A 72,089-nucleotide genomic window follows, 5' to 3' on the forward strand; every position below is an offset into this window, starting at 1 on the left:
TGCGAACATGATAATCATGAGATGCGTGTCATGTGAGAACATGACTACATGCCACAGTCAAGGTGCCAATAGATTTCGACGTGACGCGGTGTGCGTGCGTGCGGGCGCTTATTTCGTCGTGTCACGCCAGCGTTGCCATGCCAGGCGCCGGTCCTGCCATATACTCACTGGAGCGCGCCGCACTGCATTGCTTTGACGCATGCGTGTTTCAGCGCGTCCGGCGTCCCTCCGTCACGAAAAGAGGGAGACGCAGCGTTGTCTGGGTAACGCATCAGCGCGAAATGCAGCATGTCGCATTTCGCGCCGGTTGCCATTGGGCCGTGCCGACGGACGCTGGTAGCACCTGGCATCAGGCTTTAGAGTGCTCGCGTTTTGCTAACGTAGCGTCGCTGTGCCCAGCGTGCGCGCACGTCAACGCTACATTGGAATATATTTGGCCCTTCATGGTGTGCTCGCGGCCGTACTGTTAGCTCCACATATACGAAATCAGGTGTTACGTGACGTCAATAGATGACGAAATATACGACTGGTGCAAGCATGATAATCTTGAAACGCGTGTCATGTAGGAACATGCCACATACCACGCTCATAGCGTGCTCACGGCCGTTTCGCTAGCTCCACATATACCAAAATGGTACCAAAATGGTACGTGAATAGACGATGAACGTAAACGACACATCCAAACATGATAATCATGACACAAAGTCATGTACGGCATCATTTACCTCCACCTCGTAACGTTGTGATAATTTTAATGTTACATATCAACCTCTCACATTCGTGCTTCGCATATAATCGATTCTCACTATACGTGGGATCTGCCAATTTTATTCACCATGACCGGTAAACATTCCAGCCGTGAGTAGAGATGTCACTACAGAATGGCTTTCGAGAGGTGAAACTTCACAGAAATCTGCAAGTTGGCTTTTTTGGAGAATGTTTTCCCAACAGTTTTTCCCATTCCCCCACTGGCTTCTTCGTTCTGAGCACGTTCGCCCCTTCAAATATTCCATCGAAATTACAAGAGAACCACCAAGGCGTCTTTGCTGCGCAAATGTCGCGCGTCATAAGCCACGTTTACTAAATAGGGAGTTTTAGTGCTGGGCACCCAAGCGGCTTGCGTACCCAGGACGTTGAGGTGGCGGTATTGCGCATGCGCGAAAACCCAAACAGATGCGTCGCAAGATCGCTGGGGCGATAGGTCCATGCGTCCGCGCGGTCCACCTTCGCAAGAACTCACGGTATCCGCACTGCGGATACTCTAGCCGTCGAGTTAAAATAAGCCAAAGTGCGAGCACTTATAGGAACTACACGGTTTCAGCCAGACTTCCAAAGCTAGAATGGCCTGGAACATAGAAACTAAAAAACATATGCCAGCCCCCCGACCAGCTGAATAGGTGGCGCTATCTAGCGCGGCTCTAGTGAAACAGACAACCACAACTTTGTTATGGCAGAAACATTGTGCATTGTACATCTAGTGCAAAAACTGCGAAGCGACAATATTACGAATGAGTAACCTTTTTATTCATTTTGACCTCTAAAACATTACGCGTAAGCTAAAATGTTCATGACTGCAGTTGCACAAAGTGTCGCAAGATGTCGACACTATCGTTACAATAACCTTGTATTTTTCACTTTTTTGCGTATACCAGATTACTGTACGCAATAAATAAAGTGTCCTGATCACTATGTATGTTTAATTTAACATTTTAAACCATAAAAAGACTTAAATAATACTTACGCGACAAGACGCTATGCCTCTGCGAGCACGTGCGAACTTCGTGCGGCTTGCGTTTGCGTGCGTGCCACCGTGGCGCCAACTAAAAGGCATTCCGGTTGGGTATGGGTTGGGCACGCAACGCCGCGCGCTCCCAAGCCCGCAAGGCCCCAAGAGAATACTAAAACTCCCTAATGCACCAGAGCGTGAGACGCCGTTTTTCTCAAGCTTATCTCGCTACCCCTCCCCCCCCCCCCCCGAGCTGCCACGTTGTATCGGTGGGTGTGCTCGCAGATAAGACCTTACTGTGTTATAGGAGAGTTTATAATTTGATGACGCTGGGATTTCTGAATGCTAGACAAAGTTTATTTTATTTTTACAACCGCGTTAGACAGCTGATGTTTCATCCTTCGCTGTTGGAATATCTCTGTTCTGTCGTTTTTGTCATCAGTGCTGCCACTTCAGCAAGGGGCAGTACGAGCCTGGCCGTCATCCCTTTCACGGGAACATCACGCAGGTGTCCTAATCGCCCAACCTTTCGCTTCGGAAGGCTGGTGTCAGCCAGAGACACTCTGACGATCCGGACGAAAGCGACGATCTTCATCATACTCGAAGCAGCTGCCGCTTCGAAGGGCCGTCATTACTTTCCTCTTGATTTAGAATCTGTAAGTTCAGTTACCCCCCACATTCGATCCCGCCTGGCGCGTTAGCACGATACGCCTTCCTTAAAAATTTTTCTGGGCGAGTTGGTTCATCAAACTCGTGTAAATAGATGTGATGCACCAGTAGTTGCATTCATGTAAACAAGTAATAGTATGAAAAGTTGGGTGAGTTGGTCTTAGGTAATTCTCGGAAACATTTCGGCACGCACAAGATACGAAAAAAAACAACAACGCCCGTTTGTCTTCTCGCCTTCCGTTTTTTCGTCTATTCTGTGCGCGCCTAAATGACTTCAAGGATGTCATAAAAACAAGTTTATGGTAGAGTTTAGTGCCAGGGAGCCCTAGCCGATGGGGCCCCGCGTAACTTTGTGCTCTTCCCGTGTGGTGGTGGTGGTAGACGTTAGAAGAGGAAGAAGGCACCTATTAGCCCGTTGGAGAGCACGGTGCCTCCCCGTGGTTCATCAGTTCAGCAGGGGAACCCAAGCAGAAATACAAGTCTCTCCTAAGTTTCATGGTGAGAGAGTGAGAGAGATTGATGATTGATATGTGGGGTATAGCATCCCAAAACCACCATATGATTATGAGAGACACCGTAGTGGAGGACTCCGGAAATTTTGTCTACCTGGGGTTCCTTAACGTGTGCCCGATTCTGAGCACACGGGCCTACAGCATTTTGGCCTCCACCGAAAATGTGGCCGCCACAGCCGGGATTCGATCCCGCGACCTGCGGCTCAGTAGCCCAGTACGTAAGCTACTAGACCACCGTGGTTGGCCGAGAGTACGAGAGAAACTAAAGAAAGGCAAGGCAGAATTGACCGCTAAATGGTGAAAATACTTCGTTTTGTCTGGTCTGTGGTTGAGGCTGTTCGTAATTAGTTTAGCACGCGCAACGGCCTAGCGTAAGCAACGCGTGAGATGGGGGCAAGAGTGAGCATGCGCAGAACCTAAGAGAGATGCGTCCGTTTGGGAACGCAGGAGATGTGCACGCTAGATCTCGGCGCTTACGTTGCGCCCGCTACGGCCATTGCGTACCTTACCGGCAGCTCTTGCCAGATCTGGAACTGCCGAGGCTAAAACAGACAAGATGGCCGCGACCGACAACGCAACGATGGTCGCTGCAGCGAACGATGTCCGTGCGAATTTCGGTGAATTTGGAATTTAAATAAGTAACCTGAAGCCAATAGATGAACAGGTGCAGTGGACTGATTAATTGATATGCGGAATTTAACGTCCGAAACTACCATATATTTATGAGAGACGCCGTAGGGGAGGGCTCCGGGAATTTCGACCACCCGGGGTTCTTTAGCGTGCATCCAAATCTGAGCACATGGGCCTCTAGCATTTTCGCCTCCATCAAAAATGCAGCTTCCGCAGACGGGATTCCATCCCGCCATCTGCGGGTCAGCAGCCGAGTACCTTAGCCACTAAGCAACCGCGGCGGGGCAAGTGCAGTGAACTGTGATCGCTGCTAAGCCGAAGTGTGGTAACCGAAGTACAACGTTGGACGACCAGACAACGTCATTTGCGAAGAAGTAGGAGCCCAATAGTGACGTGGAGCACCACGACGGATTTGTGGGTTGTGTGCGGGGCGTGGTGTGTTGTGTGTGATCTCTTTGAATTGTGGTGGTTGCGACGTGCCTCTAACCAGAAGATATCTGAATGATCGCCTGCGAACGTATTCCAAGTGTTAGGAAGTAAGGTTTGTTCTAGTCATGCATTTAGCGTGCATCTGGTTTCACTTCCGCGTTCTACGAAAATTGGGTGATTTTTTTCGCACATATGGTGCCCTCATCAGAAAGCAGCTTTCACGGCACGTTAAAAATGACACGAGAAGAGGCCACCCCCAATGGGGGAATTTTCTAATTGAGCGTTTAGTAACCCCAGCTTGGTTCTTTCTTTTTTTCTCGTGGTCTTAGAAAATATCAGTACAAAAAAAAATAAATGTTAAATTGGCAGTAAGCGATCGTCTTCACCGTCTTTGTACCTCATGTTGCTAGTTGGCCTAGCCCGCGCGAACACCCAAAGCAGTGCTCGTTCTCGGAAAAGGTGCCTTGTCTCATGAGTTGACTTGTGTGTTGCGTCGACGAATATTGCTTAATACAGCTTCTTGCTTCTACACGAGATGGCGGGAAGCAACACTCAAAGGGTCAATACTTAAAGGACGAAGACTCAAAGGACCAAGAATTTTCGGGCCAAATACGAAGGGTAGACGCGGTATGCAGTGCGCGTGTAGAGGAGGAGGAAACTGCCGAACACATGCTAATGTTCTGTAAAGGGCTTCAGTCTGTAAAGGACTTGAGCCTATAGTTCAGGGGGGTGATGGCGCAGATTTTTTCAAAACACTGTGGTTTAGACGGGTAGGGCAAAATAGACTTTAAGCAGGTAGAAATAATTCGAAGGAGGTTCTCTGATTAGTGACTACAGTTAAGACACGAGTGAAAATTGAATCTTTCACTGCAAAGTAACAGTCCTTAACTTCACAATTTAAAGGACAACAAAATAAGATAAATCTTGTTTTTTGTTCACTACGGCTGGGTGTATATAGTTAGCCACCGCTCGATCTAAAGGGTGTAGCCATATCAATCCATCCATCCATTCATTCATCCAGGGCGGTGGGCAAGAGAGGTTATTAGAATACCTTGCGACAACGTGCATGCGTACAACTTGGGTGAAGTGGGTGTAGTGGCTGGAAAAGAAGTACGTACCCTTCACAGCCTGAGCCGGTACAGGCTCAAGCTGCAAGGCTCAATACCAAGGAGGTCCTTGAGCGGGTACGCGACAAAGAGGATGAGCTGTGGCAACAAGCATTGAGTGGAAATGCTACCCCCGAGCTTTACCGCAACAGTTGAAGCCCAATACGCTAAGTTCACACGTATGATAACAGCACTGGGAGCTCGCTTCTGTTCGAGGCTATAGAGCTGGCGCGCTTCAAACCCTTACGTATATAAAAGAATGTTCGACAGGGAGATGGACTCAGTGCTTTGTCGTGTCTGTGAAAGTGCGGATGAGACAATTACACGCCTTGTGATTAACTACAGACTGATATGACTCCCGCGCATGGAGTCATTGCGCGCAGCACTGGGCTTTGTACAGGGGATGATGGAGAGACAGATCTACAGGCAGCACTTCCTCCATGACAGGCAGCGAGAGTGTGATGCGGCGCCTTGAACGCTGGAGGGCAGTGGAACAGCAGTGGAGAATACACAGTAGCGCATTGCAATGACAAGATAGAGGCAGCGCAGTGTCAAAGCGCGGTTGTGTTAGCAAACACAAACTGAGCGCGCCCTTGTACTTGCGTTTTCTTCTAATGTTCCCCACTCTTTTTTGTTCGGTTTTCTTCTCTTTTGCTGCACCTTGCTGGGCACGTCCGTTGGGATGGTTTTTGTTTTTTTTTGTCCTTTTTTCAATATTTTTATTCTTTTCAGTTTCCACATCTGTGTGCTAAAGGGTGTCTTCACAAAGAAAAAGCAGCAAATTATCATTATCATCAAGCGCTCTTTCACCTCCGCTGCACGCTCGAGGCACTCTAACGCAGCGCCTCCAGAATACCATTCACCGATTTTCTTGCGCGGAACATCAAATAAACGTTTTGTTCACTCTCTCCACACGCAAGACTATCGTCTTTCGACGACATTTGCAGATAATATGCAGATACGGGGCCATTTTTTTTATAAACCTCCTCGTGTGAGCTACAGTGACGAAACGAAGAAGATCAAGCGTCACGTGCAACCATCTCAAGGCGTTCTGAAGGCTTAGCCGCTTGCTCGTCGGACACATGACATGTTTTTCCCAACTGTTCTGTTTTTCGCGGCTTCGGTAGTGGCTTCAAACACTCGTGGTAAGCTCTGCGCAGATTCTTTCATTTGCTAGGTGAATCCAGCTAACATCTTACAAATTAAACATCGCCGCCACTACTTGGCAATTATTGTGCTATAGCTTAAAGCCGAACAATTCTCTTCGAAACGTGCTGAATTATAGGTTGCAAGCGTTTCACTCTTCACTATCAGGCATGTATTTACAATAGGGTTGGCCGCGTTAGCGTCGCCTGGTTGCTCACGCTGTTTTCAATATATTCCGTGCGTATATTGACAAGGTTAACGTGTGGCGTATCAATCCCTTGTGCAAGGCATTGCGTAAGCTATTTTACACCGAATAAATTAAAGAGAAAAGCGATTTTTTGAGTATTAGCAAAATTCAATTGCACATTCCCGAAAAATCACATTTACTACGGGACAACACTTGGTAAACGAGCAAATGCACGAACAGAGAAGGTGGGTAGAGACGCCATCATGTGGTTGGCGCTTTAAATACCATGACGTCAGAGATGTTGACGTATAATGCGTCCTACACAGACTCTAATAGGTAAAAATGAAATACATTAAGGGCTCGGCAACGTAGACAAGGTGGCGATAAAGCGAAAACGACTTTAATAAACCGGAGCTATGGCATAAATGCAGTCATGGAGCACGCCCGCACCTAAGAACTTCCTCCATGCCTAAAAACGACTATGGAACAGTGTGACGACTAGATCAACATGTAGCACAAGGTTGCCAGATTACGAGCAGTCTTTCATCTGACGCCACTTTATTTAAAGGCTCGATTGACTTTACGCATCACATATCCCACCCCGTTATTTATTGTCTCATAGTCTTGCAGTCACCAAAACATCTAAATGAACCGCTAATCCCGGAGCAATGCGGTTTTCGTTCTTCAGGCTCTTCATCTCGGTCTAAAGCTCAGCCTGTTGATGTGCCTTGATGTTGTCCCGACGTTTGTGGTGACCATCTATCTGACGTTACTTGACGTTCTCGGTGCTTGAATCCCACTTCTTGCGCCTCTTCTGCTGCCGCTTCTCGCACAACTTCAGCGGTGCCTTCCTGAAAGTATAGTCACCTCTGACCTTGATTTGTTGTTATTTGTACAGAGCCCAGTGGCATTTTCATGTCTCCGGAGCCCCTTTCGCATGGCACATTTCACATTCCTTAAGGTGCTTCACCTTTTCCGCCTTCATCTTCAGTTGACGGACAACCTCCCCTCCCCCCCTCCTTTTTCGACGTTAGGCTGCGCATCTGTACTAGTTGACGGGTCAGTCAATTCAAGCTTACTGCAGGCGACGTAGCTGTCACGGCAGAAGGCAGCTGCACCCTGTGGTGTCTTTCCTGTTTTCGGGTTGCTTGCAGCGGCTTGGCTTTCTTGACTGAGCTTGTATTGCTTATTCTGGGTTGGCTTAGCTGACTTGGTGGCTTGTTTGTTGTTATTGCGCTTGCGTTCTGCAGGTCTTTTACCTCGAAGAGTCTCAATCTTTTAGCTGAGACACTGTCGTAGTTTATTCAGAGAACTGACAAGTTCCCAGGGCGCTGAGTGGATACTTGTCTTGGCGTCCCGTTGTTTCTTTGTTTTCAATTCATTGGCCTGCAGCAGCCGGCTTGCTATATGGTACAGTCTTTGTTTTACCTGTGCTGTCTTAATGACCAAACCTTGAGCATGAACCACTTGGCATTGTAGCTCCTTTTCGCCACATCTACATGGTTGACGGGCATATAGCGATGCATCCCGCACAAGCTCAATGGCGTGTTCTGTTACTTTGTATAGGCCCAAATCATTGTCATCAGTAGCGAAGAGGTCAACATGCTGACGCAAGACGTGTTGAACTGCCATAACTTCTTCTTCATGCAGCTGTGGACATATGTGAGCATCACTTAGCTTGTCCAGCGTAGCATCTTTAGTGCAAAGCGTTGCTGCCTTTGGTTGAAGTGGCTGCTTTCCAGGCAAATCTTCATTCTGTTTGAGGAATAACCATATGGGCTGGTTGTTATTCAGAAATGGCGATAACTACAAGCAGCCTGTGGGAGACACAGCTTCTTTAAAAGGATGCTCAGGACTACTTGACAGCACAACGGCATTGGACATCCGTGGCAGTACCTTTTTCAGGCACCGCATGACAATGCCCATGCCAGGATAGCGGATTTCTGTTGGATGAGGTGGGCGGACAAGGAGCTCAGCGCGGGTGGCCTCAAACCAGTCTTCTCCGAGGATTAAAGGCAAGGGGTTTCTAGCCAGAACTAGAGCCTAAAGTACTGCCGAAATAGGCTCCACAGCGATACGAGTACACAATGTACCAACTGGCATGACGGTACCGCCATCTACAACAGATATGAGAGGTTTGGTCCATGGTAGCAGGTTGGCAGATCAAATGACGTCTAGCGATAGTATGGTGTACTTTAGACCACTGTCTGGAAATGCGTCTACAGTGCCGATAAGTGGAATGTCTGCTTGAATCACAGCGCACCCTACAAGATATCCTTCGAGTGGTTCTGAAGGTTGAAGGCACGCCAGGGAGAGAAAACTTGTTGGCTGGATGGGTAGATGAGCACTTCTTCTGGAACTGGGCACTTCGATGCAAGATGGACCGGTTGGTGACAGTTGTAACGTATGGCCTTGCTTATATCTCCTCCGGGGCGATAAGCAAATACGCCATTTCGGGAACTAATTGCAAGATAACGAGTGTCTTGTTGATCCAGGAGTAACGACGAAATTCGATGTGGTGCTGATGAAGCAGACAGATTGACTTGTGGAGAAGCTATTCCATACCTAGAAGCGGCCTGCAGCACAGGCAAGGGAGGCACTCGCAACTTTGACGATCTGGCTGCAATGGGCGGCTGACTTGGAAAAGCAGAGGCCTGCTCTATAGTTCGGTCGAGTTGGGTGGCGATGCCAAGACATTCGCTCACAGTTGCTGGTTGTTGTGCAGCGATAGTTGTTGCCCATTGTGCTTCGCTCACACCCTTTAAGGCATATTCAATGCACCAAGGACCCGTCAGTTAGACGGTACATCTTGAAATTACGCGCAGTTTCACCAAGGAGTAGTAAACGAAGCTCTCACAGGGAGACTGGGCGCATCTGGTGACGGTGCTGCCACTGCAAGAGCGCAAGGTTGTCCCCAAATTGCCTCTCGAAGGCAGTCTTGAAATTTTCCCACGTGTCCAAACAGTTTCCTACCACGCCATTCCAGGCTGCAGCCGGGCCACGGCGCTTGCCATGCCCTACGGCGAGGAGAGTAGAGGGTGATAACGCGAATACTTGGGTACGCTCGAGCTCTTGAGACCACTGGTGTGCTGAAATGCTACCATCACCGTTGAAAGTTGGCAATGAAGCCGAGAGGTCAGGCAACGTAGTAACTTGGACTGGAACCGTCGGCCATTGGGCAACATCAAAAACTGTTGCAGTAAGTCACTCAGCATTTTCGTACTTGAAAATGACTGCTCAGCTATCCCATCGGAACCACCAGGTTGACCGTTGTGGGCTACGTCATGAAGCAAGCGTTCAATCATTTCATTCTTCGAGCCAGTCGTCTCCAGATTACGGCACGAAAGTTCATGGCGAATGTAGCTTGTTGGGAACACTTGAAGGGCTTCTACAGTAGCTTCATTCCAGTTTATCAGCGGCATTGTGGTCGATGGACGGGTGGGCAAGATCGAAGAATGGTTAGGGCAGGCAAAGGCAATGAGGTGGGCAGCTAGCACAAAAACACCAACTCACACGAAATGGACGAGTGGCTCCGGTTTTCTCGGCATGGTTTGTCGACGACTGCACCAAATGTGAGGACTCGGCAACGTAGACAAGGCGGTGATAAAGCGAAAATGACTTTAATAAACCAGAGCTACTGCATCAATGCAGTCATGGAGCATGCGCGCGCCTAGGAACGACTACGAAACGGTGTGACGACTAGATCAACACGTAGCACAAGGTTGCCAGATTAGGTACAGTCTCACATCCGACCTCTCTTTCTTTTAAATGATCGATTGGCTTTTTACATCACAGTACATTGTCATCTGTGGGCGCCATAGGCCTAACAAACGAAGTTTCAGAAAGTTGCAAAAAACCCATGTCGCGAAAATACAAAAAATACATTTTGAAATAAAGTGGCGTGATGCGAGGAGATATCAGCGTGAAATTCAAAAACTAAGCTTCCAACCTTATTTTGTACGCTATATAATAATGAAATACAATAGGGAAACTTACAGTATTAGAGTTCTCAGAGTACAGTTTATTAGAGCACAGATTATCAATTTAAATCTTGTCATTGTTTCTCTTTAGTGTATGCATTTAGAACAGCCTAATAAAGAGGAAGTGTAGGAGTTTGATACACCCTACTGATCACACTCCTGGCTAAAACACTCCTGGCGAGGAAATTCACTTAGCAGTCGCCCAGTTGGACACACCTCATAATAAACCCGAGCTTTAATTTAATCTGACTGCGCAATTTAAGTATTTATCCACTGGAGATATGCATCTATTCTCGTGCATGAGTCTACCATCAGCGTACTGTACATTAAAGCGACGGAATGTATAGAACAATCAGCTGGATATATTACAGTGTCCAGGACTGTAAGTTGTATCGAATCCAATGCAACAGCAATGGTTCCCGTTCAATACTGCCACTGAAGCCCTCCTGGCTGAAAGAGCGTAGGAAAAGTGAACTATATATGCAAAATGAAACTGAAAGGCTAGCCAAGTGACTGATACTGTAAAGACCGCACCTAAAGTGGCCATGAGCGAACTTGGTGAGGGTAAATTTGCGTACTTACAGCTACTATATTCTATACGCAAGAGGAATGAATCACGAAGTTGGGACGTTTCAAATCTGATGGACATCATAGTCAAGATGCATGTCTATTGTTGAACAGCTTGCTCTGTGAAAGTTGCCTCTCGGTGTAAGGCCTATTTTCTGCAGTTTAAGTGTTGTAAGTACCTGACATAAGGTGATAGAAGTTTTCAATTAAAAAAAGATAACTCGAACAAATCACGCGCAAGAAAGTGCTGAGAAGTTCTGACTTGGTAACGTTGTCCTGCTGACGTTATCCTGTTCAGTCTTGTTAACGTTGTCCTGCGGGCAACAGAACGGACAATCAAGCGATTTGGTGTCATCCTGAACAAATATTAGCGCGCCAAAAATGGGGACGAGAATAGAGAAGACAAACTACAGCGTTGACTTGCGACTAAATTTTATTCAAAAAAAAAAACATTGAGCTTGCGCGATGCTTATTTTTCTTTCTTAGGTTTTCCAGATGTTACTTATTCCACTTCTTCCCGGAACAAAATTTAGTTTTGAGTCGGTGCTGTAGTTTGTCTTTTTCTATTCTCGTCCCCGTTTTTGTCGTGCTAATACTTGTTCAAGTTCCTGCTTGCTACCTAACACCTTCGAAATTAACTCAAAACGAAACAAAATGCATGACAATGGTTGTCTTGAAAGATAGTGGGATAATATTGTCTCAGTTGTAGCTAAAATGGCCAACTAATGTAATCACAGATGGTGTTATGCATTCATTACTCATGAGGAAGTTGTAGTAGAGTCTGCAAAAAAAAAAAAAAAAAACAGCAGAAAGCCAGCAGCTCGTTTTGGTTTCGTAAATAACCTCCCTTATGTCCCTTATTCACGCTGTATATGCATTTTGACAGACGAAGTAAAGGCTGCATATTGTAGCTGGTGACTATATTGCTGACTATATTTGTACAGATAAGCGGCTCAACATGTTCATACGTCGCTTCGAGCCCGTGTACTTCGACCCTGTGCACCGGAGCCACAGCCGGGCAAAGCGCTCCGTCGATGCCGGAGGGAGCGGCGACGTACGTGTGCAGATTCGCAGCAGCAGACGGTAAGAGACCACCCGCGCGTAACTAAGTAGTTCTCCGCTAGCCATTCAAGCGATGAACAAACCTGCGTTCGTGCGTTACAGTTGTATGTGTTTGATTAGTATAGAAGTTTGAGCTCAGTGGAAGGGATTCATTCTTGTGAATGCGTGTGCTTCACTACGTTCTCGAGAAGGACGAAAAGAAGTACAAGACTGCACATGCACTGACTCACGAACTAAAATTTATTGAAATAACAAAAAAGCAGAAAGAACTAACAAGTGGCGCTTACCTATGAACACACCAACTCCCGAAATTTCAATTTTTTTTTGTGGTGATTCATGTTCTGAATGAAAACAATATTTGGAGCGCATGCACCTAAATACCTTACGTTAGCCCTTTGTAGCTTACTCTTTTTTTTTTAGATAAACTGTAGTTGTAAGTTTGCGCCTGTCCTGTGTAATTCTTTTCCTCTTTGTCAAAGGACACCGTGAACTGCGCATGCATATTTCCAAGCGTGAGAACTTATTTGAGTGAATTACCTTCAGCGCCTAACTTATCTACCACGCACGTTCTGTCTCTTTAACTTCTCCACAACCATTCATCATGTCAAATGAATTCATTTTCGTCTTCTCTGCGTTCACCTTCGGATAATCGCATTAGTGAACAAGGGATGCTACTTTCACGAAGGATTAACGACGGGGATTTTACAGCTGCACAATTCGACTGACTGCGTTATCTATAGAACCGGCGAATTCTACCCATGAAGCATGTCTATTGTCGCAACTGGGTAAAACTTGAAAGCCGGTGTTTCGCTTGGAAATAACTACAGTCTATGTGCCGAGTGCAGTAGCACGTGGTAAGCACGTTTCTCGTTGATTTTTATTGTCACCTATATTTTCTGCAAACTTTTGACAGTACCGCAAATAAAAGATTTCTGCACTCTGCCTGAGAATCGGAAAGTCGCCCTCAGATTGCACGGCTAACTGCCGTGCGATATAATAATAATAATAATAATAATAATAATAATAATAATAATAATAATAATAATAATAATAATAATAATAATAATAATAATAATAATAATAATAGATTTTTATGCGTCCCAAAACCACGGTGTTATGATAGACACCTTAGAGGAGGGCTTCTGAAATTTCGCCCACCTGGTGTTCTTTATAGTGCACTGACAACGCCCTGTACGTGGGATTATGGCAGTTCGCATCCGTCAAAACGTAACCGCCGCAGCCGTAATCGAACCCTTGACCTCCAGGTCAGCAGCCGAGTCCCATGACCACTTTTCCACCGCAGCGGACGGCGCAGTTTTAGCTGACTTTTCGCTGCCCAAAGGCTAACGCGCCGTGTATGATGGTTTTGTTTAAGTGAAACTAGTTTGCCGTTTAGGGTTATTTACCGAACCACCACATTTTTCAAAACAATATACAGGATTCAGCTAAAATAATGATTACTTTTTGCTCATTTGCATAAATGTAAAGCTTTTCAGATTTTTTTGAAGAAACGACTCGACAAAAAAAAAAAAAAAAGGCAAGAACTAAAGGCTCCGTTATTAGAAGACACTAACTAAGTGATATAGCTGTAGCAGAAATAACGTTCCTTGTATGTAGAAACAAAGTTCTTTGCATGTAAAAATAAAGTTATTTGTATGTACAAATAAAGTTCTTTGTACGTAAAAATAAGGTTCTTTGTGTGCAAAAATAAGGTTTTGTATGCAAAAATGAAGTTCTTTGCATGAAAAAATAAAGTCATTTGTATGTACAAATAAAGTTCTTAGTATGCGTGCATGTAGTTGCAGCAGCTACCATTGATAACAAAAAAATACACGATTCGTGTATAGTGGACGGGAGAAACCTAATAAATTGCTGCAATGGCTCTTCTTCTTTTACAGGTCACTCAACTTGCATCTCACCGCGGACGCATCTGTTTTTCACAAAAACCTCGTCGTAGAGTCGTCTACAGAAGGAATCGTCAACGTTGATACGAGCCACATCTACAAAGGCTACGTTATCGGTACGTGAACGGTTATTTTCCTGAATTCACGAGTGTATATTGCATATTGCAGCTGTCGCTGAGGAAATGATGTAACGGGACTGCATCCTTCGCTTTTAGTGTATATAAATTATAGTGGGCGGCTAAAAAGCAGCTGCCTCGTAACAATATAAACAAAAAATGCAATTGTGGCTCACATCAACACAGTCTTGACTATGTAAAACTACGGCTTCATTGATTTCCGACGGAGGCGGAAATGTTGTAGGCCCGTGTGCTCAGATTCGGGCGCACGTTAAAGAACCCCAGGTGGTCGAAATTTCCGGAGCCCTCCACTACGGCGACTCTGATAATCATATGGTGGTTTTGGGACGTTAAACTCCACATACCATTGTATTATCATCAAACTATGGCTTTGTCGTCCAGTTTCCATGCGTGCGCCAAAAAATCTGTAATCTGTAGCGCTACGCGGAAATGAGAGAGGAAGTGATAACCGTGTTTCCATGCATGCACAGTTACCATTTCGTGAGTGAAGGAACTACACACATGGCGTGTTTGCGTTGTAGTACATATCAGTTGGAAGTAGCGCTCTGTGTGATATACACATTTTGTTTGCGTCGTTGTGCACTTGTAACGCTTTAATGTCACCCTGTTTCGTATGTGATGCGACAATGCAAATCCTGGTATTTTGTTCCTATACATTTCCCAGTGCTTTCCAATGTACTCATCAGCAATCGCAAGATTTTGCATCGCAGGTGATGTTTGATCGATAGTACGGGCTACTTTAAAGAGGCCCTGCAACACTTTTTCAGCATGGTCAGAAAACGCTACCGATCGGTGGTCGGGGCTCCCGAAAACAGGCGTGTATTATAGCGCAGCACGTGGTGTGGAATATACAATAACTTCTCTAAGTCAGCTAAAAATCCGTTTCTCTTCTCTCTAAAAATGACGCTACAGGCTCAAGATGACAACGACCTAGGCCTAGTATCAGCCATCGGCTGATTTGAGCATGGCGTGCATGGTGGCTACTGGGGCCGCCACGAGAGGCTGCGATTTGTCCGCGCATCTGCACGCGATCGCAATGAAGAGTCACTCATTTGATGAAAAAAAAAAGTGTTCAAGGTCATGAGGCACGTTTGACGCATTTTCTTTCCCCAAGCCGTCCCTCGCTGCTTAGCTTCCCACACTTTCGTCAGGACGAAAGAAGAGAATGAATGCGATCGATGGCAGCGTGCCATAAATGTGACCTCGCACTGGACGGAGTGGAAAATTTTTTTGAGGCAGTGAATTCGCGATACATTAAGCTCCGTCATGGCTACTTGAAATAGTGATGCAGGGTCCATTTAAGAAAAGTACATCAGCAAGCTCATATAATTTTTCGGCTATGTGCTGAAGTCGTAGGACTTGGTTGATAGCATATCTGATCTTGTAGGGTAGCGGTGATCGTTTTTTTTTGTGTGATTAAAATATCCTTGTAACATTCTTGATTGAGTTGCTATTTTATATGGTACATGATATCACAGTTGGTCGATAGGTTGGTCTGTCGGGTCCTAAGGAATTGCAGTGTCGTAGTTGCGGAACGCGCCCACGTTGGGGCCGGAAGGCTATGGTCTTCCGCCCGTTCGCGGGTAATTTGGACAGCCCTCTGTTGTTACTAGAGATTGGCGCTTTTGAGGTTCTTCCTCCTTGTCCTCTTGTTTAATAAAAGGCATGTCGTAACGAGGAACACCGTCAGAGTATGTGCGCTAACGAGAATACTCTTCGTGGCACTCAAGCCTCAGGGAAGTGTGGGTCGATGTCAGGAGCATTGCAACTAAACCTTCCTCTCGACCGGACTCTTGCCCCACCATGGTGGTTTAGTGGCTAAGGTACTCGGCTGCAGACCCGCAGGTCACGGGATCGAATCCAGGCTGCGGCGGCTGCATTTTCGATGGAGGCGGAAATGTTGTAGGCCCATGTGCTCAGATTTGGGCGCACGTTGATGAAACCCGGGTGGTTAAAATTACCGGAGCCCTTTACTACGGCGTCTCTCATAATGATATGGTGGTTTTCGGACGTTAAACCCCACTTATCAATCTTCAAACCAATGGGACTCTTGGCATTAATCTGAGCCTGTTCTCCGTCTTTGCTTCAAGCGGACAACAGTTTGATTCTTGCATCCCTGTGTGATGTGTTTGTGCGTGTTTGAAAAGTGCGCCACGCCATCAGCCTGAACCAAAGAGGACGATGAAGATGACGCTCGGTTGCGGCATGTGTGGGCTTCAACATTTTGGGCCATTAAGGTCCCTACACGGAGATTTAGGAGAGCCACTGGAGAAGAACAGCGAAGCTATAGGCAGACGTGGCCGAGTCGGGACCGAGTGCAGAAGAGGGCACGGGAGTGGCGGCCAGCAGGACTCCTGCATCAAGGTCCCAGCGGGCTCCAACCTGGACACAGAGCTTCTTCTCTTCACCTGACGTGGTCCAGGCTTCTTCTGGTCTTGTGGCGTTGGCCAAGCAACGCCTCCGGCTTCGTGTGCGAGCTGCGGCTGCCGAACGCCGAAAAGTCAATGACTTCGAGCAGCCCGACGCTTCCTTCCGTGCCAGTAAACCACGTGAGCGTCTCAAGCTAATCGCCATTATTTCCACTGCTGCACGAGTGTGTCTTCACCATTACTCGGTCGCATCAGTTGCAAGCCCCGCATCACCGCTGTCATTGTTTGCGTGAGTGCGTCCATGCTTTGGTAGCACAGCCTTCACTGCAAGCACCTCGTCCCGCTATGTCATGACAACGTTTGTTTTCCAATGAACATTTATGTAATGAACTGTTCACGTCTTTAGCCGTTTGTTCTTGCTAACCTCTTTCTAGTTATGTATGCTGTGTTTTTTGTCTGCTTTTTGTATTTTAGGGGCTTCTAAATATATTGAGTGTTGGGGATTCGGGTGGAAGCAAATGGTTTCGTCAGCTCTTTTCCCGATGATGGTTATGTCATCGGTGGTTTTTGCTTTACACGAACCTACACGAGAGCTTGCTCAATAAACAGCCTCGTGACACCCTGCCTTCAAGTGAAGGATTTTGAGTTGATGCTGGCAATATAACAGTATTCTAACTCGAATCCTTATAGACAGCTGATAGCTGACGTCATCCATAATATAGCGGTCCTGTTCAAAAGTTTTGTTCAGGTTAGATTCGTAATGTATTCTTACTCGAATCCGTATAGACAGCTGATAGCTGACGGTATCCATGATATATTGGTCCTCTTCAAAACTTCGAAAACTTTTGTTCAGGCTAAATTCGTAACGTTTATGCTTCACTAAAATTGATGTATGTTGAGCTAGCAGTCGTATTTGATCTTTAAAGGGTCACTTACGAAATTTCACTAGGCTTTTTGCCAAAAAAAAAAACAATGAAACTATTAAAGCTCTATCACATAAATCCTCTTGGCTTTCCTCGAGTTCAACCGCACCACTGTTCAAATTGTTCACGAGAAAGGGCTGACATGAACAAAGCCTTACATGTGACTTGCAGGTAAACCCCGTAGCCGGGTGTTCGGCTCTTTTTACCACGGCGTGTTCGAAGGCAGCATCGAGACCAGCTCGGGCGACAGCCTCTACGTGGAGCGGGCCAGCAGGTTCTTCAATGACAGCCGCCCTTACCACTCGGTGCTCTATTCCAGCGCCGACATCGAGTTCCCTACGTTGGCAGGCGGCCGCTGGTGTGGGCTGCATGGCGGCACCGAGCAATGGATGAGAGACACGCTGCGCAGGCTCCGTCACGTTTCACCTCAGAAGGCAAGAACAGAGCCAGATCTCTAGATTGTACAAACTACCTTCGGTTACAGAGTATCCATACCATATAAACGTTACACGGCCTCTTAAAGGGGCCCTGCCAAACTTTTTGAGCCTGGTCAGAAATCGCTGCCGATCGGTAGTAGAGGCTCCCGATAACACCCGAGCCAAATGTTATAGCGCAGCACGCGGCCTGGAATTCGCGATAAATGATCAAAGTCGATCAGCTAAATATTGTTTTAGATGCGGAAGCATCTTATACTCGCGCCTTGTAGTGCGCCGTCCGCGCCGTCCGCGCCGTCCGCACCGCTTCTCGAACATTCGACAGCTGACGCGCGCGCATGCGCCGTCGCGCCGTCGCCCACTCTTCCACCATCTGTGCATCCCTTCCTCCTCTACACACCGCGCGTGCTTCACTCCTCCACCATCTGTGCACCCTTCCTCCTCTACACACCGCGTTCGACATCTACAATTCTCCTGATTCTCCAGTGGACGCGCATGTGGCGTCGCGCTTCGAGAACATTCAACAGCTGACAGTGCATGCGCCGTCGAGCTGTATATATACTCAAGGTCGGCGCTCGCTCGCTCAGTTGCCGCTCGTCGGTTGGTTTGTACGGCGCGTCGACGTCCAAGGTCGCGGTGAAATGAATTCCAACGAATCCACAAACACAATGATCGACGTCCCTTCGACCAGCGCCGCCCTTTCGCATACGTGTGTACGTGTTCACTCATTTAACACCCCCTCCTACAACCACGTTAACCAATTTAGCCATCGACCCAAGTAAGTCGCAATTTAACACCCCATTTCACAACCACGTTAACCAATTTAGCCATCGACCCAAGTAAGTCGCACTTTAACACCCCGTTAACCAATTATATGCTCCGCATCCTCCTCAGTGTTCCCCCGAGGGAAGCTGCGGGCAATTTTTTCCTTCTCTCAACAAATCATGGAATAGGCTGAAAGATCACTCTTAGTAAGCCCATCTATCAGCCATTGGCATATTCGAACATGGCGCGTTCGGTTGTTACAGAGATCGCCGCGAGAGGCCGTCACATGTCCGCGCGTGTGCAGGCGATCGTACTGAGAAAGCCGCGTATTCGAATAAAACAAAAACGAAGTGTTCAAGGTCACGAGGCGCACATGACGTTTTTTGTTTGCCCCTCCCATTCCTTTTTGCTTAGCTTCCGGCGCTTTCGTCGGGACGAGAGAAGAGAGAATGTGATTGCAGAGTGTGACAAATTTTTGTAACTCCACTCGTACTGGACGGATTTTTGAAATTTTTGTGGTGTTGAATTTGTGAGACAACACGCTTTTGCATTTATTTCCATGGTTACCTCAAAGAGTGTTTGAGGGCCCCTTTAGGCATTAGCGTAAGACGATACGAAGGCGAAAACCTTTTTCTTTATTCAGTCGATTATATTGACTCCAGCACCTCCCCCATGTCTTTTCTCAAAAGTGCTCTGCACAAAACGTGGTTATGCAGTGACTCCAGGTTCAGCCTATTTTTGACCATGCAATAATATTGTCCAATATGGTAGGAGACTGTACGTCAAGTATCATTTCCCGTGTGTCAAGTTTGCGCTAGGTCAGTTCAATTCATCATTGAGCCAAAGATCGACCAATAATTATCAACTATATTCAATGGTGTCGGTGGCGTAAGCGCACCGCCATAAGGCAGTGTTGTGGTCAGAAGAAAGCTAAGGGTATAAAAAAAAACATATTTTTTTCAATAATTTTCTGGAAAGCCTCTATTCGTTCCCATTTGTTAAGGAAAGTTTCGGAAAAATTGGTTCAGGCCTTCTCTAAGGCTCACTTTTCACCATGAAGATGTGCTAGGTCCCTTAAGAGCCGTGCAAGAACAAATACGGATGAGTAGGTCAATTTCAAATTTTCGTTCATGCGTAAAGAGACTCAGAACTCCTGAAGTCTCAGAGCAATACTATAATTTAGCGCGTGCATTCACACTGTGCAGCGTCACCCAGCGGTGAGCCATGTAGGCCGGAAACTGTACGCCTATAGCGAAGCCATTGATGACGATGAAAATGAAAGACACTACCGCTCTACGGCGAAATATAATGAGCCGATTGGCGGAGAAGAACGTGACACCACCGTGGGGACGGGGCATGAAGAGCTCGACGATTCCCGAGATTATGCGGAATCGACAAAGAAGGCGAGGTCGAAGAATAAATACGAGAAACCTGCCAAGCCACGTCAGGAGCCCCTGTCGCGTCGCGTGTGCAATTTGGAGATTGCCGTGGACAACACGTTCACCGACAGCATCCTGCAGGATACGGATAGTGTCGTGGCGTCGCGAGAAATCGCCACGTCTGTTGTCGCCCACCTGGTGAACAAGGTGAACTCCATTTACGGTGGCATTAACTTCGACGGCATTGAAGACATCAGCTTCGTCGTGCAACACATTATGGTAAGTGTCACATGCGGTTACATTGGGTGTGTTGGATACGGTGAATGAGACATATTTTATACGTTGTAATAGAATGGTAAGGCTCCCGTGCCTGGATATTTTCGGGATGGCACGTCGCAAAGGGAGCCGTGTGGAAAGTTCTATAGGCATGGGCTCTGGGCAGCCCTTGTCCTACTACCTCAGTTTCGCGATAGAGTGTCCACAACTGGCGTGGGAAGTAGACAAAACCTGCCGTCAACTGACTTCCAGTAAGCGAAGTACCTTATATGGCGTTCATAAGAGGCACTCGGTTCCGACACATGTCAAGAGATTCTTAGAAAAAAAGTTACTATGATCAAACAGTCGTAATCTCTGATGGTATCCTTATGTGCCGGTCTAAAATAACCACATTGATATCGCCCCAGAACCTCCATTTGAACGAGTTTATTGCCAAAGTGAGGCATGCACAGAAAGCAGAGAGTGGAACCAGGCTATAGAAAAGCCATGTTGACTCCATTTCTTTGACTTCGATCATGGTGCCCATGTTCGCACATGTTACTTCCTTACACAAAGAATAAAATGCTGTCATTTTGTGATAGGTGCTGTAATCGAAAAGATAGGCAGTGCACTTGTTGCTGTATATGCGTGTTCTTAGACACTAGCTTTCTTTGGCCGTTTTCTAGTGTCAGTGATAGGCTTTAGCATGTCTTTTTGTGAAGCCCTTACCAAGTGGAGTTGCTGCAGTTTCCACAACGCGTGACATTCGGTTCACATTTGTGGCCTAAAGCGATTAGAATCGTCGTATTGCGGATTGCAGATTAGCGAGCCCGGAGACTGCGTGGGCTACAAGGCGAAGCAGGACCCGCTGTGCAGCACGTCGTTGGACCCGGCACAGCTTCTGTACCTAGTGTCGCTCACGCGCCACGACGACTATTGCCTGTCATTCAGGCTGAACTTCCGCGATTTCGCTGACGGCACGCTGGGCCTTGCCTGGATCGCTGGCGAGGAAAGTGAGGACTGCTTTTGAATGCTAATAGCATAGGCGTGTGCAAGAGGGCGGCAGGGGGGGGGGGTGCTCCTCTCCTTTCATCACCTGAAATGGGAGCCAGTCAGCCGTATTGACATAATGAGGAGCAGGGCGCTTTAACAAAACTTCTGCCCCCCCCCCCCCTTGTTGGATTTTAATCATATGTCGATTGGTAGCTTCGTCATTTGTCGGATAAATGGTAAAGCTATCGCTGTGTAAATAATCCATGGCTGATCAGTCTAAGAAACTTGGACTGAAGGAACCACAATCAGTGAACAAATGCTTCATCGCTCGTATGCCTCTCGGAAACTGATACGCAAAGAGCCAAGTGTAGTATCTTACTGTCGCTTAACAGAGCTATTAAAGCATTCAAATTCAAGTGATTTTGTGTAGTCGTAAAATAATGTGATAGTGTTTTGTGTGAAAATTGGCACTCCTCATGCAGTTGTGGAGATCCCTGCTGCGTTTCATTTACCAATAATCGACATGTACATAAATGCGTTTTTGAAGAACCTACTATATAATATTAAAGTAATATTTTGTTTAGAGGTGGCCGGACAGTTGTCCATAATTAACGAATAGGCGTACTAAACTAAGACTATTTCTACTATTGTATAGGAATGAAAAGACCACAAATATACCCGACAGGCACAAATAAGATGTACAAAACTTGGCACTTAAGAAACTACGGACTCAAGCGCAAGTGTGTCTAACTTAATAAAATGCAATATAGGAAGTGTACTATCATTAACTTCGCTATCACAGGTTCATAATTAAATGAGAAAATGAAGGTCAAGTCTGAATTATCGAATTTTTACGCCAGTCTTCTCACAACTCCATGTCAATCTGAAACCTCATATCTCGGAATGCTTTATGTTTTGACCAGAGTGGTTGAATTAAGGGTCCTGAAAGTTTCGCAGTTTAATCCCTCGCTTTCCCTCCCCACCCACCCCGAAAGCTGTCTGCACCCTACGTGGTTGGCCGCACCTTCGGGATTGGCCCACCGCTGACAACGTGGTGAAGTGTTCTGATGATGTCATCACGTGACAGTCACGTCCGCCACGTCCAAGTTTTTGTGACCTTTGACGTCAAGATTTCGTTGCAGGCTGACGTCAACACGTAGTGGTGATTTTTCACCTCACTAGGGTTGACACTGATGGCCAGTATTAGCGGTTGATAAGACATAAAAGCTTTCACTTTAAAAAAGCCGATTATGTGTGCCTCTTTCTTCTACTTCTACGGGCTAGCGCTCTTTGGTTCTTAGGTACTGTCAAAGGTTTTGGTGATCGTGGTCGACAGACCGAAATAACGAGTGGACATTTTTTGACGCTGTGTGCAGCGGGCACTGGTGGCATCTGTGAGCGGTACCGGTCGCCAGTGGAGTATGATCCCGTCAGAGGCGAATACCGACAGGCCAAGATGAGCCTCAACTGTGGAATCACCACGCTCATCAACCAACGCCAGTACGTGGGCCTACTGATAGGCTCACTCACGCTCGCCCATGAGATTGGTCACAGCTTCGGATCGCCCGTGAGTCGGAAGTTCGTACTTTTGCTTGTGCTCCTAAGAATGGCCATGCCTGCCAGTCACCAGAATAGCTCCAAGTTCACGAGAAGAAAAAAAAAGGGCGTTGTAGTTTGCAGGCATATCAAACCTTGGCTATGTTATGCGGGACACTGCTAGCGTGCGTGGTACTACAGCAAAATGATCTAACCAACCGGCAATTCTTGCAGATGTGAGTTTAAACAGTACGGCGCTTTTGTGCAGTGTCGTACGAAGATGTTGAAAATGTGTGCCGTGTTATATGCGCACATCATGCCACACCAGAAAAATATAGCGTTCCTTCAAGTATTCTATGTAAAGAAATAATATACTATCGGAGGTTTAACGGACCAAAACCAAACTATGGTTCAAAGGCCCGCCATCGGGAATGGCTTCCGAAATTTCGACAATATATGTGGGACCTCTTGCTTTCGCTTCCATTAAAATGCCACTGCCGCAGCCGCAATCGAACCAGCGGCCTTGAGGTCAACAGCCGACCACTATCATCACTGTACCATCTTGGCAGACATTAATAAACGTAAAAAATAAGTATTGTTGTGGCAACGCGCCGCAGCCCATTTCCACCATATCGGGATATTAACGCTTTCTTCACATTGCTGCAAATCATCACAACTTACATGCGTCATTGCTATAGCTTTTTAGCAAGCAGGACTGTGTTTGTGCTAAGACCGGAGACAGGCGAAAAGACAGAACAGACATGAGAGCGCACATCATGTTCTTTCTTGGAGTGATTTATTTCGCGTCTAATGCTGACCTGTACATAAAAAAACAACTTGTAACCGAACTGGCTCGGCTGTACCCATACTTGGCTCGGAAAGCAGCAATTTGCCCTCAAAATTTTGATGAGGTGTATTATACCGCTCGTCGTATCGTTTCAGTGGTCTGTAGTGTGGGCAAGCAAGAGTATGAAGTTGAGCGCGTGAGCAATGCACAAGTAATAGCGTAGCGCGTAGAAACTCTGAGACACAGGACAAGGAAAGGGACAAAGAGGAGCGCTTACTTCCAAAAAAACTTCCAACAAAATAAATTTCGTTTTAAGTTACCGCTCCTCTTTGTCGCTTCTCTTGTCCTGTGTCTTACAGTTTTGCGCGCTACGTTCTTAGCTATGTAGTGGACAAGCAGTGGGCCATACAGTGAGACCCATGGTAAAAACACCAGAGTATATAAGAGGAAAACATGCCTTCCCTCCTCAAAGTTGCTTTGCTTTTCAAGCTGAGAAACACCGCCTTGTTGTGGGTTCTAAAGATGTGCTGTTAATAATATTCTTTCAACATTTCATTCAATCAAGATGTCAATGCAGTGCTATATATTTACATAGGTGGCACCACATATCTGTTAAACTTATCAAAATGACCACGTACTTGCAAACGTTTCATTAGCACTAGGTGCGCCTAAGCCTTCGAAAGTGAACGTATACTGTAATCATGCAGCAAGGCGTAAGTCGTGTGATGTCCTTGAGATTTTGTATAGCAGCGTGAGACAAAGTTTTCTTGCAGGTCTCACATAGCCTGGGGCCGCACGAGTGGTTCTAAACACAAACATTTTAAGTCATACTCTGGAACAGAAGTTCGAGTGATTTCGTGAAACACACATCTGTGGGACATCAATGCCACCACGAGTCAGCACATTTCAGGCATTATTTATTGACTTGAAAAGCAAAGAAAACGCATTTGTGTAGAAAACGCATTGCTGATGTAAAACATGGTTTAGCTTAGTTGTAAATAGCGCAAATAAAAGTTATATTTATAACCCAAGCTAGTAAAATATTAACACAGATTCATCTTTAATTTAGTGACCTGACAGCACGTGTTACAAGTGCGATGATTCACCTGGACAGAAAAGGCATTTTGTAGATCAAGCCAGCTACTCTGGACCAGTTTTAAAATATCCCACAAGAGATCTTACATACAGAAATCTATGTTTATTTACTTACTCCTAGGCCGCATTTCGCAACAAACGAGTTTGATTCCATACTTCCAAAACGATTTTTTATTTATTTCGAATACTTCCTCTATTATTTCTCAGCATGGAAGGTACGTGGTCAATACAAATATTTATAAGTGTCTTAGACTGTTACCGGGTGACCGAGGTTTCGAAGACAGAATAAATGACGCTCGAAGCAAATATTAAAGTATACAAGCCGAAATAAAACATAATACTAATACTGGCGAGTAATATCGAATGCGATTACTCAAATCATGATAATGACTAGCGGAAATTAAACAGCTTTTGAGAATCGTGTGCTAGAAATCAATGCAGAGGAACACACTGTTGTCTCCGTGAAATATTTGTTGCTCAATAAACTTAATTCAATTCAATTCAATTCAATATTACAACTTGTGTCTGCGCTGTGCAAATTACCATGGAATTGTTCGCATTTTCAAATGCACAATCATGTTACATCTAGAAAAATCTGTTCGTATTGATTTGGCAGATTAGAGCGTGTACGTAGTGGTCCTAACAACCGAGTGTCTTCGTATTGCAGTGGGCGAATGTGTTTTCTTTTATGACCGATAAAAACATCGATGTGTCGCCTCCACACTGTATACAGCGTGGATGCTACACATCGCAGTTTTCTACAAGATGGCCGGCCGTCTTACGCAGCACGACCATGGGCACATTTGCGAGCCGGAAGGTCCCCAGGGAAAGTACATCATGTACGCCTCTGCGACCAGGGGAGACCGGCCCAACAATGACCGCTTCTCGCCGTGCAGCATCGGCAACATGAGCGCAATATTGAAGCCTTTATTCGACAGCGAGACATCGCGCGAGAATTGTTTCCTGAGTAAGTCCACCGCATGTTCAATGCGAACATCGTACGAAAGATCACTACATCTTCCATATTTACAAAAGCAAAACAGCTGGAATGTTCAGCCAGCTTCCATAAGGCTAATCATAATCATTAAATGTGTATTTGCTATCTCCCTCATGCAGCCTGTCCATCGCATTTCCTTGCGCCTAGATCGCCGCTCCAAGGATGCAGTTCGGTAGAGGTATACTAACTTGTTAAAGGGTCATCCAGTGGCTTGAGGAGGCTTTGACGAAGCAACGGAGAAAAGGAGCCGACGACCCGTTTAACGGGCGCGGAGGCACCCGAGTAACTGTCACCTAGTCGGAGCACATCATCCTCGAGGTCTAGGCTCTGACATTATCGGACTCTAATAGCCGTAATCTTAATATGGGGAACACCCCGCCCTGTGAGGCTGGGGACTTCCTACATGCCGAATGTATAAATAAATGTTATTTCTCTCTCTCTCTAACCTCTTGAATAATTCGCCACTTTATGGTGCCATGCTTCATTGAAATAATCGAAAACACCGCGTTCTCTGTATCGTAAAGCATGACTCATTTGTGCTATTCTCAGGTAGTTTGCATAATATCGCTTAATATTTGTGTTTTAAATCCGTATGCCTACAACTACAGGTTTGTAAAATATCTTGTGCGCTAAGGCTACTTTTTTATTGCTTCATCGATGTCGCCATTGCAAAATATCGACTATGGCTGTATATTTGCTTCACTGTTACTTCACCCTCTCTCTTCCCACTTTATGTAACACCCATCAAGGTGACTGAGGGTTTATGAGTGTAAAAATAAATAAATAAAGTATGCGTGTTAGCCATGCAAACCATCACACATATCTGCGACACAAAATAATTGTGTTCTTCACCGATACCTAACAGCACCGGTCCTCTAGCCAACATGCGATTGGCCCATCAAATGTGAGATGAATGCTGAACTGGATCTCCTTGGCATTCAAAGGCTCTTGTTTTTCTCCTATCTACCACGTTGTACCACGTGTCTACCACAAGCAATTCTGTTTTAATCCGTACGTCTACAACTAGAACCCTGTAATATCTCTTGTGTGCGCGAACGTTACTTTAGTATAGCTTCATCGATTACTCCAGATCCCTAAATAAAGTTCTTCTTACCGTACCACGTTGTTGGGCAACTCACAGTGTTGCTACAGCAGAAAGCACGGAGAACAACCGTTTGAGAGTCCACTTCTACTGTGTATATGTTTAAGCGAAGACGCATGCTGACTAAAGAACGAACATAAACCCAAGGTTACCGTTAAAGGCACACGGTCGCTCGCCAGTGCCCCATGTCATTGAGCTCAGGCATAGGATCCCAGTGATAACTCCGAAATATTACTAAACAAGGTTTTAATGAATGCGCAGTGCGTTGCAACACTTCGGGTTAATCAGATAAGTGACGGTAATTATCGGGAACTTAAACAGAAACTTTGCCGTCAGCATTAGTCTACATGAAGTATAAGCAAATGAACATGCTGTGGTACTCTAAAGGTGGCACGCTGTGCGATGTGGGGAAATCAGTTAGTAGAGTGGGCCCAATTGTTTCAGACACCCGCAGCAAAGGGGAGAGGGGGTGATCCTTGATGGAAGGAAAAGAAGTTTGTTTTGCAGTGCATGATAACTGTCTCTCCAATGAGGAAACCTTAACTGAAACACTGGTAAAGGAAAATAAAGGGAATGGAGATGTTGTGAAGTGTTGGAGAAGATAGTGATCGTACCCATTCAGAGGGTGGGGGACACGAGCGGGTGTAGTACAGAGAGATATGGATGGCTAGAAGCAAATCGTGACTTTTTTCCCAGTATATTCAGCTATAGGAGGGGGGGGGGAAGTGGGGAGAGGTCACGCCGTCATGAGTGAATTGCTGCAGCTGATCCCCCTGTGTGACTAAATAAATGTCTATTGTAACGCACTTTTCAATAAACTCTTTTAATAAGCTAACGTAGGCTGGGCGAACTTGTGCCCGAGAATTATAGCACAGCTAGATTGTCTCGAGGATTGCCTTCTGCCTCTTCTTCTCCGTTCTTCTTTTCTTTCAACCCGGTTCGCGCGCAGCTGGGTTCCGCAGGCTCGTGCATCGCAAATCATCTAGAAGGCACAAGTATTTGCTAGCGCGCGTAATTTGAAGTCACATTGTGTCATTGCCCCCCTTTCCAGAGTGCATCGTCCCGATGCTTGTGTCAAACTGGTTGCATGGCAGTCATTCACAAACCCTCGTCGGGGATGTCGTTAACGTCAGAGAACGTTGTATCTTCAGCGTTTCATTGCCTGTCGTGATATGGTTTCATCCTGACTACATGCACAGTTTCCGTGCGATGCCGCCGTCGGGATGAAATATCCTGTCCCTCTGGCGTAACTTCGTAGTTGAGCGAGCCGACGCGGCGGAGCACTCTGTACGGACCGAAATAGCGGCGAAGCAGTTTTTCTGACAGGCCACGTATTCGTACAGGAATCCACACCCATACTCTGTCTCCTGGTGCGTACTGGACGTCTCTTCTTCGCAGATTGTATTGATGCGTGTCGGTTTTCTGCTGTTGGAGAATGTGATATCGTGCCAGCTGTCTAGCTTCTTCTGCTCTTTGTATGTAGTCGTGAACGTCATAGTAATTCTCGGGCGTCTCGTCAATAGATAACATTGCATCTAAAGGTGCCGTTACCGTCCGGCCAAAAACAAGTTGGAATGGCGTCATCCGTGTTGTCTCTTGCATCGCAGTGTTATAGGCGAATGTTGCATAGGGTAATATTTTATCCCAAGTATGGTGTTCTATATCAACGTACATTGACAACATATCAGCCAGCGTTCTGTTCAGTCGTTCCGTTAGACCATTTGCTTGAGGATGATATGCCGTCGTTTTTCTATGACTGGTGTGCGTCAATTTCATGATACATTTCATCAGGTCGGCCGTAAATGCAGTCCCTCGGTCCGTGATCAACGCTTTTGGAGCTCCGTGCCGCAGTACTATGTTGGAGACGAAGAATTCGGCTACTTCAACGGCTGATCCTTTAACTAGAGTCGCTGTCTCGGCATATCTGGTTAAATAGTCGGTCGCAACTATTATCCACCGTTTTCCCGATGATGACGTAGGAAATGGGCCCAGTAAGTCCATTCCCACTTGTGTGAATGGGGCTTCTGGTGGTTCTATCGGTTGAAGGAGACCTGCTGGTTTTAGCGGTGGCGTTTTACGTCTTTGGCAGTCCCGGCAGGTTCTGACATAGTGTCGTACAGGGCTAAGCAACTTCGCCCAGTAGTATTTAGTGCGGATGCGTGCTAACGTTCTGCTTACTCCTAAGTGTCCAGCTGATGGATCGTCGTGGCAAGCCTCCAAAATCTCTGGTCGCAGAGGTGAAGGGACGACAAGCAGGAATGTCGCTGTATTGTTGTCAGTTCCTTTTATACAGGATGTTGTTTCGTAGGACAAACGCTGACAAGGCACGGACAAAAGGTCGTGGAACATCGACAGACTGTCCTTGTAGGTACTTGATCAAGAGGAGTATCTCAGGGTCGGATCGCTGCTGATGTGCCATCTCTGATGGTGTCACAGCTCCCAAGAAAATAAAATCTTCACCATCCTCGGTGGAAACAGAAGCAGCAGGTTGAATCGGAGCACGTGACAAGCAGTCCGCATCACTGTGCTTGCGACCTGACTTGTACACAAGCGTGATATCATACTCCTGTAATCGCAAGCTCCATCGTGCAAGCCGTCCACATGGGTCCTTGAGATTAGCCAGCCAGCATAGCGAATGATGGTCGCTTATAACTCGAAAAGGCCTAGCATATAAATATGGTCGAAACTTGCTGATAGCCCATACCCCGGCAAGGCATTCTTTCTCGGTCGCTGAGTAGTTCACCTCAGCTTTCGAAAGAGTGCGACTGGCATACGCAATGACTCGTTCTTGTCCGTTTTGCCATTGGATGAGCACGGCCCCAAGACCTAAATTGCTTGCATCCGTGTGGATATCGGTTTCCGCTTCCTCGTCAAAATGCGCCAGAACAGGATGGCTTTGAAGGCACTTTCGTAGTTCATTAAAGGCATCCTCTTGTTCGGCAAGCCATACGAAAGGCATTTCCTCTTTTGTCAGCCGTGTCAGTGGTTCAGCAATTCGTGAAAAATTTTTAACGAACCGTCGATAATAGGCGCAGAGACCTAAAAATCGCCTAACAGCCTTTTTGTCTGTTGGCTTCGGCAATCTTGCTACGGCCTCAGTTTTTGCAGGGTCTGGGCGGACGCCTTCTTCACTGATGACATGGCCGAGAAAAAGGAGCTCACGGAAGCCGACATGACATTTCTGCGGTTTTATCGTCAAGTCCGCTGATTTGATCGCAGTGAGCACGGACCGGAGCCTTTCCAAATGTTGCTCAAAGGTAGCAGAGAAAACTACAACATCGTCGAGATAAACCAGACATGACTGCCATTTAAGACCACAAAGCACTGTGTCCATCATCCGTTGGAATGTGGCGGGTGCTGAACAAAGGCCAAAAGGGAGTACCTTGAACTCGTATAAACCGTCCGGTGTCACAAACGCTGTCTTTTCGCGATCTTTTTCGTCCACTTCTATCTGCCAATACCCACTTTTAAAATCCAATGAGGAAAAATACCTGACATTTTGCAGCCTATCCAGAGTGTTATCAATTCTTGGCAGAGGATAAACATCCAGTTTGGTGACGGCATTCAGCTTCCGATAATCAACGCAGAAACGTAAGGTTTGGTCTTTTTTTCTTCACAAGAACAACAGGTGACGCCCATGGACTTGATGAAGGCTGGACTACATCGTCTTTGAGCATTTTTTTAACCTGATTACCAATAGCTTCTCTTTCTTTTGGTTACATTCGCTAGGGATGCTGGTGTATTGGCCTCACTGACTCGTCGACAATGATGCGATGTTTAGCGACAGGAGTGCGTCGAACCTTAGATGACAACGAGAAACATTCGGTGAATTCCCTTAAAAGACGCTCTATTTGCTCTTTTTCGCTTGGTAGTAGGCCTGGCTCGAAGTCGATGGCTGCAAGGACAGACTCCACGTCTTCGAAATCAGAATCATTGCTTTCAAAAGTTCGCAGCTCCGTAACCTGGACGAAATCATTCAGACTGGCGATGACGGTTCCTTTTGCAACGTGCTGCACCTCATTTCCAAAGTTTGTGAGTAGAACATTTGCACATCCGTCACGTAACTTAACAAGGCCTCGTGCCATGCAGATTCTTTTTTGGAGTAGTAAGGCAGTGTTGATGTCAGCAAATCCTTCGAATTCACTGAATGCTTTGTTGTTTACTGCGACAGATATGCTCGATCTTGGCGGAACCATGACGCCATCATCTGCAATACCAAGGTCATATATGTTTTCTTCAGTTTCAAAGGTACCAATCGCGTGCCTAGTCGAGAATGAGACGGAAGATTCTCGCAAGTTAATTACAGCGCCATTAGCTCGTAAGAAATCCATGCCGATAATCAAGTCTCTTGAGCATTCCGGCAGCACAATAAAACTGACGACGTACGTGAAACCCCATATTCCTATTCTTGCTGTGCATATTCCGGTAGGGTCGATGAGGTGCCCTCCTGCTGTGCGAACTTGTGGTCCCTTCCAAGGAGTCAGCACTTTCTTTAGTATTTTAGAAAGTCCGCTACTGATCACTGAATAATATGCGCCGGTATCTACCAGTCCGATGACTTTGTAGCCGTCAACGAACACACGTAAATCGGAAACAACGTCACTGTCGAAGCACCGGTTTCTGAATCGGTCGTCGTTCAGAGTCAGCAATGGAGGTTTTTCGGCATTAGCGTCGACAGCGGCCTTGCCTCCACAGGTCGCTGACTCTAGTTTTCCCGACGCGGGCTTGGGGAACGAGACCTTGGGGAGCTTGCTGAAGGTCGGGGGTTAGGCGATCTATACCTCCCCGTTGTCGTTACCCGAGGTTGGTGTCGTTGGAAGCCACTTGAGGTTTGACGACCTGACAGGTATTCTTCAATTTCGAAGGGACGTTCACCATTTCGTGGTCGAGGTGCATTAACAGGAAAACCACGGAGTCCTGTCTGGCGGTAGTGGCACGTTCGGTAGAGATGACCAGGCTCCCCACAGTGGTAACACAGCGGTATCCTGTCGGGAGTGCGCCAGACATCGCTCTTCTTTAGTCTCCTCTCTGGCGTTGGCTGCAGGGTGCTCGGCGGCATCGGGTACTGCATAGGTGTAGCCGCCGCGACGTCCGCTCGTCCTGGAGGTCCTCGTAGTAGCACATCAGCATACGTCATTCTCGTCTTCTGTTGTAGTGGCGGCCCTGGCTGTGCGTTGTTCGAAGGTTCGCGTACCACCTGCCTGACCTCCTCACGGATCACATCGGCCAGAGACGAAAGCATTGGAGCGTTCTGGTCAAGACGCTGCCTCTGCAGCTCTTCTCGCACAACAGACCGCACCAGCTCACGTAGTGCTTCCTTGCCGTTACCGAAGGCTGGTGGCAACATGTCCAAGGAAGTGACGATCGCATCCCGGTTGTATAACCTTGCTCGCTGTTGTAGCGTCCTTTCCATTGTAGTCGCCTCGGAACGAAACTCGGCGACGGTGTGCGGCGGGCTTCGAATTAGTCCGGCAAAGAGTTCTTGCTTCACGCCTCGCATCATATGGCGCAGCTTCCTGTCTTCGCTCATATTTGGATCCGCTCGGCGGAATAAGCGAGACATGTCTTCCAGATACATGGCGACAGTTTCGTTATTGCGCTGATTTCTTGTCTGGAGCGCAGCTTCAGCTCTCTCTTTGCGGTCTCTGTTCGGAAAAGCAGCGAGCAGCTCCCGTCGAAAATCATTCTGACCGGAAGGTGGCTTCGTGGTTTTCATACCCCCGCCGCGGTGGTCTAGTGGCTAAGGTACTCGGCTGCTGACCCGCAGGTCGCGGGTTCGATTCCCGGCTGCGGCGGCTGCATTTCCGATGGAGGCGGAAATGTTGTAGGCCCGTGTACTCAGATTTGGGTGCACGCTAAAGAACCCCAGGTGGTCAAAATTTCCGGAGCCCTCCACTACGGCGTCTCTCATAATCAAATGGTGGTTTTGGGACGTTAAACCCCACAAATCAATCATGGTTTTCATACCACGTTCGTGCGCTATCTTCCAGTGCGAAGTAAACACTTCCAAGTTTGCGCTCTTCCCCATATCCGTTAGCCTTTGCGACGCGTTCAAAGTGCTCAAGCCAGTCCTCTGCGTCCTCGTAGCTTTCACCGTGGAAAGGCTTTGGTAGCATTGGCTGGTTTACGACAATGTTGGCTGGAGTGACCTGAGCTGTCATGTCAGTTGCGTACCCGTTCACAGCCGTTGATGTTCCAAGCGAAGTCGATAAAGGTGAAAATTCAGGACCCTCACCACGTAGGCGTCGACTGCAGCGCTGATGAACAGGTGTCAGCTCGTTGGGTCGAAATCGCTGTGGTTCTGGACTGTGCTCCGTCACTCGAGAGGGGCTTGGCATCACACCCAGCACTTCCACCAGATTTGTAACGCACTTTTCAATAAACTCTTTTAATAAGCTAACGTAGGCTGGGCGAACTTGTGCCCGAGAATTATAGCACAGCTAGATTGTCTCGAGGATTGCCTTCTGCCTCTTCTTCTCCGTTCTTCTTTTCTTTCAACCCGGTTCGCGCGCAGCTGGGTCCCGCAGGCTCGTGCATCGCAAATCATCTAGAAGGCACAAGTATTTGCTAGCGCGCGTAGTTTGAAGTCACATTGTGTCACTATAGAGTCCCGCTTATGCAGTCCTCAATGTTCTGTGAGGGCGGGGTGACAGGCCATCCATCTAATGACGACACCCTTGAGTAAATTTGTGTGCATACCCACTAGAGGAGAAAATTTCGCCGACTTAAGCAGTACTTAACTACTGCTGTCTGCCTATCAAATTGCAGACAGGCTGTCACTACGCTCTGCAAAGATGGTAAGGCGGCTGGCCGTGCCGTGTCCTAGTACTTGAACGTCCGCATCGAATGCAGGGTGCGCTGTGTTCGGTTTTATCAGGACCGTCGGGCACGCACCGGTATTTGAAAAAGGGGGATGGTGCTTTGACCCGACCCTCGGTTGTGTGCGTACGCAATAAGGTAGCCACTTTGCGCTCTCTTGAATTACAGTACACTCCTTCTAGTGCACTGTACTTGTATCGTTCATTCCCCAATTCATCTATGGCCCTTCGCCTTGTTTCTTCATGGGTCGCAGAAACAAGCTCGTTTCCTAACTAACTACGACCATCTTCAAGAAGCGTCGTGCATGCCCATAGTTGGAAGTCTTCAGAAGTGGCTTCAAGGGCTCAGCGACCCAAGATGGCTGGCTGCTTAACGTGGTGTTGGGCGTTCCATGTCCTAAATTCAAGATACTTATCTCAGAGTCATGGACTTCTGATCAGTTTCGGTTTCGCGTGATGTGTCGCATAGCGCCGCGCAAAGGCAAATTCCTGTAACCATTGTCACGCACTCTCCCCTAATAAGGAGCAGTCCCTTCCCCGTTCTCGGCTTCGCTTGACGCACCCCTTGTCTTCACCGGACAGGGCATCCGGCTGCGATACAACGTTCATGATGTCATCCATTGGCAGATTTGGAGCATTTGCAGTAATAATACTTTTTCTGTTCTACGTGGAGCAACAGTTCCATTGGAGAATTGATTGCTCTGTCGCCATGCTCCGCGTGTTGCAGATCGCGTTGTCTCAAAAAGAGGAACAATGCGCCACAATCACCCACTTAACCAACACCGTTCGTCCAACAAGCTTTGTTAAAGTTTATTGTGGGTGATGTGTTTGCGATTGCTTGTGTGCCCATGACAGCATGTTTTTTTTAACCTAATTATTGCGCGTATGCTTGCTGTCATACATCTACGACTAACAAAACTCCCAGCCTTATACTTTGCGCAGCCAAATAATACAGCCCCGCCACGGTGGTCTAGTGGCTAAGGTACTCGGCTGCTGACCCGCAGGTCGCGCGATCAAATCCCGGCTGCGGCGGCTGCATTTTCTATGGAGGCGGAAATGTTGTAGGCCCGTGTGTTCAGATTTGGGTGCACGTTAAAGAACCCCAGGTAGTCAAAATTTCCGGAGCCCTCCACTATGGCGTCTTTCATAATACTACTATGGTGGTTTTGGGACGTTAAACCCCACATATCAGTAAATCATATGAGGAAGATTTATATGTCACTCTAAAATCAGCGCAATGTTAGGAGGCGGAGGTAAATGATGCCGTACACGACTTACGTGTCACGATTATCATGTTTGAATGTGTCGTTTAGTTTCGTCATCTATTCACGTCACGCAATACCACATTTAGTATATGTGCAGCTAGCGAAACGGACGTGAGCCAGCTATGAGTGGAGTATGTTGTCATGTTCTTACATGATACGCTTGTCAAGAATATCATGTTTGCACCAGTCATGTATTTCGTCATTTATTGACGTCACGCAACACCAAATTCGGTGTGTGTGGAGGTAGCAAAACGCCGCGCCCCATATACTCCAATGTTGCGTTGACGTGTGCGCACGCTGGGCGCAGCGACGCTACTTCAGCAAAACGCGAGCACTCTATAGTCTGAGGCCAGGCGCGACCAGCGTCCGTCTACGCGGCTCGACGGCAAATGGCGCGAAGTGCGACATACTGCATTTTGCGCCGATGCGTTACCCAGACAACACTGTGTCTCCCTCTTTTCGTGACGGAAGGACGCCGGACACGCTGAAGCACGCATGCGTCAAAGCAACGCAGCGTGGTGCGTGCCTGCGAGTATATAGCTGGACCGGCGTGGGGCGTGGCAACGCCGGCGTGACGCTCTGATTGAACGCTGGCAAGCACGCGAACCGCGTCACGTCGAAATGTATTGGCGCCTTGATTGTGGTATGTAGTCATCTTCTCAACTGACACGCATCTCATGATTATTATGTTTGCACCATTCACATACCTTCGTCATCCTTTGACGTCACGTAATACAAAATTTGTCATATGTGAGGCTAGCGAAATGGCCGCAAGTGCATCATGAGTGTTGCATGTAGTCATGTTGTTACGTGACATGCATGTCATGATTATCATGTTTGGATGTGTCATTTACTTATGTCGTCCGTTCGCGTCGCGCGATTCCGAGTTTAGTACATGTGACGCTAGCGAAATGGCCGTGAGCGCATCATGAGCGTATCATGTAGTCATGTTGTTACATGACACGCATCTCATGTTTATCATGTTTGCACCAGTATCATACTTTTGTCATCCATTCACGTCCCGTAATACGAAATTTGGTATAAGTGAAGCTAACGAAACGGCCGTAAGTGCATCATGAGCGTGGCATGTAGTCATGTTGTTACATGACACGCATGTCATGATTATCATGTTGGGGTCAGTCGTTTCTGTTCGGCATGCAATCATGTTTCCAGTTTTGCAACATGCCATGTGAACGAAACCACCGCAAGAGCTGCAGGACCACGAAATGTAAATCATGACATTCATGACATACAAGTCACGATTTTCATGTTATGACTGGACAAATATGCTCTTCATGCAGTCATGTTATGCCATACCAAGTTTGGTATTGATACCATTATCGAAACGGCCAGGAGAGCTAAAAGTCGTTGGCGGCTAGATAGATAGATAGATACGCTCAATGTCGCCGAAGTTCGCTAAAAAATGCTTCGCATTTATATTCACGAAAAATGACGTTTTAGCAGTCCACATCACGTTAGCGCTCTTCAAATCACCCGCCTGAAAGCGGTCTTTCTTACGTAATTGTTGCCATTCCCAATGTTGCCCTCCTTTACATCGCGGCCGCCAACACTAGTAGCAGCATATCGGAAGTAGCGATACAGGGCCACCGACATAAGCGTTTCGCGTCTCTTGCGAAACGGGTTATTTTTTGTACGCGAGGGCATTAAAACTGCGTACCACAGGAACCCCAGAGGAACTGCGCACCACAGGAGACAGCCACACAAAGTGTAACCTGAGTGAACCTTGAAACAAAAAAAAATGCACGGCCTGCCTTCCTTGAAATTATTGCTTATCCTTAGTAATACGGCCAGTCAACTGTGAATAGGAATAACGCGCGGCGCTATGTGGTGCGGTCATTTGCAGGGCACAGTGGTCCCGTGTGCGGGAACCAGATCGTCGAGGGTGATGAGCAGTGTGACTGCGGCGCCACTGAAGCCGAGTGCATGGACAAGTGCTGCTACTCGAGGAACGCGGACAACAGGTCGCTCGCCTGCCGCCTCAAACCATCCGCCAAGTGCAGGTGAGTTACACCGTGCGTGCACCATAAGCGTGAGCAGGGTTTCCCTTCAGGGAGCTCTAAGGTTCGTCACAGCGCCTCCCTCTCTCCCCTCCCTTTTAATGTCAAGGTATGGAGGTTGCCTTTCCGCCCCCCTGTCACACCCCCCTCCTCCCCCCATACGCATGCCTAAGCTGTGGTGTACTTGCACATGTGTACGTACGTATGCCTCGATTCCTGCCAACGTGCAGGACGAAATACGCATATTATTAAACCACTGAATATATCATGGCAAAAAAAATACCAACACAGGCACAGAAACATTAGATAATTCTTTCACTCGTGACACTCAATTCTGCAGTAAGCTGCACACATTTGAATATTTCCCGGTAACTACTACTGGTCACAGCACTTAAAGTAAGGATGAAGTATTATTCTGACATAGTACTGCATAAAGTATGAAATGTAATGATTGGTGGACCTTTGTTTATTTCCTTTATGAGTGTTCACTCTGACCAGCTCTCTTGTTTACCCGCCGTAGTTAATGAAAAGTAAAGAAAACGCGAAGCGTAATCATACAGGAAATAAATAATTGAAAGCAGATAGTTCTGTGAAGCTGCGAATGATTTCGCAGATAGCCCTGTCAAGCTGCGAACGATTTACAAGAAACGGACATCCTACACCTCGTGCGATTGCCTAGCTTTTCCAGAGCTTTTCGGGCTCGCGAAATTGGTTCACCTTCCCGCAGACATCGCAGACAGCGTTGCTTACGCTTCGCGCTGCGCTAATAGTGTTTGTTAATTGTGTTGTATGTTTTCCGCAGCCCCACAGAAGGCGCCTGCTGCACGGAATCTTGCGACTTCGTGCCGAAAGGAGAGCTCTGCAGCGAGGAGACTGAGTGCACAGAGCGGTCATACTGCGAATATCCTTTAGCGCTGTTACATGCAGTCGGGAGTGCATCAAATATGTGCACCTAGAAGGTGTTAGGTCAAGGACGATAGAATCGAATAGAAAGGAAGCGTTGCTAAAGACCTCGGTGCGCACTTGGGGCCATTCAGACTATTACGGCGTCACGGTCTATACGAACCAAATTTGTGCACTTTATTCGATGATATGTAGAAATCCAATACGTTCAGATTCTACATCACGTCCGAACATGCGTTGCTACCGCCAGGAAGGAGAAACAAGGAGAGCATGTGCACGGATCGCACTAGGGGCGTGAGCAAAATTTTTTTTTAGGAAAAAGGGGGGTGAGGACGCCTTTTCGAAATGGTGAAGAAATTTCGGAAAGAGGGGGGCATGAGCAGGCGCGCCACATAGCTACGCCACCGGATCCGTATTCCTTGTAAGCAACAACTGCAATTAGTGAACATACCAAGGCAAACGCTCCGCGCCCTGTTTGGACAGCAAGTGGTTTACGTTTCCTTTAATTTGTCGACGCGTTACTGTGGTTGTCTGTATACATGTCGTTATAGCAGTTCATCTCTGCGGTTCTTGTTATTAGCGGAGACACTTAGAGTGCAGTTGATGCGATGTCACTTCTTGGGAACGTCTGCGTGAAAAAGGAAAAACGCTTGGCGTGAATACTGCGCCTTACTATGCCGCAAATTACTAGAAAATTGACATGTTCCTTGACTAGTGTTCTCTCACTGGGACCCGGGCCAAGTGCCCCGATGCACCGGCCAAGGCCAACATGACGGCGTGCAACAAGAACACTCAAGTGTGCCTGTCGGGTGAATGCCAGGGCTCCGTCTGCGAGAAGTATGGACTGCTGGAGTGCTTCCGCAAGGCCGAGGGGCTGAGCATATCGGAGCAGTGCCTCCTCACCTGTCAGGCGCCCGGTGAGCACGCATATTGCATAGGCGTGCGCAGGGGACCGAGGTGCAGGGGGGGGGGGAGCGTAAAACCAGCCTCATACATCGCCATATAGGGAGAGGGGGGCGCAAAGTCAGAGCATATATTGACATGATTGGGAGGAGGAGCAGTACTATAAACATACCCCCCCCCCCCCCCCCTTCGATAGGAAACCTTGCGCACTGCGCACGCTTACGCATACTGCCACGCGCGCTTCTATCATTAACATCACTGGTCTTTCTACAGCAAGTGCAACGCCACAACTGTGCTGGCGCGCGCTCTCGTCGTCTTCTTCTTCTTCCCCCCCCTCCCCCCCCCCCTGAACTATGCGCCCCGCGCGTGCTCTCCCGCTGCAATTTCACCGGCGTGGGATGCAATAACTCGGATGGGTGAGAGATTAAGGCAGAGAGAAAAAGTGATAGAAAGGACGACAAACTTTTTAGCAAATGAGTTTTCTTCACGCGGGAATTGAATCCGCATATTCACGATCCGAAGGTAAGCATCATAACCACTCGCCTATATCCAGGCATGCATTAGCAAATAAATAATATCGTTGCAATGTACAGCAATATGGAGCATGGCAAGCTTTTGTAGTGTAGTATAGCAAGAAGTGCGAATGGAAATCTCGGTGAGGATGATAGCTATGAGGCTGGGGAAGAGGGAGAACAAGAGAGAGAGGGTGGACTCAGCACAGAAACAAAGAGAAGGAAATAGACAAAGAGAGACAGAAAGGAAAGAGAGTTGTAGAGATGGTGAGCCAAAAAAATAATCATATACTGAGACATAAACTGATCAGCACCAACAAAAAAGTTTGAAAAAAAAAATACAGAGGAAATAAAAAAAATAGACGAAGGAAGGAAGAGAATATCAAGAAAAAAAAAAGGCCACTCAGCTCCACGCTTTTTTTAGGCACGGACCTACTAATGCGAAGCTGTCCAAATTTGTTTTTGTACTCTACATTTTTGTCGGCAATTGACCTGTTACAATGCGTGTATCCCCTGTTCCACGCCGGACGCGCTAAATGTCTGGGATCCTATATTTGATTGATATATGGGGTTTAACGTCCCAAAACCACTACATGATTATGAGAGACGCCGTAGTGGAGGACTACGGAAATTTAGACCACCTGGGGTTCTTTAACGTGCACCCAAATCTGAGCACACGGGTGGGATCCTATGTATGCGATTATTTTGCACGCGTTTGATTAAAACGCGCACACAACGCGAGTAGTGAACTTCAGAATTGAACGTGAAGTCACCAACAACAATGCTGAAATCATCGACTCCTGCTGAAGTATAAATGACATGGCGCCCCATATCTGCCGGTCAGATTGGTCGACGACGGACGTATACATACTCGCCGTTATCATTGCGCAGCAAATGTCGCTCGTACTCTGAGTCTTTTCTTTTCCTGAGAGCACGTTGGCCCAATAAAGATTTTTTTGTTGTTACCTGCTTTCGTTTTTCACCTTCACTGTCACAGCAACCTGTCATTATTGATACATTCCAGCATTTCGTGTTGTTCGTGTATCGTGAAAACCACCTCTCTTTCTGGGCCTGTGTTTTGTTTCAAATTTTCCACCTGACAGGTTCTAAAGAGTGCGAAGTGGCGTGCGCGTTCCCGATCATGGCCAGCCACTGCGGTGCCAAACTGCAGCCGGGATCCCCGTGCAACGACATGCGCGGATACTGCGACATCTTTCACAAGTGCCGCCATGTCGAACCGCGCGGCTTCCTGACGCGGCTGCAGGGATTCTTCCTGGGAGGGCACTCAGTCGACACCCTGTACGAGTTTGTCGCTGTAAGTGGCTGCTGACTGTATTGTGTTATGCGATACAACTACTCAAAAATATCTCATGTACATGTGAAACTTGTGCGAGTATCAAAACCCGAATGAACGTGGCGTCCTCAAAGAGCGCTTGTCACATTAAAAAGAAAAAAAAAGGGGGGGGGGCGAGGAGTTGGTTATTGCGGGTGAGTTCCTCGTCAGTTTCTACAATATCGAGGTATTTTTTATGTCGGGGGTCTCAAACCCGTGGCCTACAGACGTTTCGCCAGCAGCCCGTGGCCTCTCAGGGAATGAGGTCTTTGCGAGTTTCCTAAGCGATACTCTCAATATTGTGACGGGGTGAGGTCTTGGCTTACAGGACAGCGTCCACCGAGAATCGGCAGCCGAGCAAGATGTCCGAGTTGCCTCTCGCGCAAGCGCCTAACGCACAGGCGTCTTCTTCATCTTCGCTAAGTGCCACGCTTGCTCCTGTCGATGATGCACCGTAACATCACTCCCCTGCGGAGTGATGTTACGTGTACAACGTCTGTCTGGAGTGAGGTGGTCGAAAAGGCATTGTTTAGGGGTGCGATCTCGTAGCTCACGTCACTAAGTTGTCGTAACAATTTGTAGGGGCCATGGTAGTGTGATAGAAGCTTCTCTGATAAGCCGACTTGGCGGTTTGGTGTCCAGAGAAGTACCAGAGACCCCGGCGAGAAGTGCACACTTTGGTGGCGACTGTCATAGCGGTCTTTTTGGTGCGCTTGCGACAAGTGCAGCCGATCACGGGCAAGCTGACGGGCTGAATGGGCTCGAGAAACGACATCGCTGGCGTACTCAGTAGACAAAAGGGCAGCCGAAGGAAGGAGCGTGTCAAATGGTAATGCTGGATGTCGGCCAAATAGCAAATAAAACGGCGAATAACTAGCTGTGTCGTGCCGTGAAGAACTGTACGCGAACGGGACAAAGGGGAGTGCTTTGTCCCAGTCGCGGTGATCTGGCGAAACGTACATTGACAGCATCTGCGTCAGCGTTCGGTTCAGACGCTCGGTCAATCCATTTGTCTGTGGATGATAAGCGGTGGTAAGCTTGTGCTCAGTGGAGCAGGCGCGGAGAATGTCATCCACAACACGTGAAAGAAAGTACCTTCCTCGATCAGTAAGCAGCTGCCGTGGAGCGCCGTGATGAAGAATGACTTCATACAAGAGAAAGTCAGCGACGTCAGTGGAACAGCTTGTCGGCAGTGCTTTAGTGATGGCAAAGCGTGTGGTGTAGTCTGTGGCGACTGCAACCCATTTATTTCCAGAGGTGGACGTAGGAAACGGGCCCAACAAGTCAAGGCCAACACGGAAGAATGGTTCCGTCGGTACGTCAATGGGCTCTAGGAGGCCAGACGGTAGCACAGAGGGGCGCTTGCGGCGTTGGCAGCGGTCGCAAGCAGTGACGTAGCAAAGCACAGAACGGTACAGTACAGTCCGGGCCGGAAAAAGCGACGTCGCACACGATCGTAGGTACGAGAGATGCCTAGGTGACCGGTTGTAGGTACGTCATGTAGTTGTTCGAGAACGCTGGTACGCAGGTGATGGGGAAGCACGAGTAGTAATTCCGGGCCATCAGCGTTGAAGCTGCGACGGTACAGAATGTTGTCGTGCAGTTCGAACAGGCGAACGGAAGGGTCTGTTGGAGCAGAGGTCAGACGCTCGATGATGGAGAGTAACGACGGGTCACGTAGTTGTTCGGTGGAGATATCACCCATAGCGTGGATGGAGAGAACGCAGGGGTCTGAATCAAGCTCTGTCAAGTCGAGCGTTTCACCGGATAACGTGACAAACAGTCTGCGTCTGTGTGGAGGCGTCCCGACTTGTAGTGGACCACGAACGAGTATTCTTGCAGACGGAGCGCCCAGCGACCAAGACGTCCAGATGGGTCCTTTAGCGATGACAGCCAGCAAAGAGCGTGATGGTCCGTAACAACGGAAAAAGTTCGGCCATACAGGTAAGGCCTGAATTTCGCCACGACCCACACTATAGCTAGGCATTCACGCTCAGTGATGGAGAACTTCCGTTCGGCAGGTGAAAGAAGACGACTGGCGTAAGCAATCACGCGGTCCTTCCCGTGCTGTCGTTGGCCAAGGACCACTCCAATTCCATGGCCACTGGCATCGGTCCGAAGCTCTGTAGGTGATGCTGGGTCGAAATGGGCCACTATTGGTGGCGTAGTCAGCAGATGGATAAGAGCCGAAAAGGCGTCCGCTTGCTCAATACCCCTTGCGAAGGGAACGTCCTTCTTTAACAGATCAGTAAGCGGTCGAGCGATGTCGGCGAAGTTGCGGACAAATCGACGAAAATAGGAACATAGCCCTACAAAACTTCGGACGTCCTTGGTTGAGCGTGGTTCAGTAAATTGTTGTACTGCTTGTACCTTTTCGGAATCTGGTTGAACACCATCGGCACTGACAAGGTGGCCGAGTATGGTGATTTGGGGACGTCCGAAATGGCATTTTGCAGAATTGAGCTGGAGAGCAGCTCTTCGAAAAACATCCAGAACGGCTGACAGAAGTGTTATATGGCTGTCAAAGGTAGGTGAAAAGACGATGACATCGTCTAAGTAACATAAGCAGAAGGACCACTTATATCCTCGGAGAAGGGAGTCCATCATGCGCTCGAAAGTTGCCGGCGCATTACACAGTTCAAACGGCATGACTTTGAACTGGTAGAGGCCATCGGGCGTAACGAAAGCGGTTTTTTCACGATCCATGGGGTCGACGGAAATTTGCCAATAGCCGGACCGATCACCAATCCGAGGCAAAGGGTAGACATCTTTGTGGGTCACTTTGTTTAAATGGCGATAGTCCACGCAAAAGCGCCAGCTGCCATCTTTATTCTCAACGAGCACGACTGGGGAGGCCCAGGGGCTGGATGAGGGTTCTATTACGTCTTTAGTAATCATTTTATCCACTTCATTTTGAATTACTTGGCGTTCCTTGTGAGATACGCAATATGGACGCCGCCGTATAGGACTGGCATCACCAGTGTTGATCCGGTGAGTCACTGCAGTTGTTTGGCTGAGAGGGCGGTGGTCAAAGTTGAAAACGTCCCTATATGATGTTAGCAGCCTACGGAGGCTGGCAGCTTGCACTGCAGTGAGGTCGGGAGCAATCATCTTGTTAATGTCATCTGCAGGCAGAGTGTGATTGCGGCCAAGACAGGGGGATGTAGTATCGGTGTCCAAACCAGTAACGTTGCAGCTGTCAAGTGGAGATAGGGTAGCCAAAGACATGTCTTGCGGAATAACTTGAGTCAAGAGACTCACGTTGAGTAGTGGTATGACCACTGTATTATTAGCGACGGCGACAACAGTGTGAGCAAGGGCGACGTCTCGGGCCATCAGTACGTCGACTATAGGAGTGACGAGGTAGTCACCGTCGGGCACATGACGTGAGCAAGACAAAGTGACATATGTAGCAGCTTGCGGAGGCAAGCGAACGTGGTGACGAGAGCATAAACGGGGAGAATAGTCTGCTGGAAAATCGGCAAACTGCGGCAGTTCAAGCTGAAGAGCACCAGTGGCACAATCAATGAGCGCAGAATGCCGTGACAGGAAGTCCAAACCAAGTATTAGGTCATGAGGACACATTTCAATGACGGCAAACTGAACTAATGTAGGATGACCGGCAATGGACACACGGGTTGTGCATATCCCTTGAACATCAGGGGTCCTCCCATCAGCGACACGAAGTTTGTGGGAAGCGGCAGGCGTGAGCATTTTATGTAGGCGTCGGCAAAGGTTCGCGCTCATTACAGAAATGTGCACTCCAGTATCTATAAGGGCAGAAATAGCCACACCGTCAACGGCAACGTCTAACAAATTTTGTCTCGTCGGAAGTGTCAAGAGAGGATTTGTGGAGGGAGGCGAAAATGCAGCGTCACCTCCGGGCGCTGCACCGTTTAGTTTTCCGGGTAGGCAGGAGCGGGGTTGAATGGGGACGACGGCCTGCGAGTCTGCGGTGAGCGAGACGACTGGCGACGTCCTGGAGGCGAACGCGACTGATGACCATGCGGTGACGGAGATCGGCTGTTGAACCTTCTGTAGTTTTTTTGCGGAGAAGGCTGCGCGGCAGACGCGAAGCGGGTGCTGTCCTGTCGGTAGTGAGGTTGAGATGAAGTCCGAGGTGGCGTGGACCAGCGGTAATTGCAGTAACGGACGACATCACTGATACGGTGGCAATGAAAACAAATTGGTCGATTGTCGACGGTTCTCCACGCAGTAGGGTCGCGAGATCGGGCCGTAAACTGCTGCTCGTGATAGGACGAGGGTGGACGCCATGAAGCTCGCTGCGGGCTGGGCAAAGCGCACACCGAGGGAATACCTATGCTGGCGAGTTCTTGGCGGACGATGGCTTGAACCATGTTAGCAGTGAGTGGGGTGGTGTCACTTGCAGCGGTGTGAGCCGGAGCAGAGGCAATGGCTTCAAGTTCGCGCTGTACAATTCGGGTCACCTGATCCGATGAATCTAGAGGTGGTGGCTGTGTTCTTGCACGGTCTTCGCAAGATGATGTTGCAGCCGTATTCGGAAGGCGGGTAAACACGCTGTTAATCCGCCGGCTCTTCGCTTGCTCAAAGCGCCGACATTCTTTTATAATGGCGTCCACTGTAGAAAAATTTTTGCAGATGAGGAGGTTGAATGCGTCATCCGCAATCCCCTTAAGAATATGCCCGACCTTGTCAGCCTCCGGCATCTCGGCATTGGCTTTGCGACACAACGACAACACATCTTCTATATAGGAGACGTAAGACTCGGTCGAGGTCTGCGCCCGAGACGCGAGCATTTTGTTCGCGGCCATTTTTCTTCCAATTGGCTTTCCGAACAGGTCCAGCATTTTCTCCCTGCACACTGCCCAACTCCCAAGTTCTATTTCATGGTTCTCATACCACGATTTGGCGGTTCCCCTAAGATAGAATAACAGGTTTGCCAGCATAAGAGTCGGGCCCCATCGGTATCGAGTACTCACACGTTCGTACTCTGCCAGCCAATCTTCAACGTCAACTTCATCTGGACCGCCGGAACCGCTGAACGTGCCAGGATCCCGCGGGGGTTCAAGCACGAAGGTTGTGGTCGCAGAAGGATATGTAGTTACCACATCATCTCCGGCCGCAGGATTACCAGGAGCAGATGCAGACGCCGTCCTCTCCGTCATCGTTGTGGAATGACCCTTCAAACGTCGGCCGCTGCGAAGTTCCGTTGCGAGGCGGTTGCCCAGCACTTCCACCAAATGTGACGGGGCGAGGTCTTGGCTTACAGGACAGCGTCCACCGAGAATCGGCAGCCGAACAAGATGTCTGAGTTGCCTCTCGCGCAAGCGCCTAATGCACAGGCGTCTTCTTCATCTTCGCTAAGTGCCACACTTGCTCCTGTCGATGATGCACCGTAACAATATTTGCACGCCTATAAAGTAAAACTTTTTCTATCTCTTTATTTTTTATTATTCCCTTTAAGCCCGCCCCAAGTGTAAGGTAGCCAACCGAGTCAAGCTTGGTTAACCTCCCTGCCTTTCCTCTCTATTTCTTTCTCTCTGTTCAGGTATGCTTCAGAGACGGAACGGTTCTCAAGCGTTTTACTTGCATGAGGAACCCTACGGTGTCACCATGCATTGAAAGATAGCTGTGCAGCCAGAAAGAAAAATTGTTTCTTAGCCGGCGTCGAACTTCTGATCAGTTTTGATATCGCTATTGAATCCCGACGCGAAATCATACTAGAAAAGCCCTATATATGGTATGTAAGAAATACGTTATTTGAAATGGCTGCGTTAGGTAACATATTGTTCCCTGAAACTGTCGCTACCTATAGGGTGGTCTCGGTAACGTAACATAAGTTTTCGGCTTTTCGTTTTCTTCTAGTAGATTTTACCCACGAATTCAGTTGTGTTCTCAGTGTAGTGCTGAACAAGTGATTTGAGAAATAGTTATGGTACAGTATGGTTTATCATCACAACAGACATGATTTCAGGCAAATGCTTATTTTAGGGGCGAACCTCCCTATATGGTCAAGGCAGTCCATCTCTCCAGCGTACCCAACATAACAGCATATCCACCGACAGACAGACAGACAGACAGACAGACAGACAGACAGACAGACAGACGGACAGACGGACGGTGTGCACGCAAGATCACGTGCGCATTACGTGTCCGAGCCTCCTGTCAATGTTCTGTCGTACGCCATCAATCATGCATCATTTCCGCGTATGCGGTAGTGCGCGCATACACACACACACACACACACACACACACACACACACACACACACACACACACACACACACACACACACACACACACACACACACACACACACACACACACACAACACGAAACGCGTTGTCATGGGCGACACGCTCAAGTGCCGCCATCTTAGACTGATAACGTTGCAGTGTTGTATCCGTATTAAATCAAGAAACAGTGCAACAGTAAACTCGCACGACACAGAAGTTTAGCACCTTTTTTTGTTGCAATCGGTAGCTGCTTATGAACGACCTAAAACGGCTGTAAACGTCGTATGCGTGAGTAAGCAACAATTATTTACTTAGAGACCAATTTGGAGCGACCAGTCTCAGTTTCGGTTTTAAAGAACACCGATCTAGGCAGGAGCAGTTCCGGGGGCAAAGTAAATATAGTTGACCTCGTGACCACGCAAAACTGCCACGTCGGCGCTGCGTGCGAGAGTATGCGCGAGCGGGCACCACATGCACTGACAGCAAGCATAGCCAGCGCACGCGAAGCCGCAGTCACAGAGGAGGAAAGCCACTAAAGAACAACCAGCCAATACAAAGGCGTGAAGTAGGTTTTTTTTACATTGTCCCAGAGCTGATGTCGGCGTAGCGAAAGACTCCACATCTCGCTCAGTCACGAGGCATGCACTATGAAATTGATTCTAAATATGTTATCCAGGCTATATTTGCCCATGATATGGTAGTAGATGTGGATGTCTTCAGATACACCTAGCTCGCTCATTGTCTCGCCATTGAAATTTCATGTCAGTGCTCCTTTAACTGAGGGTCCCGTTTGCGTCATTTATACTCAGGGAATCTCGCTTGTATACAAGTATTATGTATTGTATGTATGCCCAATAAAACTGAAGCTGAAACTGAAACCTGAACGCAGCACCACCCGTTCACCGCGTGCATCGCTCGTCATGGTTCATGGTACTCGTGTTCCGCTGCTTCGCAGTGCACACACACAGCAGCAATCCTCTGAAGCAGCCGCCGTTCAAGCTGAAGGACACACTGCGGCACCCCATCCAGAGCCTCGTCACTGTGAGTGTCCTTCCCAGTGAACAGCGTGCCAAGACAAAGCGTGCTTATAGGCTTGCTGAGACACGGCCACACCTAATAGAAAGCAGCGATAGATCCAGCGTGGTCAGGGTTGGGAGAACACGGCAGCGGTTTTAGTGAAACCTAGTTGACGAAGCACGCCAGCTTCCATATTCTCGGACAATGACTCTAGAAGTGGCTTCATTTTGATTGTAAGTTCCCAGGTTTTACATTGAAAAACCATAATACCAATATGAGAAGCGCTGATCTGCCCCCCCCCCCCTCCCCTCCGTGTTCAGGCTCGCGCATTTGGTTTTCCCTGGCATGATAACTGCGCGGTGTTCTTGTACTTCACACCCATCAAAATTCAAAGCCCCCCTCCCCTGTTCTTACCATTCATACTAATAATCTGATAAGCGATCACAACAGCTGCAACCCCATTTTCTTGTGACTAGTGCATTAAAGATCTGTATTCACAACGTCATTATGTACTGAAGTTTTGATAGCAAATGGAACAGAAACGGAGTGGACAGGTAAGTACTGTGCTTGTTTAGTTGTCTATGAGTACTTAATAAATTGTACATTGCTCTGGATGTTATTGTTAATGAATCGTACATTGATCTGGATGTTATTGTTACCGAAAAAGTGTTTGCGATAGCATAGACACAGGTAGTCGTCCGAGAATATAGCATGCATGCCAGGTGAATCCAGGATGCGTGGGCATGCCGAACATGCTTTGCCGCGCGTTGTCCTTGGTGAAAGCGGGTTCAACACTGCATGGTTCTGCTGACATAAAAGTGTTAGCGAAATAAACTCTGTTTCTATTAAAGGTATATTTTTAGACCCATTTAACGTTTGCTGATTTTATTTTGTAGGGTTCGGGACCCTTAAAGGCAAACTTCGCCGTTTTTACGAATATGTCAAGGAAACGATGTTTTTATGTTCCTGAGACACCCTAGTCACGAACTCAAAAGCTGGATTGCTCAGGAAATTGGCAATAGTTTTTAATAAGCGAAAAATGCACAATGTCATAACCAAAAGCCAACCGAGTGTACTGTCTACGTGTGACGTACACTTTGGTAAGAACGGGAAGTCGTATGCTAGTTCCGCCGACGCGAAGTATGAAAAACGTGAAAGCCAGACCAGCGAAGCACTGGCCGAACACACTAGAGGAAGGAAGGAAGGGAGCTTTCCCGCGATAAACACCGCCGCCGTCGCCTCGTGGACAGCACAGTAAACGCTGTAGCGGCCAAAGTAGCAGTGCCATCGGCTGCATCACTTCCGTTGACACGCCAAGCACGACATCACACAGACAGTGTTGCCAACAATTCTGGCTAGCGAGGTTGAGCTGTTCGAAGCGAATATTTGAAGCTCATTTGCAAACAATCAGCGCATCTCTCAAGCCTGTAATTTGGAAAAAATGACATAAAGTGCAAAGTAACGAACCCAGAGAATTTTATTTCGATCCATTGAACTATAAAAAATCGCCGCAGTTGGCCTTTAAGCCTCGACCACCATGTTGCAGGTCACGCAGAACGCGAGTGTACAGAAAGGATACATTATACAAGAGAATGAGTGAAATCTCAAGAGCCTATTTGTTCCCTGTTCTTGCTATGACGTGATGTCAACATACAGCGAGCTCTTAAATGTTATCCAGGAGTCCGAGAACACCCATCATGGACTAAGAGACAATGAGCGCCGCCATAAGCACGCATATTAAACGAAGTATGAAGATAAGAACTTTAGTTTTCTCGGAGAAGCCAGGATGTGTGCTACACTGGGAACCTGTATGATCGTAAGGTGTATTGCTCTACACCTAGTTTTACAACAGGAAATGAAGCTTTTTCGGTTGAATTAAAGAATAAAGAATTATTGTAACTGGTCCCTCTATATCCCGCATCTACAAGAAGTAGCGCACATTTATTTGTTATTTTTATGCGAATAACGTGCTCGAAGTCTCCGTAATTTGAGGATACATCCTCGCACGTTACGCCACGACGAATATAAATTCACAGTATGCTTCTCTATCACACGCATCAGTATAAAAGAAAAGAAGTGTACATTTAAGGGCTCGTTTTTATTTGTTATCAATAATAATGAGATATTACTTACAATCATGCCAAAGAAAGTATAGAGGATGTTATCAGAAGTAATTATAATGTAAATGCGAAGAAAGAAAAGTGAACGAAAATATAACTTGCCGTGGTCAGGGACCTAACCAGCGACCTTCGAATAACAAAGAGAATCCGCCCTTAAATATGCACTTACTTCCTTCGTTCATAACAAGCGTCTCGTTCTGACAGACTTGGTGCCCTCAGGTAGTATACGAGGGTTTATTGGTCAGATGCCAGCTGATAATAAATTCACGTGCTATGTGACACCAAACAGGCAGATAAAGAATGCTCCACGCTCGCCGCAATGGCTACTGGTGGCGCTGACCAATGCTCCCACGTTTAATGCATATATATGTACTCTATAATGTGGACGGGGGGATAGCCGACATGGTAGCTTGCATCGAATGCGTTATTCGAAGCTCGGAGGGTCGGTCTCTCACCAAGGCAAGTTATCTTTTGTACACTTTTCTTTCTTCACATTTAGGTTAGTGGGGTAAAATGCGGCAAACATTTTTAAATAGTGAATGTTTTATTTCATCCCTTGCAATCAAACGTCAATTCAGATACTTTCCTTTGCGTACAAGGTATGTGCTACATAAATCATATCATGTTGCCGAACATTGTTTTAAAAATAAACTAAAATGCTCCATATGTCCCAATAAAGTTCTTTGTACGTAATTGATAAAGTTATTTGTATGTATTTGTGCTCGAAATGTCCTATTCTGCCCCAACTTGCAGGGCAAAATGAGACGCTGCGGGGGCAAAACGAGACAGTGCGAAAAAAAAAATTCATTTCTTCAGTTTTTGCAGTAGAAGGACTTGAAATTCACTCAGTGGACCAGTACGCAGTCCTAATGGACTCCATGCATTGAATATAGACAGATTTCGGTGTTGTGTTGCTTCGAAACTCTTTCCAGATCAAACACAGCAAGTCTTTCTTCGTGCTGACGTCTTTTTTTGAACGATTTCACCTTAATAGATTATACAACAATTGGAGGCTAGATCTCTTTTGACGTATCTTCTTTATCTCTTTAAGCCGTTTTAATGCAGAACTACTCGGGCAATTTATGGCTTGTAACTTTGCCCACCGGGTTTTTTCAGGCAATGAATTTAAAACTGTGCAAGATTCCGATTTTCTATTAGGGTATTGGAGAAACGTCCCTAAAACTCAATCTCAAGAGGTGTTTGAGAACGACTTCACTTCGATATTCCGCCATTTTTATGCGTCTCTTGAGACACAAAAAAAAAAAAACCTCGATGCAGCGCGAACGGAGGGTGTCGTGTCCTAAATGACAATCAGTACTTTTTCATGTCGTTTTCCTCCCAGAAAGCTCTATATTGCCACTTGGCCACTAGTTACGGCGAGCGCAAGCCGTGGCTGCCCGCGAGTATGGAAGACGATGCTCTAGAGCAGCGCGTGCTCTGGCTAGTTGCTTATTATTGAAGCAGCCATCTTGCCAGTTTTCGGTGCGTCTCCCCGCCGGCTCAGTTTTTCCTAGTTGAAGACCTTTTGTAGCACGTGAAAATTCGTGGAGGTGCTGGGTAACCCCCAGCCGACGTTCCAAACGCCTCCAGGTAGCCCTGTATCTGCAGTGACAACACGTGTCCACCGCTCAAGCCGAAGACTCCGAGGACTACCTCCTGAGCGTGTACCTCTTCCCGAGATTACGTCTGTTACACCCCTGAACGCTACGGAAGGCGCTGCAGCCTCCAACACACAGGAAAGCGCTGCAGCCACACATCATACGCTGTGGAAGCCACGTGTGCCGAAGGTGTTCCACGGTTCCGTCTTGTAGGATGTCGAAGACTGGCTGGCCCAGTTCGAACGGGTTTTGAATTACAATAGTTGGACCGACTTCGACAAAAATGAGGAACGTGTATTTCAGCTTGGAGGGCGGCGCTCGTACTTGGTACGAAAACCGTGAGCCTTTTCCCTCGTGGAGCGTCTTTCGTCGATACCTAGCTGTGGGCAAATTGGGCCAATTTCGATCGTTGCGACCGAGCCGAGCGAGCGATTCAGTCGCGCCTCCGAATGCCGAATGAAAGCGTCATGATGTACGTTGAGGACATGACGAGCTTCTTTCGTCGAGATGACCCCGATATGGCAGAAAAAAGAAGGTCCGTCATTTAATGCGAGGAGTGAAGGAGCAGCTTTTCGCTGGCCTCGTTCACTGTCCCCTAAAGACCGTGGCGGAAGTTTTGACCGAAGCCACAACCATGGAGCAGGTGCTGCAGCAGCGCTCTACTGTGTACGACCGGCAAGTGAGTGCCGCTTTGTCGATAGGTCAGATTGGAGGTGGGGCAGGCAACATCAACATAGAGTCTCTTTGCGATCTCATTCGATCGGTGGTGCGCGACGAACTACAAAAGATGCAGTGCCAGTCCCAACCTACTGCAGGGTCTATTTGCAGCCTTGTCAGAAACGAAGTACAACAGGCTCTCCAAGTGCTGCCTTCCAGCTATGTCCCACCTGTCCCGGCGGAGCCACATCATGCATCATACGCAGAAGCTGTAAGCCGACATATTCCTGATTCACCGCGCTTCAGAAATTCTGTGCATCAGGATGCACTTCCTTCGCTGCAGCCAATTCAGCACTTAGAAAATCGACAGCCGCTTCACAGAAAATCCTAGGTATGGCGCACACCGAATAGACGGCCACTGTGTTACCACTGTGGTGAAGCTGGACATGTGTACCGGGAAAGTCCCTATCGTCGCCTCGGACTAAAGGGTTTTGCCGTCGACGCACCACGGCCGAGATTTGGCGAAAAGCCGAGAGCTATTGAAGATTACCTCTCAGAACAGTGCATGCCACTGCGGCGGCAGTCGTGGTCCCCATCCCAAAGGCGATCTTCTCCAAATTTTCGGAGCCTCCCAGGAGCGGCGCCGGCGCGCTCGCCAAGCTCTCGGCGGGAAAACTAACGACAGCGACCTTCGAAAGTGAGGCCGCTGACACTCGACGCAAGCAAGGCCTTCCACCGACGCAAGCACGGACACGGAGCGATTCCCCGAGGACAGCGACGAAAGCCAGAAGCAGATTTTCTCTGGATATACATGTGGTAGTCGACGGTCACCACGACGTTAGTGCATTATTGGACACAGGTGCGTACTAATCGATCATAAGCGGGAAACTAGCAGCGCACATAAAGCAAGTTGTAACGCCTTGGTACAAAGCACAAATTCGTACTGCCGGCGGGTACGTAGTCACCCCAATCGGCATGTGCACTATCAGAGTGAGCATTCGGGGACGTACGTTTCTCGCCAGCTGCCTCGTACTTCATGACAGCTCCCGAGACCTAATCCTCGGAGTCGACTTTTTGCGGGAGCACGGCGCTATTATCGATCTTCGAGAGCGTACCGTGACGTTTTCGACAGCTGGATCCTCCGACAAACCTGACGATATCCGTGACAGCACGCTTCGCGTTTCTGCCGACAGCATCACGTTGCCTCCGCGTTCAAGCGTCCTAGTTGATGTGGTGTCTGACAAGTTAAGGGATGGTGAGGTTGTCGCCGAAGGCAACTTGATGCTTTTGTTCACGCTAGGTGTCTGCGCTGCACGCAGCCTCGTCACGCTTTATGACGGACACTCTGCCCTACTTGTGACAAATTTCAGTAACGAGTACCGGCACCTGTTTCGTGACACCACCATCGCTTTCAGCTACCCTATCGCAGACGTTTCTGAATGCTTCGCATCTACATCAGCTAACGACGCGCTTCGACCGACACCAAGCGACATGTCTTCACTACGTAAAAAAGTTGATGTCAACTCGACCCTCTCGAAACAACAACAGACTGAGCTACGTGAACTGCTATATCAATTTAAAGAATGCTTCGCGTCCACCTCGAAGGTTCGTCAGATGCCGATTACCAAACACCGAATAATTACGTATAACGACGCCTCGCCCATAAAACAACATCCTTACCGCGTTTCGGCAAGGGAACGTGACGTTATAAATGCTCAAGTCAAACAGATGTTGCAAGATGACATTAACCAACTTTCGAAAAGTGCCTGGTCATCTCTGGTTGTGCTCGTGAAGAAAAAAGATGGATCACTGCGATCTGCGTCGACTACCGCAAACTTAACAGCGCGACTAAAAAAGACGTCTATCCGCTGCCTCGCATCGACGATTCCCTCGACAGACTGCGGCGGGCCAAGTATTTTTCATCGATAGACTTGAAAAGCGGCTACTGGAAGATCGAAGTTGATGAACGAGATCGTGAAAAAACCACCTTCGTTACACCGGATGGCCTATATGAATTCAAAGTGCTTCCCTTCTGCCTCTGTTCTGCATCTGCGTCATTCCAGAGAATGATGGACACTGTTCTTACCGGTCTAAAGTGGCACGCGTGCTTAGTTTACCTCGATGATGTCATGTTTTCTGCCACCTTTGAGGAGCACCTGAAGCGTCTGCAGAATGTGCTGGAAGCGCTCCGCTCTGCTAACCTGACACTGAAGCCAGAAAAATGCCATTTCGGTTACAAGGAACTTAAGTTTCTCGGCCATGTTGTCAGTGCGGATGGTATACGACCAGAGCCTGACAAAAGTACCGCCGTGGCCTCGTTTCCTGTTCCACGTGATAAGAAGGCAGTGCGTCGCTTTCTAGGGCTCTGCGCGTACTATCGCCGCTTATAGCCATTTTTTCTAGGATTGCTGAACCGCTCACTTGACTCACTCGTGAAGATGTTCCATTCGTCTGGGAGGAAGAAATGGACGCAGATTTCTTTGAAGTACGGGAGTGTTTGCAGACACTACCAGTCCTCGCTCACTTTGACCAAGACGCTGATACTGAAATTCATACTGACACCAGCAACGTGGGTCTTGGAGTTGTCCTCGTACAACAACAAGAGGGCACAGAGCGAGTGATAGCGTACGCTAGCCGCACTCTTTCCAGCGCCGAGGTCAACTACTCCACGTCAGAGAAAGAGTGCCTCGCTGTTGTATGGGCCACAAGGAAATTTAGGCCTTACCATTACGGACGCCATTTAGAGGTAGTGACCAAACATCATTCGTTGTGCTGGTTAGCCAACCTACGGGACCCGTGTGGGCGACTGGCACGATGGAGTCTTCGTCTGCAGGAATACGATTTCGCGATCGCTTACAAATCGGGCCGCAAGCACGAAGATGCTGATTCATCGAACCCGTGCACCTGTCGAAGTTTGTGGCCACAACACCGAGGATGACGATGGTTTCCTTGGGGCCCTTACTACAACAGATCTGATTACGCGACAGCGTGCGGACGATGAAATTCACGCAGTTATCGAAAACCTTGAAGGACGCAACTCGTTCATACCTCGATGTATTTCTCGAAGTCTGTCGTCGTTCTGTCTGCAAGATGGGGTTCTGTATAAGAAAAACCCCGACGGCAATGAGAGAACCTATCTTCTAGTCGTGCCAACAGACATGCGTGACGACATTCTTCTTGCCTGCCACGATGAGCCCACATCTGATCACTTAGGTTCTCTTCTCGAACTCTTGCTCAAGTTCGACAAGCATACTACTGGCCTAAGCTTTCTACATCAGTTAAGCGATACGTGAAAAGCTGCCGGGAATGTCAATGCCGCAAATCCCCGCCACTAAAGCCCGCGGGGCTTCTTCAGCCAATAGAACCACCCAGAGCACCATTTGATCAAATAGGAATGGATTTACTGGGACCCTTTCCGCTATCATCTGCCGGCAACATGTGGATCGTAGTAGCCACAGTTTATTTGACGAAGTACGCCGAAACAAAGGCACTACAATGCGCTACGGCTTCCGACGTCGCCCAATTCTTTATGGACCAGATCGTTCTTCGACATGGCGCCCCGTCGTGCGTAATCAAAGACAGAGGAACGGCATTCACGGCCCAGCTCATTCATGACGTATTCAAGCTCAGCTATACGAGCCATCGCAAGACCACGGCATATCATCCGCAGAGCAACGGCTTGACAGAGCGACTCAACAAGATCATCGCTGACATGTTATCTATGTACGTAGATGTCCAGCATATGACCTGGGACCAGGTGCTACCGTACGTCCCATTCGCGTACAATACTGCCGTCCAGGAAACTACGCGATTGACGCATTTCCGTCTTGTCTATGAACGTGAGGTCCAGACCATGCTGGACGCGATGCTTTCACACAATTGCGATGCTTTGATCACTCCTGATGCTGTGCAGCTTACCCAGTACGCCGAAGAAGTACGCCAGTTAGCACGCCTACACATTACGCACCAGCAGAGTACAGACGCATGCCGCTACAACGCTCGCCATCGACAAGTTGAATACCATCCAGGCGATCAAGTTTGTGTGTGGACTCCAGTCCGATGCCAGGTATTGTCACAAAACTGCTCAGTCGCTACTTCAGACCATACAAAGCCTTGCGACGCGTAAGCGATGTGAACTACGGGGTAGTGCCTGACGGCGCCTTCTCGACACGACGGCGAAGGCACTCCTCAGAGATTGTCCACGTGGTGCGCCTGAAGCCGTACTTCACGCGGTAGTGCGACTGCGCATGAACCTTATCGCTGTTTTTGTGTATGCGCGTATTTTCTATTGGTTTGCCCCGACTTTGCCTTTGTACTTTCCGAGCATCAGAGTGATGCTTTTTTTTTCTCAGAGGGGGAATAATGCCACTTGGCCACTAGTTACGGCGAGCGTAAGCCATGGCTGTCCGCGAGAATGGAAGACGATGTTCTGGGGCAGCGCGTGCTCTGGCTAGTTGTTGATTATTGAAGCAGCCATCTTGCCAGTTTTCCCCGCCGGCTCAGTTCTTGCTAGTTGAAGACCGTAGCACGTGACAATATGTTAATTTTTTGAATATACAAACCCTCCTAAACAAAAAAAAATATAATATATAGAGAGTGTAAGTTGAAGGTTCAATGAACGAGATACCCTCTAAGGCAATAAAATGCCTTTTTGTCGCGTTTTGCCCCTCTCACATGGTAGAATTTTAAATATTTCTTTTTGTCCTCAGACACCAAATGAACTAAACTTTTGGTACTATGTAGCTCGTAGTATGAAGTAACAAAATAAATATTTATGTTGGTGAACTGACGCAGGAGTAGCTCCTTGCTTGGATCCGAAAATTTGGCCGAGCAGAATTTCGCCCCCTTTTGACGTCACGCACACACGGACACCAGTCGAGTAATTTTTCTCGCTCAAACGCTATGAGCAGTCATCAACTTTTACGCGTGAATAAAGTAGAAAAGGACCAGCACTTATTACTGGAAAAGATAAACAAAGCAAAGTAGTTTTTGTATTAGCGACAGAGGTGAACAAAAGTTAAAATGGCGCGTTTTTCCCCGTGTTGCATTTTACCCTACCATACCATACAATAAGATTACCTCATACAACATCCCCTTTACTTTCACTGGCATTACTGACTGTAATACCTCATTGATATTGTGCCTAGCATAAGTGCAGAGTATGAGTAATTTCTAACATTTGATGTTTGTTTCCACGTCAGCACTACGATTGAATCAGGCTTGTAGAAGCTTCTGAATTATTGCGAAAATACGTGTATCGTAGCTTCGTATGTCTTTGTTGGCTGCAATAACCATCTCGCGTGAACACACGTGGGTTTTGTGGGGTTATGACGGACGTGCTGGTGATGCATATTATGATGCGCTGGGGAGGTTCTAACTGTGAAGTCATGTGCATGAATCCATCGCGAAGGCAGGTAGAGACGAAGGCCCCAAGCTCAAGTACAACAACTTAACACTCCTGCAGAGTATAGTAAATCCTCTAGTCTTGGCTAGAAGACTTGCGTTCTTGTATAACGGAATCTCAGGAGTACAGGTATTAAAATGCATGCTTCATTTATCTCCTTTTTTTGTTTACAGAAATGACAATGGTTGCCCTGCAATTATCACGAAGCAGCGTCACCATCGCGGGCCCATGGACATTTACGTGTGGCCATTTGGTCTGCAGAGCCAATGTCCTTGTACTATGGGCTGACCTAGGTTGGCCTATAATTTATCGTTATCATGTCAATTATTTCACGCATTTGGTCTTCGATAAATACTTACGCGTCAAAATGGACCATTTCATTCTCGCTGATATGATTACTCTGAGTAAAAGGCAAAAAAAAACATTACCAAGGTACGTCTCTCAAAATAGATGAAACAAGAACACAATGCGGCCCCCACAGCGGAGTGCACATGTTCGCTGCAGGCTAAGTTACAGCAGCGCTAATGCACATGTATATTAAAGCGATAGCGTTAGGGAGCTCGTGTCGCAGAAATTAGCTGTTGGCGTTGGCACAATTGGTTGTGAGGGAAAATTGTCCGTGAGCTAAAAATCGAGAAAGAAGCAAATAGAATAATTCATAAAATTTTCGGTCCCACTGAGGATCGAATCCAGGCCATCCGCGTGGCAAGCAGATGCCCTACCACAGAGTCACGCTGTTACCACAGAGCCATGCTGTTACTTGCAGTTGCATCGGCGAGAAAACACTATATAAATACCATGTAGTGAAAGAAGTATAACGCATTTTGTTCTACAGGTGTCACGACAAAAAAAAAAACGAGCCCATTTGGCAATTCCTAAGCGCATTTAGGAGGCCATCAAACTGCGTCGAAAAAATACCGGGATTGTGCAGCCATCACCACTAAAAACACACAGGAACTTTCAAACTATGTCCATCAAGCGGAAAACATATCATGCCTTTCCAGAGACGTCGATCAAGCAAACACCAAACGCTAGATAATGTGCTGCCATCTGTGAGGCATTGTGCGACTCTTTATGCCCCTTCCAGTAAATGCCATTGCAACAAACCGCAACACTTGCATTGATTTAGCTTTTCATTCTCACGGCGTGTTCAAAGAAATGAAGTACTGCAGTTGCCATTTCACAGACCATAAGGGAATGCTTGTTGCGGTTGGCCGGAAGAGTCCGGAGGAACAAGTCGGACAAGCCCCGCCATGGTGGTCTAGTGGCTAAGGTACTCGGCTGCTGACCCGCAGGTCGTGGGATCAAATTCCGGCTGTGGCGGCTGCATTTCCGATGGAGTCGGAAATGTTGTAGGCCCGTGTACTCAGATTTGGGTGCACGTTAAAGAACCCCAGGTGGTCAAAACTTCCGGAGCCCTCCACTACGGCGTCTCTCATAATCAAATTGTGGTTTTGGGACGTTCAACCCCACAAATCATCGAACAAGTCGAACAATTACCAGATTGCTAACGCTAAACGGACGACAGAATGTGATCATTTACGAATACAAGTGTCCCGCCTACGCGCAGTTCATAATACAGGACCATGTTACTATAACACTGTACAATATTTTCATGAAGTGTTTATAGAAGTGCAGCTAAATAGATCGAAAACTTGTACGATTGCTACAGATAGGTTGCGCTTGCGTGTGTGTGTGTGTGCATGTGTGTGTGCGTGTGCATGTGTGTGTGTGTGTGAGAGAGAGAGAGAGACAAACATATTTATTAGTATGCACTTTGCGTTTGAAGGGCGCACTAGGAGCCAGATTTCGCTATCGCGTTCAACTCTTAACCCGTGTTCACACTTCGGAAGTGTAAAGAAAACGGAAACGCCAGAGCGGCCGGAAAACCACGACCACGCGCGTCGATCTTGTTCACATTTGTTCTGCCCAATCCCGCCGCCGCTGTCGTCGATACCTTGACAATTAATTCAATTTTGCCTGCTTTCTGAGAACTAAAGTTCATACTGTTGTTATTGACACACAGTGGTAAAAAGAAACAGCTCGCACCTTTTCAAACGTTGTTTCGGGAGGTACGCCAGCAGAAACGACACGAGTGAACGCACTGGCAGCGGCGGCGTGGTCTCAACCGGCTGTACACAAAAGCGAGACTTGTTGGGGCATGCGGACTCGCTGCCGCTGCACCATCTACTTCCAGAGTTCTCGGCCATCGTAATCCAAGTCAAGCTCTAGATGTACGCGTACTCGTTGAGGCCATCAAGCTTCGTCGTGCTGTACGTGTTATAGACTTATATACAGACTGTCTGTAAATTACAGTCTGTGTATTGACTATATGGTACGGGTAGTTTGCAATTTGAACCGATGAGAGCCACCGCCATGGAGGAAGGAAAGCTTATTTCTTCCTCCATGGCCACCATTGACGCCGGTGCCGCCATGTTGAATCTGCGGCTGGCTGGTTAGGTCACGTGGTTTGATCTAGCGCAGCCAAGTTTGTGAAGCGGAAACCGAATCGGGAAAACGGTCTCGGGGCAATTTTTGCGTGCCGGCCACGCGGCGTGGTTTTTCGGCCGCTTGAGCGGCGAAACGAGCCAGTTTCCCGAGAGTTTCGCTGGTTTCGCTCTCTTCGAGGCCAAGTGTGAATGCGCCCTTAAAGGCGAAGTTTAAGGGTCCACCAATTTTTTAAACCACCCTTCTGTGCATTACACGTCACGCACTGGGTTAACTTCGTGGCAAAACGGGCTTCGTGCGAGTGGCATGTTTAACATGTTGGCCGCTTGACGTAGAGTTGTCCTCTGGTTTACTTCCTCCTGCATGCATTGAACGGAGTCTGAGCTTTGCGTCGACCTTCTGTAGTTCAATGTGACGTACTTTGTTACTAACCGCGAATTCCCACAGTCCAAGTGTGACATTGTTTGGGGCCCGTGTGTTATATAACAATACATGAGAAACTCGCATGACCAGCAGCCGAACAGCGTGCGAGTGCGCTAAGGCTTTAAAACCGAACCTTGACTGTGTGGTTTTAAATTACTTAGCTGCTGTGTGGCGCAAATTCTATGCGCGTGTCAGCGGCAAATAGAACTGTGGGGTCCTTTTCGCTTTATGTAAGTTTCCATCGGTGTCCAAAAAGAGGTCGGTTATAGTGTATGCCACCGTCTATAAAGGGCAACATGTCTCTTTTTCAACAGGCCCTCAAGGGCAAGGTTAGTTCTGTTGAATACTGAGGGTGGCGAATAACTGTAACTCGTCGTGCCTGCTTTCTCGTTCTTATCACGTACCAGAAAAGCTTTTGAAACACCTACAACCCGAGAAAAATGGAGCATGAACCATTTGATTGGCTACATAACTTCGCCAGTCAGGCCAGGCCGTTCGTCTGAGGATAGTAACTGGTGCTTGTTTTGTGTGTAGTGCCGGATGCCTTGAGCCCTTTTTCAACGAGTTCTGAAAGAAATACTCTTCCACGGTCGCTCCGGATTACACGAGGAGCTCCGTGACAAAGGATTATTGCTCGAAGGATGAAGTCAGCCACTTCCGAAGCGGATGTAGAAGGCACAGGAGCTGTTTCGGCGTAGCGGGTGAGGTTGTCCATAGCTGTAACTATTCTTCGATTTCCCCTGACAGTCATAGGAAGCGGACCATACAGGTCAACGCCAACTACCTCAAATGGTTGCAGGGGACACGGGAGCGGTTGTAATTGTCCACTTAGAGTTGATGCAGGTAGCTTGCGATGCTGACAGAGGGCGCATGAGGCAACGTACTTCGCGACACAGGTGGACAAGCCCAGCCAATAGTAGTGACATCTTATGCGGTCGTACGTTTTCTGGAAGCCCATCTGTCCAGCAGACATGTCGTCGTGATATGTCTTGCGGACTTGAGCCCGAAGAGAGCAAGGTAGAACGGGCACCCAGCGTTAACCATCAGGGTGGTAGATATGACGGTACAGGACGTGGTTGTCGAGCTTGAATTGCGTCAGCTGTCGGCGAAGATGGGCGTTGGGGGGCCGGCAAGTCCCCTCAAGACGGTCCATGATGCGGCGACAGTAAGAGTGAGCACGTGGGTGGAATGACAACAAACCACACTTGCTTGGAGAAGTGGGGTCCACAGTAGCTAAGGACGAAACATGTAGGGAAGAGGTGGACGAAAGCTCCTCGAGTGTGGCAGTGGCGGGTTTGTTAAGTGGCGCTGAAGAGAGCGGGCAACGCGAAAGTTCGTTGGCATCTTGATATATGTTTCCCGACTTGTATGTAATCGTGAAGTCGTATACTTGTAAGTGAAGAATCCAGCGACCAAAGTGGCCGGACAAGTTCTTGATTGTCGAGAGCTAGCACAAGGCGTAATGGTCTGTAACCACATTAAAATAGCGGCCGTGGAGGTAAAGTCGAAGCCTCTGTATTGACCATACGACCGCTAGGCACTCCTGTTCGGTGATGGTATAATTCTTTTCGGCAGGAGTCAGTGCACGGCTCGCGTATGCGACGACTTTCGTATACGTGAAGATTTGTCTCGCTGTAGAAGAATTCCAACCAATGCCTTGACCACTAGCGTCTGTATGCAGGAGCGTTGGCGCGGTTTCGTCGAAATGGCAGACGACTGGTTCGGATGTGAGTGCACACTTCAGTTAGGCAAACGCCGCTTCACAATCAGGAGACCACACAAAGGTGACGCCTGATCCGAGCAACGTTTGCAATGGTGAAGCTATTGAGGCGAAGTCTCGAATGAATCGACAAAAATAAGATGTGAGGCCAAGGAAACTGCGCAAATCTTTGCCCTTTTCAGGACGCGGGAAGTGTTGGACAGCGGAAATTTTGTCTGGATCAGGACAAATACTGTCCTTGCTTACGATGTGGCCTAACGCTTTAATTGTCTCGCTTGCAAAACGGCACTTCTTGGTGTTCAGCTGAAGGCCTGCGTTTGCAAGGCACGGGAGAACTTCGTCCAGTTGTTGCAAGTGCTGAGAGAAGGTTGAGGATAAAATAACAATATCGTCTAAATAGCACAAGCAAGTCTTCTAATTCAAGCCTCGTAAAACTGTGTCGATCGTCCGCTCGAATATTGCTGGGGCATTGCATAGGCCGAATGGCCTGACGTTGAATTCGTACAGCCTGTCTGATGTTGAAACGCTGTCTTTTCTTTGTCATTCTCGTGCATGGGCATTTGCCAGTAACCCGAACGCAGGTCTAGGCTTGATAAGTACTCGGCACCTTGCAGTGAATCCCAAGCATCGTCTATGCGCGGGATGGGGTAAACATCTTTGTGGTAATCTTATTAGGTGCTCTGTAGTCCACGCAAAATCGCATGGAGCCATCTTTTTTTCCTTACTAAAACAACAGGGGATGACCAAGGACTTGACAAGGGGCGCATAATGTTCCGTTGCAGCATATCGGCTATATTTTGTTCAATGACACCAAGCTCGGACGAAGAGATGCGATATGGTCGACGGCGTACGTTGGATGTGCCATCAGTCTGGATACGATGCGTGTTAATGGACGTCTGTCCCAGAGATGAGGAATGGGCATCAAACAATCTCCTGTGCTTTTGTAGCAAGGCAAGCAACACATCTGTCTGTGAAGAGGTCAGCTCTGGACTAACAGTCGCAGCAAGAACAGAAACGCATGATGAACCTCCAATAGAAGGAAGGTCAGAACACGCTGGCGCTGGCATAAGCGGGACAACAGAGTTAGGTTGGGATTTGGTAACGAGAGCCATTGTGTTGCCTTTAGGAATGAGAATTTTCTCAAACGTCTGGTTTGTAGCGTAGAGAAGCCCGGCGCCATTGTGGAACCGCGCTAGACCTGAAGCAAGGGCTATATCTCTTGCGAGACAGTGGGCAGATGGTTAGACAAACTTGTCATTCGAGTTAATCACATTAGAAATGATGGTAACTATTCGCTTATGACCAGGTGGTAGCTCGGTATCTTCCGCAGCGAGCAAGCGAACGGGCTTGTCTATCCGCATAAAGGGCATAGTCAGTTTCCATCATATGAACAACATTTTCACGACAGCAGATGAAAGCGTTCGCCGTAGACAGAAAATACCAGCCTAATATAAGCTGGTGGGCACACGAACTCAGCACGGCAAATTGCACAAAATGGAGAAGACAAGCTATGAAAACACGAGTGGTGCACATAGTGGCAGGTCTAATGGTGTCCCCTTGAGCAGCGAGCAGTGTAGGTCCATCATAAGGGGTGGTGACTTTTCGCAGATGTGAGCACAAGGAACGATCAATTACAGACAAACAAGCACCAGTGTCTTTTAAAGCGTCCACGTACACACCTTCTATTAAAACAGATAACGTATTATATGGACGCACTGGAGAAATTTCTGTCTTTTCGTTCGATGCAGCTTTTCCTCCAAAAGCTGCAAACATTAGTGTTCCGGGCGTTGGTTGTTGAATTGCGAGACAGGTCGCAATGGGGACGTGGAGCGGCGGAGGAGTGATGATGAGCGGCGTCTAGTATAGCGGTAAGAAGGGGTTGGCTCAGATGTCGCAGTTGGAGACGGTGAGTGAAGTAGCGGTGAATCATAAGGACGTCGTTGGAAAGCGGACCCGCTTGTCCCATGATCCCCTCCGTAGGGGTCGAGTCTACGACGCTTCCGGCTGACGCTTCCGACAGAAGCATGCACTGTGGCCCCGGTAGCCGCAGTAATAACAGATCGGACGAGATGGTCGCCATGGTGGGTGAAAGGGCTGGCTAGGCGCACTCGGAGTTAATGAAGCCAGTGGGACAGGCGTCGAGTGTGCGGGCACCGGTTGTACGATGGGCGGTGAACCAGCGAGGACTTGTGCGTATGTCGGCTGGAGTCGAGGTACTGGAGAGTCTACATACGCTGGCCCGGTCATGGACGCCAACTCCTCTTTCATAACGTCGCGCAAAGCAGTGTTGAAGGAAGGAGGTTGACTTGGTGTCGTTGAGAGGCCGAACGATTGCAGCTCTTCCCGTATAATCGCCCGGATCATAGCACGCAATGAGGCATCAGTCGTGGTGGTGTTTTCAGCGCTGTCCGGCGGTAACCGTTGGGACTCAAGTTCCTCTAGGCGTTGGCACGTGGCAACAACGTCAGCGACTGTGGTCGGGTTTTGTATGACCAAGGCATTGAACGCGACCGTGCCGATCCCTTTCAATAGATGACGAACTCTCTCTGATTCAGACATGGACGTGCTGAAACGGTGACAGAGAGCAAGCACATCCTCTACGTACAAGGTGTAAGACTCACCGCATTGTTGCTTGCGAGCCTCCAGTGTCTTGTTCGTGAGAACTGAACGAACCGCCGGGCTACCGAAAATTTGGCGAAGCTCTTGCTTGAATTGTGTCCAGTCCGTGATGTCCGTTTCATGATTGAAATATCATGTTTTCACTACGCCTGTCAGATAAAAATAAACACGGCGAAGCTTGGTAGGATCATCTCAGTTGTTAGTGGAACTCGCTCGATTGAATTCGTCCAACCAATCCTCCACATCTTCTCTCGAAGTCCGGCGAACGTGGGTGGCTCACGCTGGTGCGCAGTGATAATCCACGATGAGTAGGCCGTGGTAGCCGGGGCCGTGAAGGTAGATGCAGAAGCGCCGGTTGGCTCGTCCTGAGGCATGTTACCAGACACCTGGCACAGACGACGACCTGAGCGGAGCTCCAGGAGGTAGAGTGGGCTGGACGAGGACGGAAGATCACAAAGCACACTCCACCACTTGTGATGCAACAATGAAGGCAACATTCACTAGGCCCAGAAGACACGAGGAAGCGACCACACCCAAGGTACAGAACTCAGGCAAGCCAAGTCCCCAGAGCAGATGAAGATGAAGACCACTCATAATGATGAACATGTGTAAAGAACGTAGATGTGCTTAATGAATGCCTACAAGATATATATATATATATATATATATATATATATATATATATATATATATATATACTCGCTGACGTGAGTCAGAAAAGACGCCCCACTTACACAGCAGGCAAATGCGTGTTTACTAGATTGAAGTTTTCTGCACAAGAAGGCAGAAACAAGCAAATGTGTTTTGTTTTCAACGTCGCTCACGGATCAATACATCACATTTTGGTGGGTCAGCCTAAATCGCTGGATTTAGCTGTAGAAATACCAAAGGCACTTTTGGAAACAAAAATGAATTTGATAAGTGGCGCATGTAATTTTTGATTGTGTTAATCAATAGAAATTATAATTGCGGATGATGTGTAAGCTCAGCTACATGAGAGATCGGAAGTGGATGTGAAAAAAAGAGGGGAAATTTTATTGCTCATGTAACTCGTTTATAAACAAATGCAACGGAAGAAGTTTGCGAAGTGCAGTTTAACGATTTTGAATACGTCGTAATAAACTATAGGAGAGCACTTAGAGTAGTAGGCCGTCCCTAAAACTCGCCTCACCCAACCGAGAACGCGCGATCATATCGAATGTACTGCACACCGGCTCCGACAATTCTTGTTTCGAGCCCCCGATTACCTTATCGAACCTCCGAGAACGTCTCAGCACCGTCACTGTAATGTAATCCGCTTCATTTGGATACCACATTTTGGCAGATGGACCGATTCTACGTCTCCTACGGGCGCTTTACGTCCCGACCACGCCAGCAGCATCGCTAGGCTTAGTGACCATGGCAACTCCCGGTAGAACGGACGGCCGGCTTCACACCGCAGCCGCAACCGTGGCGGACACCCAAACTCGATATATTCCTCACAGAATCGTGTGGACCAGGGTCCCGTCTTCTGACAGTTTACAGAAGCTGCCCGAATCCTTCAAGAGCACCGCACTTGCTGCCGTGGTCGCTCGCCGAGAGCAGGCGAGCAACGCACTCACGGCGGCCTCCGCTGACGCGGTGTCCCTGGCCGCAGCTCCCAACACGGACGCAAGCACCTGCTCCCCAACACTTTCGTTGCCTGCGACGCGCTCCGTGGGCCCACAGCGGGACATCGAAAACCTTAGAGGCGGCCTCAACCCCTGCCGAAGCCGAAATCAACGGACTTCGTCGTCGTGCACAAAACCCGAGACTTAGCTGTCCCTCGCCGACGCGTTTCCCGACAACGAGGCCGAAAGCGCGCTCATCGCCCACCTCGGAGCGACTGCGACACGGATAATCACTGTTGTGATGGTGCATGCAGGAACGAAATATGGTCCTAGTATACACCTGAAATCCGCACATAGCGGACAAACTTATCGGTGCGGTTCCCTCACCGGCTGAACTAGTGCCTTTGTTTGGGTACTTGCGCGCGGACACTCAGGGCTCCTGTTATGGTGTAGTGACAGTGCAAAGCTCCGACACTGAATATGCTCTTCGTGAGACCATTTATTGGCCCGAAGGCGACATTCTACACGTGCAGCGACAGGGCACCTCGAATAAGGTGTGCCTCACCTTTTCCGGCAAGGTGAAGCCGAAGCACGTTGCTGACGACGCCCTGTTTATCCCTGTGCAGTCGTACAAAGATAAAGAAACTGTTCCAGCTTGCAGTCAGTGTGGCTCCGTTAAACTTCGTCCCGACCCCTGCCCCAGCCCCAAACCAGACTTTTGTGCATCTTCGGAAAGGCGGTGCCACTCACGGATCTTGCCCGTGCTTCTCATGAGTGTACGCCGCGGTGCGCTCTCTGGGCTGGGTCCCACATCACCAGGGACCGGTGCTGTAAAGAACGCTACAGGGCGCCGCCATTCAAACCACACTCTTCTTCATCGGTAGGTCAACCCGCCCGGAAGAAGAGAAGACGTTGGCGCAGATTGCTCAGCCTGCTGCCATCAACCCCGCCCCACACCCGCTTCCTGGCGCGGTGGCTCTGGGGGCTCCACGACAAGGCATAACTACGAACGGACCTCCAGCCAGGGGGTCTACAGTGGAGCAGCTCTTGCCTGCCCCACCCAAATCGAAACCGTCGTTGCATAGACTCAAAGCTGCAGCCGAGAAAGATCCATCGTGGGCCGACCGCGTCCGACTAGGATCTCAGGTTAGCGGTTCGGGCGGGGGAGCCTCTCCGCCTGCACTTTCGGGGATCTCCCAACCTAAGCCGCCAACCCCTTCCACTACCGCGTGGGACCAAATTGAATTCCGCAGGTTGCAGGCCAAAGTTGCCTCTTTAACGCAGGTGGTGGAGGCGCTTGCAAACCACTCGTTCTCACCTAATTCGACACACATTGGGCAGGGACCAGATGCGATGGATAGTACCCCGTCCAAGCGCATGGACACAGCGGTGCACCTCGCCCCGCTTGAGGCGCGCCTGGACAGCTTAGAAACCCAGATGACGTCCATAGTAACTACGATCGAGGATCGATTGGCTGCCACAAGTCATTGTAGAAAGCTGCTAGTCATTGTAGGCGACTTTAATGCCCCTAGTCCTCACTGGGGTTGCCGTAAGGAGGATTGGCGTGGAAGAAAGTTGGCCGAACTTATTTCCACCCTGGGCCTCACTATACTTACGGACCCTGCACACCCGACCCGCATTGTTAACTCGGTAACTTGAGACACATGTCCTGATCTCACACTTACCAAGCACATCAAGTATGCAGAATGGTTAAGCACTGAGGAAACCCTCAGAAGTTACCACTTCATTCTTCTAACTACAATTCGGACATGTCCCCTTACCCGTTCCACCACCAAGCGAAACTTCCGAACTCGGACAAGTTCCGTTCGGAGTACACGACAGTGGCGTCCATAGCTCAACAAGGCTATGCCTCTTGGTCTCACAACCTTGCGACGTCACCACACCACACAGAACCGATGATTCAGCTCTCAGAAGCCACTCCGGCGGCGGATAACCATCTCCTGCGACTCTGGGAGGCTCGGCATAGCCTAGTCCGCCGATAGCGCCGACAAAGCATAGTCGTCAGCTCAAAGTCCGCATAGCATCGCTCACTCAGGATGTTTCGTGACACCGTGGCACCTGTTTCGTGACACCGCCATCGCTTTCGCCTACCCTATCGCAGACGTTTCTGAATGCTTCGCATCTACATCAGCCAACGATGGGCTTTGACCGACGCTAAGCGACGTGACTTCACTACTTGAAAAAGTTGATGTCAACTCGACCCTCTTGAAATAACAACAGACCAAGCTACGTGAACTGCTAGATCAATTTAAACAGTGCTTCGCGTCCTCCTCGAAGGTTCGCCAGACGCCGATTGCCAAACACCGAATAATTACTTATATTGACGCCTCGCCCATAAAACAACACCCTTACCGCGTTTTGGCAAAGGAACGTGACGTTATAAACGCTCAAGTCAAAAAGATGTTGCGCGATGACATTATCCAACTTTCAAAATGTGCCTGGTCATCTCCGGTCGTGCTCGTGAAGAAAAAAGATGGATCACTGCGCTTCTGCGTGGACTACAGGAAACTTCACAGTGTTACTAAAAAAGACGTCTATCCGCTGCCTCGCATCGACGATTCCCTCGACAGACTGCGGCGGGCCAAGCATTTTTCATCGATAGACTTGAAAAGTGGCTACTGGCAGATCGAAGTTGATGAACGAGATCGTGAAAAAACCGCCTTCGTTACACCGGATGGCCTATATGAATTCAAAGTGCTTCCCTTCGGCCTCTGTTCTGCACCTGCGACATTCTAGAGATTGATGGGCACTGTTCTTACCGGTCTAAAGTGGCACACGTGCTTAGTTTACCTCAATGATGTCGTGTTTTCTGCCACCTTTGAGGACCACCTGAAGCGTCTGCAGTATGTGCTGGAAGCGCTCCACTCTGCTAACCTGACACTGAAGCCAGGAAAATGCCATTTTGGTTACAAGAAAATTAAGTTTCTCGGCCACTCGGCCATGTTGTCAGTGCAGATGGTATTCGACCAGACCCTGACAAACGTACCGCCGTGGCCTCGTTTCCTGTTCCACGTGATAAGAAGGCAGTGAGTCGCTTTCTAGGGCTCTGCGCGTACTATCGCCGCTTTATAGCTGATTTTTCTAGGATTGCTGAACCGCTCACTCGACTCAATCGTGAAGATGTTCCATTCGTCTGGGAGGAAGAACAAGGTGCAGCTTTCTCTGAACTACGGGAGCGTTTGCAGACACCACCAGTCTTCGCTCACTTTGACCAAGACGCTGATACTGAAATTCATACTGACGCCAGCAACGTGGGTCTAGGTGCTGTCCTCGTACAAAAACAAGAAGGCACAGAGCGAGTGATAGCGTACGCTAGCCGTACTCTTTTCCGCGCCGAGGTCAACTACTCCACATCAGAGAAAGAGTGCCTCGCTGTTGTATGGGCCACGATGAAATTTAAGGCTTACCTTTACGGACGCCGTTTCAAGGTAGTGACCGACCATCGTTCGTTGTGCTGGTTAGCCAACCTACGGGACCCGTGTGGGTGACTGGCACGATGGAGTCTTCGTCTGCAGGATTACGATTTCACGATCGCTTACAAATCGGGCCACGAGCACGAAGATGCTGATCCATTATCCCGTGCACCTGTCGAAGTTTGTGGCAACGACACCGAGGATGACGATGGTTTCCTTGGGGCCCTTACTACAACAGATCTGATTACGCGACAGCGTGCGGACGATGAAATTCGCGCAGTTATCGAAAACGTTGAAGGACGCAACTCATCCATACCTCAATGTATTTTTCGAAGTCTGTCGTCGTTCTGTCTGCGAGATGGGGTCCTGTATAAGAAAAACTCCAACGACATTGAGAGAATCTATCTTCTGGTCGTGCCAACTGACATGCGTGACGACATTCTTCTTGCCTGCCATGATGAGCCCACATTTTGTCACTTAGGTTCCTCTCAAACTCTCGCTCGAGTTCGACAAGCATACTACTGGCCCAAGCTTTCTGCGTCAGTTAAGCGATACGTGAAAAGCTGCCGGGAACGTCAACGCCGCTAATCCCCGCCGCTAAAGCCCGCGGGGCTTCTTCAGCCAGTAGAACCACCCAGAGCGCCATTTGATCAAATAGGAATGAATTTACTGGGGCCCTTTCCGCTATCATATGCCGGCAACAAGTGGAGCGTAGTAGCCACCAACTATTTGAAGAAGTACGCCGAAACAAAGGCACCACAATGCGCTACTGCTTCCGACGTCGCCCAATTCTTTATGGACCAGATTGTTGTTCGACACGGCGCCCCGTCGTGCGTAATCACAGACAGAGGAACAGCATTCACGGCCCAACTCATTCACGACGTATTCAAGCTCAGCTATACGAGCCATCGCAAGACCACGGCATATCATCCGTAGAGCAACGGCTTGACAGAGCGACTCAACAAGATCATCGCTGACATGTTATCTATGTACGTAGATGTCCAGCATATGACCTGGGACCAGGTGCTACCGTACGTCACATACGCGTACAATACTGCCGTCCAGGAAACTACGCGATTCACGTCTTTCCGTTTTGTCTATGGGCGTGAGGTCCAGACCATGCTGGATGCGATGCTTCCACACAATTGTGATGCTTTTATCACTCCTGACGCTGTGTGCAGCTTAGCCAGTACGCCGAAGAAGCACGCCAGTTAGCACGCCTACACATTTCGCACCAACAGAGTACAGACGCATGCCGCCACAACGCTTGGCATTGACAAGTTGAATACCATCCAGGCGATCAAGTTTGAGTGTGGACTCCAGTCCGATGCCAGGGATTGTCAGAAAAACTGCTCAGTCGCTACTTCGGACCATACAAAGTCTTGCGACGCGTGAGCGATGTGAACTACGAGGTAGTCCCTGACGGCGCCTTCTCGCCACGACGCCGAAGGCACTCCTCAGAGATTGTCCACGTGGTGCGCCTGAAGGCGTACATCACGCGGTAGTGCGACTGCGCATGAACCATATTGCTGTTTTTGTGTATGCGCGTATTTTTTGTTGGTTCGCCCCAAGTTTGCCTTTGTACTTTCCGAGCATCGGAGTGATGCCTTTTTTTTTCTCAGAGGGGGAATATTGCCACTTGGCCGCTAGTTACGGCGAGCGCAAGCCATGACTGCCCGCGAGAATGGAAGACGATGTTCTGGAGCAGCACGTGCTCTGGCTAGTTGTTTCTTATTGAAGCAGCCATCCTGCCAGTTTTCAGTGCGTCTCCCCGCCGGCTCAGTTCTAGCTAGTTGAAGACCGTAGCACGTGACAATATGTTAATTTTTTGAATGTACAAACCCTCCTAAACAAAAAAAAATATAATATATAGAGAGTGTAAGTTGAAGGTTCAATGAACGAGATACCCTCTAAGGCAATTGAATGCCTTTTTGTCGCATTTTGCCCCTCTCACACGGTAGAATTTAAAATATTCCTTTTTGTCCCCAGGCACCAAATGAACTAAACTTTTGGTATTATGTAGCTCGTAGTATGAAGTAACAAAACAAATATTTATGTTGGTGAACTGACGCAGGAGTAGCTTCTTGCTTCTATCCGAAAATTTGGCCGAGCAGAATTTCACCCCCTTTTGACGTCACGCACACACTGACACAAGTCGAGTAATTTTTTTCGCTCAAACGCTGTGAGCAGTCATCAACTTTTACGCATGAAAAAGTAGAAAAGGACCAGCACTTATTACTGGAAAAGATAAACAAAGCAAAATAGTTGTTTTATTAGCGACAGAGGTCAACAAAAGCCAAAATGTCGCGTTTTTCCCCGTGTTGCATTTTACCCTACTATACGGTACAATAAGATTACCTCATATAACATCCCCTTTACTTTCACTGGCATTACTGACTG

At 48.2% G+C, this 72,089-nt stretch overlaps 2 protein-coding genes across 2 annotated transcripts; both read left to right on the forward strand.

Moving 5' to 3' along the window:
- Positions 1-10,930: 10,930 nt before the first annotated feature.
- LOC119172892 (disintegrin and metalloproteinase domain-containing protein 10-like) lies at positions 10,931-37,747 on the forward strand. The gene is made up of 10 exons (XM_075893181.1): positions 10,931-10,943; positions 11,897-12,035; positions 13,913-14,034; positions 17,519-17,781; positions 19,752-20,204; positions 21,001-21,193; positions 22,550-22,740; positions 25,378-25,558; positions 36,638-36,794; positions 37,594-37,747. The coding sequence occupies exons 1-10, from the start codon at positions 10,931-10,933 to the stop codon at positions 37,745-37,747; spliced, it is 1,866 nt and encodes a 621-aa protein (XP_075749296.1).
- Positions 37,748-38,426: 679 nt separating this feature from the next.
- On the forward strand, positions 38,427-47,926 carry LOC142814027 (disintegrin and metalloproteinase domain-containing protein 10-like). The gene is made up of 3 exons (XM_075891974.1): positions 38,427-38,611; positions 40,213-40,424; positions 47,550-47,926. Exons 1-3 carry the CDS (start codon positions 38,464-38,466, stop codon positions 47,640-47,642), a joined length of 453 nt encoding a protein of 150 aa, XP_075748089.1. The 5' UTR covers positions 38,427-38,463; the 3' UTR covers positions 47,643-47,926.
- The last annotated feature ends 24,163 nt before the right edge of the window (positions 47,927-72,089 follow it).

The sequence above is a fragment of the Rhipicephalus microplus genome, chromosome 4 (assembly GCF_043290135.1).
Source record: "Rhipicephalus microplus isolate Deutch F79 chromosome 4, USDA_Rmic, whole genome shotgun sequence".
Lineage (NCBI taxonomy): Eukaryota > Metazoa > Arthropoda > Arachnida > Ixodida > Ixodidae > Rhipicephalus > Rhipicephalus microplus.

Bases quoted from the DNA above. Each gene is read 5' to 3' on its own strand.
- LOC119172892 (XM_075893181.1), top strand. The intron at 17,782-19,751 runs GCAAGAACAGAG...CACACTGTGCAG, and splicing joins GTCACGTTTCACCTCAGAAG to CGTCACCCAGCGGTGAGCCA. The intron at 20,205-21,000 runs GTAAGTGTCACA...TGCGGATTGCAG, and splicing joins TCGTCGTGCAACACATTATG to ATTAGCGAGCCCGGAGACTG.
- LOC142814027 (XM_075891974.1), top strand. From the start codon at position 38,464: ATGACGGCGTGCAACAAGAACACTCAAGTGTGCCTGTCGGGTGAATGC. The intron at 38,612-40,212 runs GTGAGCACGCAT...TCCACCTGACAG, and splicing joins CCTCACCTGTCAGGCGCCCG to GTTCTAAAGAGTGCGAAGTG. The intron at 40,425-47,549 runs GTAAGTGGCTGC...ACCTGAACGCAG, and splicing joins CCCTGTACGAGTTTGTCGCT to CACCACCCGTTCACCGCGTG.